Source organism: Leptopilina boulardi, unplaced genomic scaffold, assembly GCF_019393585.1.
Source record: "Leptopilina boulardi isolate dan_hultmark-lab unplaced genomic scaffold, ZJU_Lbou_2.1 LbouV2_155, whole genome shotgun sequence".
Classification (NCBI taxonomy): domain Eukaryota; kingdom Metazoa; phylum Arthropoda; class Insecta; order Hymenoptera; family Figitidae; genus Leptopilina; species Leptopilina boulardi.
The window spans coordinates 315295-387383 of record NW_026137702.1 but is presented as its reverse complement, the minus strand read 5'-3'; the positions used below and the strand labels follow the sequence as shown (position 1 = coordinate 387383).

Below are 72089 nucleotides of genomic sequence, written 5' to 3'. Positions count from 1 at the left end.
ATATTGGTTATACACCATATGCCACTAAAAATTATGATCACAATTTTTCAAAATGACGGTCAAACCGGAAGAACAGAATTTATGCAATTGGTTTTATATTTGGAAACAGAACGATACTTTAAAATTCGAAATTATCATTCATTAATTAAGTGTAAAATGATTTTAAAAATTCTTTATTAGCTAAAATATTTTCTATTCAGTAAAATAATGTAAAAAAAATATCAAAAAGTATTAACTACGCTGTTCTAAAACGAAAAAATTAAATGTGAAAACAATTAAAATTCGAATTTTATCACTAATTTAGTAATTTAATGTTAAAGATTCGAAATCCACATTTTACCAACTATTAATTTCATGATAATGTGAAGAATTTTTTCAAACGCCATCTACGACGGGTAAATACTATATTTAGCTAAATATATACCAACAGAAGATAAAACAGTTTAAAATCATCTGTCGGTAAAAATGAAAAATACTCTATTAAAATCCATTTCGTTAATTACAAATGAAAGAAGTACTTAAAAAAAAAATAAATATTTTAAATTATTTAAATCTAAGTGGCTGCATAATTATTATCAGAAATCAGGTTACGCAATTAAGGGAAACGTCAATTCTGATTCTTGCTTTGTCTACTAAACCTGTTATCCACCGAATTTCTAGATTCTCAATTGTGAAAATAAGTCTAACCTTCTGCTGATAATGTAGAAATTTTTTTTTTTTTCATAATTTACCAAAAGATTGTAGTCACTATCTTATATCGATAAAGTAGGAATCATTACCAGTTGATGATAAAACTTTTAAATTCCACTGTTGGTAAAATAAATTATTCACAAGAGGGCATTTAAACAGAACAGAATAAAAAAATCAGAATATCAGAAGTTATTTACAAAGAAGTTAAACGTATTTACAACAGAGGGCATTCAATTTTATCAGAATAAATAAGAATCAAGTTTATGTTCGGTTCGACTGAAAGGGGATATTGCTGTGTCAGATGCTCCACCCTAAAACTCAAGTGTGTTTTTCGTGGGTGGGTTATAATGATGAAAGAGAGAGGGGAAAGCAGTAGACGCCATGTTAACACACATAAACGAACATTTCTAAATCTTGAAATATTTGTTTCAAAAAAAAAAAAAAAAATAATTGATAAATAGTTCTACAAATTTTTACTAAATTCGTAGTTATTAATAAATAATTTTTTATTTCCTTTGTATTCTAATTGTGTTATTTGTTACCTAAACGAAAATCTCGTAACGTTTATGTTCATTTTAGGAAGAGTTTCACTTCGAGCACCCTAAGACTAATCAGGATGAACATTAATCTTCCGTCTTGTTCCTCGACCCAATTTTCCCTTGTATATTTATACACTAGACGAATAGAGTCGTTGATTGAATTTTGTATCAATTTGACATTTTTGAATATAGCCGCTATGTATTAAAAAGGAAACAAATTAAAAATATATATATTTTTAAAGCAATTAAAATTTGTAATTAAATAAGAAGGGATAGTTTTTTGAAATTGATAAACAGTTTTAATGCGCGGATAGGGGAATTTTTTTTTTTTTTTTAAAGGAAATGAACAGTAGTGCCATCTGTTAATTTTATCAAACACAGTTTAATGGTGACAATTATAACCTTATTGTTTAATGTTAAAACTTGGTTTCTGTTTCAAAGGATGGTATTAGAAAATCAAATCGTAATATTTCTAATTTGCATACTGCAAAAGAATCATTAAGTATAATTCTATATAAGAATTTTAATTTCGTTTAATGATTCAAGAATCAAAAAGATAAAATTAGAAAACCAAATCGTATGACCATTTTATAAATTTCTATTTTTCGAATTAAAAGTAAAGTAAATAAAACAAATTCTTCTTTTTTTAATTATTTTATTTTGTTAACTAATTAAAATAATAATTATTAACTTTAGAAAACTAATCCATAACATATTTCATATGTTATTCTATATATAAATTAACGGATATAATTTTTTAGCTTCGATATATAATATTGTGTCGGCATTCATAAATATATTATTTCATTTCCTTTAATTTCGAATTTTAAAATAGATCATATATATACAAAATCATATAAAAAATGAACGTAGCCATATAATTTTCTCAGAGTATGATAAATTGACGGAACAGATTTTTGAATTTCTTATTCTTTTGATGCAGTGTGTGTAACAGTGTATCCAATTTATGTTGAGCACGTATTAATTATCTGTATTGTTTTACGGATATATAATGATTAATGTTTGAGGGGCTTTTGAGTGCGTTCGATTATAGCCGAGAGGGAAAAAAGACGGGAATTCATTGACCGTCTGCTTCGCTATATATATATGTAGTATATAACATGTTTACCTTTTTAATACCATTAGTATTCTTATTTTTATATTATGTTTTAATAGAAGTAAATTGGATTTTGTTCCTTCTAAAAAAAATTTTATTTGTCAGTTTTTTTAAAATAAAGTTTTGAGTCAGAAATATTTTTCCGCAAAAATTACTGATAAAATGAAATTGAATCATCGTTATACATGAACCGTTTATCATCTGAGCTGTTCCTTTAACTTTTAAGGGTTCACATTAAAACCTCAGCATGACTCGGTAACAAATGTGTCACTTTTGTGCATCAATATATATGCTTCATTTTTTACATTTCTCTGCATCATTATTCATTTTATCAAAGCTTTCCTGAATTATGTAATCTACTTGTCTGATAATATTCTTTAATATAGAGGAAATATATATTTTTTCTGCTTTTTAATAAATAATTTTATTGACGCACCCAAATCAATAATTTTATTTTAATAATTGTTTCGTGACGTAAAGTAACTAATCATATATTTGTAACGATTTCAAAAACTGATCAAATATAACAATTGGAAAATGTTGTATTTATTTTTTTTTTTTTTTGAGATACTATCATATTCTGGGTGCGCGCCCTTCAAGAGATTTATGGTGCGTGCCCAATCGGAGGAATAACCCCTTTGACTTTAACCTGCAAAATATGCCTATAGTCAAAGCGATCTGACTACCGTTATTATCGACTTTTTAAAAACTTTATCAAAGAGGAATATACCTATTATAAAATGAGTTTCATATCCACGATGACGTTAACTAATCACTTTGTCATATTATGCAGCTTTTTATTTTTATGTGGATATAAAATATTACAATCTATATAGTATTACAAAAAATCTACTAATTTTCAATATAATTCAATATTAAATTACAAATAATAAAAAAATAAAAAATTTTGAAAACATTTTAAATTTATATGGATAAAAATTCATAAATATGACAATGTATGAAAATGATAAGAGGAAAAGTATTAGATTCTATTTGCCGACAAGGTGGTTGGGTGTAAAAGTTAACACTATTCAGTTTTGGTATATATGTGAGCTGCTCTCCGGCTTCCTCCATCTATCATGCGAACCATGACAAACCGGAGCTCAAAAGCAGCCGCCAGGCAAAGCGGTCTTCCTTCACTTAGTCACCGGGCTTGCAGCCTTTACCTGTCCGATTCTTTGGACCCCTACCCTCAACCTACATTTGTTAACATTTAAGCGTTAACAACATTTCTCTGCGCGCCATATATATCGAAACATAAGAAATATACGGACCAACTTCCTCATCGTCGCTTCTCTTTAATTATATATATATATATATATATATATATATATATATATATATATATATATATATATATATATATATATATATATGTAGAACCACCGCACGGTGCCGTTTTCGATTTTTGTTACCTGTGGATCATGCAAATGAGGAATAAGTATATAAGCAAAAAATAAGAAAAAAGATTTTTTTTTTTAAAGACAATCACGTTTTTAGATTTGATGAGCGATTTTTGAGTTTGTAATTTCGAAATAACAAATTTGATGCTGACTTAATTTCCGTTGATGGATACGATATAACTTATTTGGATAGAATTTTCAATAAACAGAAATATAAGATTTAACGGAATTAGAAGAAGTATTTAATGAAGACTTTCCGTCAAAATTTTTAACAAACAGTAATATTAAATAGAATTAGTATAGAATAAGTATTCGAATGCGTAACTTTTTTGTTGGAGATAACTTTGGAGAGAATTTTTAACAAAAACAGTATAGAAATATTATTTAACGGAAGTAGCAGAAGTATATATATTCTATGCAGAGAATTTCCGTTGAACAGGATTTTCAATAACAACACAAAAAATTAAAAGGCATTAAAAAAGCAACGCTTATTATTTTAATTCAATTTTGATTATTTTAATAGCAAAATGAATTAAAATAAGCAAAATTGAATTAAAATAATAAGCGTTGCTTTTATTGCCTTTTAATTTTCTGTTTTACGTATAGTTTTTAAGAAAATTAGCAGAAGTATTTGATACAGATTTTCCGTCATAATTTTCAACAAACAGAAATAACATTAACACAGAAAATTAAAAGGCATTAAAATTAGCTGCAACGCTTATTATTTTAATCCAATTTTGCTTATTTTAATACCAAAATGGATTAAAATAAGCAAAATTGGATTAAAATGATAAGCGTTGCAGCTTATTTTAATGCTTTTTAATTTTCTGTGATTAAACAGAATTATCAGAAGTATTCGATACAGCCTTTTCCATTGGACTAAAACTTTAATTGGCAGAATTTTCAACAAAAAGAAATAACATTTAACAGAATTAGCAGAAGTATAATATATTTACAGAAAATTAAAAGGCATTTTAAAATAAGCTGCAACGCTTATTATTTTAATCCAATTTTGCTTATTTTAATACCATAAAATGGATTAAAATAAGCAAAATTGGATTAAATTAATAAGCGTTGCAGCTTATTTTAATGCCTTTTAATTTTCTGTGTACATATTTAATGCAGACTTTCTGTTGGACCAAATTTTCAATAAACAGAAATACCTTTTTACAGAATTAGCAAAATTATATATATTCAATGCAGATTTTACCTTGGACGGAATTTGGAAAAAATTTACAACAAAAAGAAGTACAATATTTAACAGAAATTTTATTTGACAAAAAATACGTATGACAGAACATTTATTGGACAAAACTAATAAGCCCATTGTTAAAATTACTGATATTTAACAATGGGTTATTAATTCTGTCCAATAATAATTGTTCTGCTTTAATATATTTAAGGAGAGAAAGACATATATAGTATTACTGTCATAAGAAAATCTGCTAAACAGAATTGTTAGTTTTGAATCGTTTAATCAAATTGGTGTAAATTCTGCATAATAAAGTTCTGTCCAACGGAAATTCTGCTATCGAATACTTCCATCGAATGGCAATTCTGCGCCTATAAGGTTCTGTACTATATACATGAATTTCCGTCAAATGAAACTTTTGCCAGGTAAAATTTTTATTAAATTGTCATTTCTTCTATATAGGTAAAAAGTCTATACATTAAATTTCTGTGTAATGAAAATTTTGTTTATACGAATATTTCCGTATGATATAGAATTGTACACAATGAAAGTTCTACTACACTGTAAAAAAAATTAAGGAGTTAACGTTACTGGGAGTTGAGAGTTAAATATTTCGAAAAGCATTTAACTCCCTTCACTTTAACTCCAAAAGGGTGCGGGACTTTTATAGCATCCCCTATAGGGAGTTGAAATTCAACTCCATTTTTTTATAAAAAAATTTCTATCAAATGAAACTTCTGCCATGTATAATTTCCGTTAATTGTAATTTCTGCTATACAGATAAAAATTCTGCATCAAAATTCTGTCCCCCGCAATGGAATAATTCTGCTATCGAATATTTTTCCGTCTAATGGCAAAATTCTATATACCAAATGAAAGTTCTACCGTACATTTTCTGCCAAATGAAACTTCTGTCATGTAAATTTTTCCATTAATTGTAATTTCTGCTATAAAGATAAAAATTTTGCATCAAAATTCTGTCCCTCAAATGTAATAATTCTGGCTATCGAATATTTCCGTCTCATGGCAAATCTACCAAATGAAAATTCTATACCGTATACATTTTCTGCCAAATGAAACTTCTGCCATGTAAATTTTTCCATTAATTGTAATTTCTGCTATAAAGATAAAAAATTCTCCATCAAAATTCAGTCCAATGGAAATTCTGCTATACACGGAGAAAAAGAAAAAGTAATTTTTACTACTTTCAGAGTAAAACTGGACCAACTCGAAGTTTCTGCGCATCTCTGGCAATTTTTACTCCAAAAATAGTAAAATTTATTATTTCTGTAGTAAATTTTACTGTTTCCGTAGTAAGTTTTACTATTTCTAGAGTAAATTTTACTATTTTTGGAGTAAAAATTGCCAGCGATGCGCAGAAACTTCGAGTTGGTCCAGTTTTACTCTGAAAGTATAGTAAAAGTTACTTTATAAAAGAAATCTTTTTTCTCCGTGTATCGAATACTATACCGACGAATGAAAATTCTGTTAATAAACAAAATTCTTATTTTAATTTCCGTCAAATAAAATGTCTATGAAAATAAAATTTCTGTCAAATAAAATTACTCTAAAATGAAATTTCTGTCAAATGAAATTTCTTCTATATGATGATTGTCAATAAAATATATATAGAGTTGTTTTCATCATATCATATCGCGTCAAATGAAGTTTGTTAGAAGGTCAAAAATGATTATCGCAGAAAAGGAGACAAATCCAGAGGCAGCTAGGTTACTCTCTTGTGTCAAGAGTCTTGTCAGCTATGGGATGAAAGGAAGGGTGGGGTGGGGGGCTTATAATATGGGCGCCTGTGTCAGTGAAGAGTTCGTGACAATGATGGATGACTACGTGCGGTGTATGTGAGTCAGGCCCATACGACGCCACAATCGTGTGAGCTCATATATATAGCCTATACATATATATATATATATATATATATATATATATATATGAGCCGCCGGCCATCCGTCCGAACTGTTGCTATCGTTGCATCTGTGCTCTACACCCCAGTACATATAACACGACCCCTTGATCACGATCCACCCCGTGTCGACTAATATCGACGCTTTTAGCTTTTTCTCCTTCGAATACTTCCTGTATTCGAAACTTGTGGCAAAAAAAAAAAAAAAAAAAAGAACCAAGTCGTCTCTCAAAAAAATTGCTATCAATTCCGTCAGCGTAACTTCATTTCCCGCAATAAAAAAAAAAAGAGAGGGAAAAAAATTCTTATAAATCAGAACATAGGTCAGGACCTAATTTATAATTTTTTTCTTCTTATTTTGGAAATTATTTTTCGAAAAGTATAGGAAAATTAGATTTTTGAATATCTATTTTAAAGACTTCTTTGGGAATCATATTCGCTTTTCAAATGAAATCTTTCCTTTTTTCTATGAATGGGATATTTTTATCGGATAATGTAGTGTGTCAGGAAAGGTATGACAGGTCGAGAAGGGTGGCCTCCGGAGTCCGTATAAGAGTCAAGGGTTAGCAATATCCACCTCTTCTTCTTCTTCTTCCCCCCCCCCCGTCCCCCCTAACCTTAGCGTTTGAACAGCATCCCCAAGCAACCGACGCGACCATAAATCTTACGATCGTCGAGGGACGACTCATTCACGCCACTTCGCCTTCCGACCGATATCACCAGACTTTTCGCGTCCCGGAAACTACGTTCTCAATGTCCCAGTGGCGATCATCTTAAGATTTTTACACCATCGTAGACAAAAGTGTGTACATAATCGAGAAACTTGTTCAAAAAGCCACAGAAGAAAGAAAGAGAGAGAGAGAGACAGAGACAATATTTTCTCCTTGCTTGCTTTCGATGATCGCAAACTACGTGCTTTTTACATCTCTCGTTATTTTTGATAAAATTACATTTCAGAATTTTGACGAATCAAGTTTTACGATTCTTTTTTATTCCCAATTACCCATATAAAAAAGAAAAAATTCTGCAAAATTTCAAAATTACGATCCATTTTTTAAGGATCTGATGATTCATATCAAAATTATTATAGTTATTTTTCGAATTAGCGCAGTTGATAAAATTCATTTTTATAACGAATTTTTTTTACTGTTTGGTGAATTTTTACTTAATTTTTATTTGGTAGAATATTATTTTACCAAAAATTTCTCTTCATACAAGTGAATGAATTCCTAATTTAATCAAATTTTAATATAGCAGAATTTTTTTTTTTAAAACCCCGAATTTTTATTTATTCGAAATTAAAATTATGACAAATTCTCATTTTGATAATAGAATTTCTAAAACGACGAATTTTTGTCATTTGACCCAAATTGCAAATGTCCGAACAAACATAACCTACATTTCTTGTTAATTTCTTATTGATTATAGTTTCAAAATTCGCGCCAAATTCTTTTTCTAGGTTATGTTTGTTCGGACATTTACAATTTCGGTCAATTGAAAAATCGTTTTTTTTTTAAAGAATTCTATATGAAAATGAGAATTCGTGAAAATAAAAATTCGAACAAATAAATATTCTTTGAATTAGAAATATATATATTTAAAAATATCACTTAAAATTTCCATTAAATGAAAATTAGGTTAAAATTCATTTAAAAAGAAACTATAATTCGTAAAATGAAAATTCGGCTAAAAAAATAATAAAAAATTCTTTAAATCGAAAATTTTAAATAATTATTTTTTTTGCGCCCCATATTTTTTAATGAGTAGAGATTAATTGAGAGATTGTAAAAAAAAAAATTCCTGAAATGAATAAAAAAAAAAAGAAAAATAATATTAAATAAAAGGGAAATAGTAATTTTTTAATTAATTAACAAGAAACAGTTTTTTTTTTTAGCTATAACCTGTATTTGACAATGGGGTGTTAGTGAACGAATGTATAGGTGCGATAACATTATTGATGTTGCGAGGATATTCACCTAACAACGCTTACGTACAATTTGAATAATAAACAATATTTGATTATTGTGCCTATTTACAAGTATATAATTTTTTCGTATAAACAACAACAATTTTCTTAGAATTTATATACAAAATGAGAATTTTTTTTTGCACTAGTAATGAAAAAGCAAACTAAAAAGGAATTTGATTTTATTTATATAAAAAAAAGAATCATCTGTAACGGCAATAAGTATCCCATTATACAAAAATAGTGAAAGTTTTAATTGAAACAATTAAAAATTTTGCTATTAGAGTGAAATCTTTCAGCTGTTTCAGATAAATCTTTTTTTTCCGTAAGTATATAAAAAAACAGCTTTTTTTTATTTTAAATTGAATTTAAAAAAAAAATTAAAAATATCTATTAAAAAATTTAATGTATATAGAGGAAGGTATTTTTAATTAATTTTTGTTAAATTCAACTTTTTTTTTTGTCTAAATACAATTTGAGCAAAAATCGAGGAACAAAATTTTATACAATGGAATTCAATTCTTTTTTACCTATAATTTTTCATGAATGTCGCTTTTCCAAAAAAAAAAAAAAAAAAAAATGAGTGCATTTTCCTAATTGCGTCATAAATTACACGTATACTTATTATTAGCGCTCTAAAAGTCTGATTGCGCAATTTATTTATATTCACAGCTGAAAATCTCCCGTTGACCTTTTACAACTATATATTTTCGTATTTTACAAATTTGTATTTTTCTACATTCGATAACTATTTATATAATATATATATAATTATTTATATTTGTTACATTCCTTACAAAAATTTCTCTCAATTTCTAAATTTACATTTTTATTTCACTGTTTGTGAAAATTTTATACTTAAATCAACGAAATATATATAATATAAGAACCAAAAAAAAAAATCAAGTAAAAACGGGCAAAAAATCTGCAGACTTTTAGCGTACAAAGAATATATCGATAGAATTTTACAACAGAAAGAAAAAATTTGAAAATTTTCTCTTATTTTAAATATTATACATATACTTTTTCTGGACATATACAACGTGGAAAAAAATATTTACCTCAAATAGCGAAAGATTTCACTAGAATAACCAAAGATTTAACTGAAACAAGTAAAATTTTTTGCTACTATACAGTGAAACGTTTCGCTGATCCTGGTAAATCTTTTTTTTCCCTGAATTTTAATTTTATTGAGAGAGTATAAGTATGAAGGAAACTAAAAATAAAATTACTGAGAAATTAGGACAGATATATCTCATGTATGTATATATATATATATATATATATATATATATATATTTATGAATAAAATTGCTTGCATCCTGAGACGGTTTATTGCGTCTGGATATGTTGTATATATATATATATATATATATGACTTCGAACTATGGAGGATTTTTAAAGTTATTTTCTCCGTCATGGTTTTAACACGAATGTCATATATATTTTTACCGGAGTCGCGAATCATTTGTAGTTTCCTGCAATCTCACATATAAGACTTACTCATTATATCCTTTGCAAACATATCATAGTAGAAACTAATTTTTAAACTACCTGTACTAAGATTGCACTTACACTTTCTGTCATCCGGTTTTTATTATATATACATGGGAGATGGCACTTTTTTACTCCCATATATATATATATATATATATATATGTCTATATATACATTATATATATATACCTACGATGCAAATTATATGTAACATTCTAGAGATGTAACATAACAGGGGGTCGATTCCGTAGCTTTTCAACTTTCCATGTTCTACTTTTAACTTTTCAATTCCGATTTTCCAATTTTTATATCCCATATTCAATTTCCCACTTCTTATATCCCACTTTACACATCCTACTTTCTATTTTCTACATTTCACTTTCCATTTTCTACTTCTCAATTTCCATTTTCTACTTTCTACTTTCCATTTATCATCACATATTACCCAATTTTCACATCTTACCATATTCTACTTCCCATTTTCTACTTTCAACTTCCCATTAATAAACTTTCTACTTCCCATTTACCACATTATCCTTCCAACTTCTTACATCCTAATTTCCATTTTCTACTTTCTAATCCCCATTCCACTTTTTAACTTTTATTTCCGATTTTCTATTTTTTATATCCCATATTCCACTTTCCACTTTATACATACTACTTTCCATTTCCATTTTCTACTTTAAACTTTTCATTTATCATCATATACTTCCCATTTTCCATATTTCCTATCCTATTTTCCACATTCTACATTCCATTTTCCACTTCCCATTTCCTACTTCCCACCATTTACTATCCATTTTTCACATCATACTTTCCATTTTCTGCTTTCTACTTCCTATTTTCCACTTTTTGCATTCTACTATCCACTTCCCATTTACCCCCCCCCCCCTACACACTTTTACAACCCATTTCCAAATTTTTACTTCTCACCTTTCAAATTCTACTTTCCACTTTCTATTTTCTACTTCCCACCCTTTACTTTCCACTTTTCACATCCTACTTTCCACTTTCCATTTTCTGCTTTCTATTTCCAATTTTACACTTTCTACTCATATTCTACCTCTCAGTTTCTTTTTTCTACATTCCACTTCATTTTTAATCAACATTTTCTTCTTCTCAAAACTTTTTAAAAAATGTATTTTATTTAATAAAATAGTTTTAAAAAGAAGTAAATATTGATTTTTTTATTGAATAATGAAGTGAAATGTGGAAAAAGGAAACTGTGAGGGGCAATATGAAAATTGAAGAGGAAAGTAGGAGGTAGAATGTGGAAAATTGGGAAGTAAATAATGAGATGTGGAAAGTGAGAGGGTTACATATGGAAAATGTAGAAGGGAGGTAGAAAGTGAATTGTGGAATATGTAAAGTGGAAAGTTGGAGGTAGAAGGTGGTAAAATAGAAATTGCAAATTGGATAGTGGGATTTTAAATGTGGAAAGTGGGAGGTGAAATATGGAAAGTGAATTAGGAATTAGAATTATGTAGAAAATTTGGAAGTGGATTGTGGGAAGTAGATAATAGAAGGTGGTAAAATGGAAATTGCAAAGTGGATAGTGGTATTTTAAATGTGGAAAGTGGGAGGTGAAATATGGAAAGTGAATTAGGAATTAGAATTATGTAGAAAATTTGGAAGTGGATTGTGGGAAGTAGACAATAGAAGTTGGTAAAATGGAAAGTGGGAGCTAGAATGTGGGAAAGCAGAAAGTAGAATGTAGAAAATTGGAAAGTGTAAAGTGGAAAATTGCGGAAGTGGATAGTGGGAGGCAGAAAATAGAAAGTGGAAACTGGATATATGGAAAGTAGGAGGTGAAATATAGAAAGTGAAGTTAAAAAAGGGAGGTAGAAAGTGAAAAGTTGGAAATCGGATAGTAGGATGTGAAAAGTCGAAAGTAGGAGGTAGAAAATAAGAAGTGGAAATGTGAAAAGTGGAAAGTAGGAGATAGAAATTGGGAAAATGAAAATTAGGAAGTGGATAGCAGAAAGTGGAAAGTAGGAATATGAGAAGTAGAAAGTGGAATTTGAACAGTGGGAAATGAGATGTACTAAGTCGGAACTTAGGATTTAAAAATTCAGAAGTAGAAATATAGAAAATGGGAATTGAAGTGGAATGGAAGTGGATAAGTTACGGAATTGATTCTCAACTGTTTTTATTATTATTTGTGCCTTTCAAATAAGGAAATAAATTTTTTTTTTCACTCAATACAATTCATTCAGAAGATATTGTTCATCACACCAGTCTAACTGGGAGGGATTTTCAACTCAGCTGAGTTGATAGTACTCGGGTGCAAAATCATTAGCAAGATTACTGAGAAAATTAAAATCAGATGAACTATTACTATTGTCAGCTGATGGTGGTGGTGCATTATTGTGTACTTGTTCATTATAGAAATTACCAAAATTTCCATAATTCTCGGCAGTTGTTTCCGTTTGATTGGTATTGCATGGTGGTGTAATAACAGCAGCAGTAGCAGCGGCAATTGCAGTAGCAGTTGTTGTTATACCAGGCGCTGATGGGAATTGATCAGGTGAGGAAACATAACTATTTGGTATATTTGATGCCTCACCACCTTGATGAATCTGCATCTGATTTGTTTGCTCGTAATAATTGGCATGCAATTTGTTTCCTCTTCTATAATCACCGCTTGTGGAATGTAATGAAGAGGTCTGATGAGAAATATAATCAGAATTATGCTGTTGCTGTTGCACATCTCCATAGTAGTGTTGTCCATTGTGTGAATTAATGCTGTGGGAATTCATTGTCTCGGAGGTGTGATATGACCCGGTTGTAGGATAAGCGTAACCAGTGTAACCTTCGGGTTCAGTTTGACCAGTGGTATAACCCTGTTGGTTGTAGGTACTGTTCTGCATATTTCTGTGATAGGAATCGTGGTACGAGTTTGTTTGATTATATCCGTTGTATTCACCTGTACCATATTGTTGTTGATGATATTGCATTGAATTATAAATAGATCTATTTGTCCCTGTTCGTTGATGATGATTTGTTCGTTGTATTTGATTTTGTCTAACGTACATTGGATGAATTTCACCGGAGTAGGGTACCCTTTGTTGTTGATAATCCCTTGAGCAGTAGGTGTTTGTTTGTTGAACCGTTTGTCTATTGGGTAATCCGTTACGATAGTCTGTTGATGGATAAACATTTTGTTGAAAGTGAGCTTGATTGCTTCTACTGTGAGGGGACATGGTTCCTGTATTTGAAGAACCATGTAAAATGGAAGTTGGCACCGAAGTTGTTGAAGATGGAGAACTTCGTGGTCTTTGCATATAGGTATGTGGAGTTTGAATGCTTAATGGACTCTCCTGTTGTATTTGTACAGAGGCTGGTGTTCCTGGTGTTGATGAAGGTGTTAGACTTCTTGTCGATGAAGCTTGACTTGGAAGTCCCTGTCCAGGTGTACTTACTGTTGAATCAGGTAATGCTAACAATACACCATTGCTTTTTACTGAACACATATCTTTAGTTGATGGTGATTTTTTACCAACAATTTGTTTCACTGGATTTGGACTCTTATGACCGGCTTCAACTTTAACTCGAACTTCGCCTGTTAATTTTTTCACTAAACTCGGTGATGTTACTTCGCTACCATCTTGTGATCGTGAATCATCGTCGACGATCATTTTCTCAAATGAACTTGAAACGCTATTTGTACTGCCTACACTACTTGCACCATTGCTATTTGTATTGAAGCCTGTATTATTATTTGTTGCACTTAGAGTATTATTATTGTTGCTATTACTTCCTCGACCTGATGATAGTTCACCAATTTCACCGGAAAGAGTACTACCCACATCACCAACACCGGAAATATCACAATTGTGGCAACTCTTTTTCTCATCATCGTCCATTATTAACATTTTTTCACCCTTCGGTTTTTCTAATCCATCCGATGATGTCCCGTCTTTTTCATCACCGTCTTCTTTTGTTAGTGTCTGACGTTTATGTTTCATTCGACGATTTTGAAACCAGACTTTAACCTATTCAAAAAAAATTGTTTCACTGTAATTTATAATTTTTCATTCGGTATATATATATATATATATATGGATAACATCTTTTTTTGTAATCTTACCTGCCTTTCCGTTAAATCTAACGAAGCGGCTATTTCTATTCGTCTTGGCCTACAGAGATATTTATTAAAATGAAATTCCTTTTCAAGTTCCAAAAGTTGAGTATTCGTGTAAGCAGTTCGTAATCTTCTTGGAAGGCCATTTTCTGCAACAAAAATTTAATAAATATAAAAAATTTTGATTACATTAAAATTTTTCAGACAATGATTATAATAAAAACGTCCTACTAACGTCATCTTATAAAATTCAAAATTTGATTAATAATCACAAAAGTTAATATAAAGAAATTGTTTCGTTAACGATCTAAGCGGAATTCTGCGAGGACTCGCCTTGAAAACTTTTGGGTTAAGTTTGAAACTATATATATATAACGCTACTGTGGGGGTATTTCTCGTGTCGAATAGCAAACACTGCTTAATTATTATCACCAAGTAAGAAACTTGTCCTGCGATAACAAGAGAATCTACTAAAATGGGGGAATATACGCGGTAAATTATCAAAATTAAAATCGATTTTTTTAAGGTTTATTTTTTTCAAAAAAAAAAGTGAGCGACTTTGAATTAAATGAGGGAAAAAAAACAATGGGATATAAACGATTTTGTATTCCCCATTCTTGTTGAGCGTTTTACTGAGATGCTAAACTACCCCATGGCGTGCGAACGGATGTTAGGGTGGCCTACGGTATCGTTAGATAAAAAAAAAAAAAAAAGAGGGTGGGACCGTAGAAGGAAAACCGATAGCCTCCCCCAATGAGGGTTTGCTATTTCAGTGAAATGGAACTTGATTGACATGGGGCCTCATCAGTATTACTGTCTTGTGATTGGCTGGACAGACCTGTCAATCAAAATGCATCCACGCCTATATATATATATATATATTCCTCGGGTGTTTTTTTTTCAACCCCTCAGGAAAAATGTCACTCGTAATTATACTAAAATTGCGGCTAATATTTTTATTTTCCATTTGCAATTATATTTTAAAATGATGATAATAATTTTTGGAAAATAGCAACAAATTTTTGGTAATTTTTTTGTCAAATTATAATTATTTTAAAAATAATTTATAAATAATAATAATAATAGTAGTGTGGTTTTGATATTTTAGAAACGGGAGCTTATAGTGGTTTATAACAACACAATATGCGATAATAATGTTTGTGGATATATGATTGTAATGAGGTCGGGCCTTCGTATATGAGAGAATTTTGTTTGTAAAGTCTTGTCTCTTGACAAGACGAAAATATATCAAGCATTCTAGCTTTTCACTCTTCCAAGACCGGACGAGAGATGACGGATTGTCAGACATATTCACAGGAGAATGAAGAGTGACAGGAACGTGTGCGAAGTGAAATACATAGCTTATAATAGCTGGCGCGCAATTCTTTGCGATTTAGTTCCTTTTTTTTTACATTATTTTGTTAAAATTATAATTTCCTACCTAATAATAATAATAATAATAATTTACATTATTTACTACAGGGAAAATAAATACGATTTTTTATATCAGCAATATAAATAGTATACTAATTTTTATGAAATGATTTTAAAAACTTATATGCTTATATGAAAATTGACCGAATTTGGTAAAAATTTTTCCGAATATGTTATTTTCAAAAAGGCGTGTAATTAAAAAAATTTAGAAATTATAAAAAAGGGAGAAATGGAAAAAAAAAATAATAATCGGGAATATTATTTTTGGAAGTATTTCAATCATCGACAGAACATAGTTTCGGAAGCTTTGGAACCCGACGGCCGTCGCTTCGCACTATGCGGTTTTTGATTCTTGGCGTCGCGACGACTTTTCGGTTAATATATATATATATATATATATATATATATATATATATATATATATATATATATATATATATATATCTTCAGAATGTCGCTTTTATACAAGTGGCGCGACTCAATGAGTGATCTATTGTTTGTTTGGCTAGGTCTTATTTAAGTTTTCAAAACACTTGTTATATATGCAAAAATCATTCTCAGAGAATAAAATTTTTGCACGATTTTTTCAAAAAAAAAAGGGCGCATTTTTTATTTAAAATCGAATTTTCAATTAGAAAATAAAAATAGTTTTAAAAAGTGGAAATTAACTTAAAAATGTTGCATCTTTTCAAAAATTTATATTTTGTAATTAATGCTCTTTTTTGAAAATCAAAACTAAAAAAAAATTATTCATCTTTCCATTGAAATATGATTTGGAAATATATAGCAAAAAATACAAGACTAAATTGTGTATTATTTGCAAATCATTTGGCTGACATTCGTATATATATACCATATATGAAACATTTCCGTTACCTTAGAATATGCGTAACTTAATTGCAAATGATTTACCTTCTGGCTATCGAGTCTCTATATATTTTTATCCTTCTGCATCATATAATATCACATATCGTCGTAATGACGAAGGAGTTTATACCATTTTTTTTCTTTTTTTTTTGCATCGAAACAAAATGTGAATCATTTCAGTCAAGGATATGTCAATCAGAGGTGTATTATTTTTATATTTTTTATGAATTTCATTATACGAGGAAGCATAAAAACAATTTAAGAGCGCAGTTATATTTATTTTTTATGAAACCACTCCCAGGAATTATAATTTATTTTTAATTCTACATATATATATATATATTTATATTTATTAGAAATTTTATTTCTAAATGTTTAAAATGAGATTAATTGATAATAATTAATAAAAATAATAAAATAACAGAAGAAAATAAAAATAATACACTTATAATTAGTGGGAAAAAAAAATTTAAGAATGCAAATTAAGAATTTTTCTCCATATAATGAAATTTATATGTGTCTGTGATTAATATCACTCCTTGTAAACATTGTAGCAATTTGTTCTCAGATCATTAATCAAATGTTAACACATTTTCCAACAAAGAATGCAACTAAATACTTCAAAGTTGTTTATATCGCTATTAACTCATATGTATATATACATATATACATTTTACCTTCAATTTCTTTTTGTTCTCACATTCATTATTCCATTTTGTGAAATATCAACGCGATTAACGAAAGGTAACTTAACACTCTCCTGTTAATACAAAAATTATGTATATTTTTGTTAATTAACGTTAAAAAGTTAAGTTAACATTAATGATTAATTTTTTAATTAAGTAATCAATTTTTTTTTCTTATTTCAAATTGTATCTTTTGTTCATATATATATATATATATGTAATTAGATTTTTTTTTTCTATTTTGTCTGTCCGTCCGTCTGTCTCGGAACATTTTTCTTTCTGTTCACATATATCCATCTGTTCTTCGTCTCGTCTGCTTTGTAATTAGAAAAAATTAATCTCAAATGTCACTGAAAACAAAAAAAAAAAAAAATTATCAAAATTTCCGTTTGGAAAAAATTTTTATACACCAGAAAAAAAAATGTAATTGAATTTATATTTTCAATTATACGTACCTACAACGGAAAAAATACAATGAGATACGTATTTTTTACATATATACATATATATGAAAATAGTTTTTGTTTGAATCAAATATACAATTTTATTGTAATAACTCATTTTTTTGATTCTTTCAAACAAATATTTATTTGATTCAAATAATCGATTAATTGAATCACAGAAAATTAAAAGGCATTAAAATAAGCTGCAACGCTTATTATTTTAATCTAATTTTGCTTATTTTAATCCATTTTGGTATTAAAATAAGCAAAATTGGATTAAAATAATAAGCGTTTTGCAGCTTATTTTAATGCCTTTTAATTTTCTGTGATATTATCAAATAAATATTTCCTTAAATCAAATAATTTTTATTTGATTTAATTAAATGGTATATTTGTTTCAAAAGTACAGAAGTTATTAGTTTAAATAAAATTTATTTAATTCAAATAAATATTATTAGGTTCAAGTAAATATTTAATTGGTTCAAAGAAATATTTATTGCGTTCACATAAATATTTATTTGGTTCAAGTGAATCTTTATTTGGTTCAAGTGAATCTTTATTTGATTTAAGTAAATCTTTATTTGGTTCTTGTAAATATTTATTTGATTCAAGTAAATATTTATTTGGTTCAAGTAAATATTTATTTGAATCAAATAAATTTTTTTTTTTCAGTGTATCAATGATGAAGAACTAAGAGTAAAGGTAAATGACGAGAAAATAGGAAAGAACACGCGACTCTATTCGCTAATATATATATATATATAGTCGTAGTCCTTTTCGGTCTCTTTGGACCGTTTAGGTTTCAGCCTTGGTCGTGGTTTCCTCTCTCTCTCTCTCTCTCTCTCTTATATATATATATAGACTATAGACAGGTGGAAAGGGTCACATGATGGCCGTCCCTGTAATTTGTCTTTTGTTTCCTCTGTCTGGCTCGTTCACCAGTGAAGAAAACTCTCCTTCGATGAAGAAGAACAAAAGGCGAAAATCGTCCCAATGAGAGTTCCAAGAAGAGGCATCGGTATATCAGAAGGAGAGGAGAGGGGGCAGCGGAAGAGACAAAGAGTGAGAGAAAGAAAAAAAGAGAGAGAGAGGGAAAATAAACGTATATATGAAAAATGAGTGACGAGAGTTTGAAATAAATGACGGTACAGCCGGTTCCGCGTCCGATGCTCCAAAAAGAGGGACAATATGTGAAAGAGAGAGAGAGAGAGAGAAAGAGAGGAAAACTGCCGGTTTCAACCAACCGTTGCAAATGATAGTCGATCACAAGGGAAATCGAAAATAAACCATCTTTTGTTTGGAATAAATGCACCTTCTAATGGATTGTAATTTACACTCATTTTTCCAGCAATTTGTTCCTCAGTAGGGGGAAAAAAAACGAATTTTTGACTCAAAAGTTTCTTAATTATTTGTCATTTAAAATAAGTTATTCTTCAGTATTTGAAAACTTAAAGAAATTAATGTAATTTTATTATTGCAATTTAATAAATTGTTCATTTAAATAATTAATTAAAAAATTAATAGATATAGCATAAAAGCCATGTTAATAATTCAAATATATTATTTCTACTTTTTTTTTTGTGTGGAAATTATTAGTTAAATTCACTTTTAGGTTATGTCAAAATAACTAAAATCTGGTAACTAATTTAATTAGTGATTTTTGACTCTTTTTTCAATAACTATTTACTAATAATTAGTTATTTTTTACAATTAGTAAAAATAAGTAATAATTAGTTATTTTTTACATTTAGTTAAAATAACTTATTATTAGTTAAATTCACTTTTAGGTTATGTCAAAATAACTAAAATTTATTTGGTAACTAAGCTTTAAAAAGCTGAATTGTGTATTAAAATAAACCACAGTGAAAATAAAAATCTTCAAATTTGTCTGACTATGACGTTATTCTACTACTTTGGAGATTATATAAAAATAACTTTCAGTATAAGGATCAAACTGTTAAATTGTATATATTTATTACAAAATTAACAAAATCTCAAAATGAAATAAATATTTTTTTTTAATTTAAAGAAATTTGTGCATTAAAATAAAAATTTATTTCTTTGAATTAAATAAAAAAAATTCGTAAAATCAAAGAAATATTTCATTGAGTCATCAAAAACAAAGTAAAGAAATAATTTCTTTAAATTAAAGAAATTTTTCTTTCACCCTAATAACAGTGTAAAATTTTTTTTTTTTTTTTAATATACAGAAAACTAAACAAAAATCTTTTTTTCTGAGTCAATTTTTCTCCGTGTTCATATATATAGCTTAGATAAAACATTTCAAATTCCTTATTATTCAATTTTTCATACAACCAATTCTCTCCTCTTATAAAATCAAGTAAAATATAATAACAATATTTCACATTAAACGAACTGGAGAATAAAAAAAATTAAGTCTTTAAAAATAATGATTTCAACATTCTCTTCTCTGGATTTGATCCCATAGCTTGTGTGTGTGAGTAAGAATTATTCATTGTGTAATGGCGAATAACGTGCTTCGTGGACTATTAGGTAATTTGCGGGTTGACTGTGCGGTGTTGGGTGAGTTTGTATATATAGTGTAAATGGCGAGTAGAAGTACCGTCGTAAACCGTCCTTATTACAGATTTATGCGGGGCATGCCGTAAAAGGAGAGGGATGAGGTTTAGGTATGGAAGGGGGATTGAAAATTGTATATATATATATATATATATTTTGTCGAAAACAAAACCGCGCGTATAGGCTTTTGGTTTGAAACAGAGTTTCAAGCTTGGATAACGTCGAACCCATGGGTTATTCGACCTATAATCAATTAACACTCAGCAAAACAAGAACTGTGTGTGTTTGACCATCGCGTTCCCTGCAGCAAAATGTTCCCACACACACGATCTTGATTTCAAATTTCAACATTGTAATTATTATAGTTCTGTATATATATCTGATTTTACTATTTACGTCAGTTTGGGCTCGATGGGTAAAAAAACAATAGCGGAAATGACAACAGTTAGTGTTATGTACAAAAAAAAGATGAAAAAAAAAAATACCTTCTAACCTCAAAGAAAAAACGTTTTTTTTTACCATTCCACTTTTACAATTTGACTTTCACTTTCATCCTTATATTTTTTTACCCTTCTACTTCCACTTTTACTGTTCTACTTTTAGTTTTACTTTTACTATTCCACTTCCACTTTAACCCAAATGCAAAAGTGAAAATAGAATAGTGAAAGTGAATGTGGAAGTCGAATGATAAAAATGAGGAACTGAATTTAAAAAAGGGTAGAAGTAAGTAGTGAAAGTGGAATTGGCAAGGTGTAAGTGAAATTTTAAAAGTAAAATGATAATAGTGGAAGAGGAGGCGGAATAGTAAAAGAGGAATTGGAAGGGTGAAAGTGGAATTGGAGGGGTGGAAGTGGAATATTGAAAGTAAAATGATGATAGTAGAACTGGAAGCGGTATGGTAAAAGTGGAATTGGAAAGGTGAAAGGGGAATTGAAGGGGTGGAAGTGGAATGATGAAAGTAAAATTATGATAGAAGAAGTGAAAGTGAAATTATGAAAGTGAGAATAGAATTGGAAAGGTATAAGTGGTATATGTTGAATGTGGAATTGCAAGGGTGGAAGTGAAATGGTGAAAGGTAAATGATGATAGTGGAAGGGGGAAGCGGAATGGTAAAAGTGGAATTAGAAGGGTGTAAGTGGAATGTTGAAAGTGAATGTGGAATTAGAAGTGGAATGGTAAAAGTGAATGTGGAATTAGAAGTGGAATGGTAAAAGTGAAAGTGGAATTAGAAGTGGAATGGTAAAAGTGAAAGTGGAATTGAAAATGTACAAGTGAAATGGTTAAAATAAAAGTGGACTTGAAAGGAAATGGAAATGATGAAAGTGAAAGTGGAATTAGAAGTGGAATGGTAAAAGTGAAAGTGGAATTGAAAACGTACAAGTGAAATGGTTAAAATAAAAGTGGACTTGAAAGGAAATGGAAATGATGAAAGTGAATGAGTAATTAGAATTGTGAAAGTGTAATTTAAAAGGGTGGAAGTGGAATATTATAAGTAAAAGATTGATAGTTGAAATAAAATGGTATAAGTGAAAGTGGAATTGGAAAACTGGAAGTGGAGTGTTGAAAGTGAAAGTGGAATTGGAAGGGTGGAAGTGGAATGTTGAAAGTAAAATTATGATCGAGGAAGTGGAATTGGAAGGATAGAATTGAAATGTGAAAGTAGAATGATAGCGGAAGTGAAAGCGAAATGGCAAAAGTGAAAGTGAAATTGAAAGCGCAGAAGTGGAAATAAATGAACAACAAAACAATATTTCTCGAATATAAACTAAAACTAAAAAAAATAATCACCTCTTCTACCTTCCAAGATCCGGCCAAACAATTTCCTCAATCCAATCAACATAAGACGAAACACGTGTATAAATTCCCGGTATCGCGTCAATACCACAAAATTTGCCACTACTCGTAATACCAATAATTCGATAAAGACAATTATTTTCATGATGAATTTGCAATGGACTTCCTGAATCACCGGTACATGTATCTTTTTTCCAATTTCCCGTTACATCACCAGCGCACATTAAACTTTCAACAATGCCCCATGGTAAATTTGGTGAATTTTTATACATTCTCGAACAATTGAAATTTGTTATAACATCGAGTTGTGTTTTCAATAAATTTAAATTAAGATCACCACCATAATAAGATGTACCCCAACCAGTAGCGAAAACTTTTTTATAATGATCATCATCATCATCATCATCATCATCATCATTATTATCAACATAAAGACACGCTGGTTTTAAATTCAAATTGAATTTCACTGATTTTTCTAATTCAATTAATGCAATATCCGCATATGATAAACGTGGTCTATATAATGGATGTATCATTAATTTTTTCACATTTATAATTTCACCATTATTTATGTCCATTAAACGATTTGAGCCAAGATAAACAATTGCTGTATTTATGAAAATTTTATATGAACAATGAGCTGATGTTAAAAGCCATTTTTCGGATATTAAACTTGCAGCACATGCATAATTATTATTATTATTATTATTATTATTATTGCTATTTGATTGTCGATAAGCTAATATTGCCATATGGGGAAATTCACCAAATAATGCAATTTCACCACCGCCAATTAGTGGATTAATTAATCGATTCCAATGATGATCACAATTTAAATGTGTTATTGAAATTGGTTTAAAATTTGTTGGATATTGTACCCATATTGCGTCTTTTGACATTTTTGCATATTTTTCACACATTTTTTCACATTTTCTTTTTTTAAAAAAATTTCTCTTTTTTTTATCTTCATTTTTCCATAAAATATTTCTTTGTTTTCTACAAAATAATAATTCATTATTTTTAATGATGTTTCTAAAATTTTTGTCACTTTTTCTTTCATTTATTAAAGAAATAACATTATTTTCTCCTTGATTTTCTCTATTGAATGTTTGAAGAAAATCCCATGGTCCAAAATTTGATCGAATTGTTCTAATTAATTTTTTGTGTATTATTTTTTCTTCATTTGAATTAATTATTTTAATGGTAATAATAGACATGGTAAAATATAGATAAAAATTCACTTTCATGTCAAAAATGTAGATAGAAAATTTTATTTAAAGATATGGAAATTTTTTTTTTTTTTTTTAAAGACAAGAAAAAATTAAAAGTACCGCGGATTAAAGAAAAAATTGTGTGATCGACACAACAGTGTGAAGTTAACTGAGGGAAATATATAAATGTATATATGAAATGTAGAAAGCAATGAACTGTTGCAAAATACAGCATTGACTGTTCTGTTTTGCAACAGTTCATTGACTTCTTTTTTTGTATAGTACTTATATATAAATAGTTTCCTAATTTCCTAAAAAACAGAATTTAATTTTTAAAACACATTAATTCTAAAATTAATTTGTTAAAATTTCCATTTGATAGAAATTCATTATCTAAATAATTTATAAATTCGGCGTCGCAAAAATTCTATCAATTATAAAAATTGGTATAAATTAAAATTCGGGATATCAGAATTTATGTCAATTCGAAAATTTAAAAATCTAAAAATTAATTATTTCTAATAAAATATTTTAAAATAAAAATTCTAATTAAAAATATTTTTACAGGATAAGCCCTCCGTATTTTTGACAAATTCAAAGAAATAAAAAGTCTGGAAAATGAAAATTTATTTAAGTAAAAATTAATTTTTAGATGAATTTTAAATTTTCGAATTCTAATTTCTCGAATGTTAATTTATACAAATTTTTGAATTGATAGAATTTACGTTGAATTTTCATTTGTCCGAAATTACAAATGACCGAACAAAAACAATCGAAAGGAAACTAATTTAGTCGCAATTTTCAAAAATTGATAGAAATTATCATAAAGAAAATCGTGATTGATCAATTTTTGAAACATATGCGTCTAAATCTCTTTCTGTCGATTATATATTTGTTCGGTCATTTGTTATTTCGGATAAATGAAAATTCGTCTTCGTAAAAATTTTATCAATTAAAAATTTGTCCAAAAATTCTAATAATTGTTTTTTTTTTTATTATTTTTAATTTCTTTTTTCTTTTCCTTTTTTTATTCTTTTATTTTCGCGCAGATATAAAAAATATGAAAGAAAAAAAAAAAATCAATTATATAAAATCAGATTACACACAAAACTCGTGTTTTCCAAATCACTTGATTCTAATTCAGATTTAGAGAGGAGATGATATAGAAGAGGCGAAAAACTATCTCATTTTGTGTGCCGGATAAACTTTGAGGAAGATTTTTTTTTTTTGCTCAAGGAGCAACTGCGTTGAAATTGGAGAAAGCAAGAAAAAGAAAAGAATGAGAAATGTGAAATAAGATAGGGTCTATGGGGTCGAGGAGTGGGGAGATGCGAAGGAGAGCTGGTTTTTCTCTTCTTGAAAAAAAAAATATATATATATATATCAGCACCAATACAAGAACAGCTGTATATTATATATTATGGGCCTTTGGCAGCCATGATGGAAACACGCGATGGTGTCCTGACACGGCTTGGCTGCAGCGATGTGTGCTAACCTGTGATTATGGTGGCTCTAGAAAATTAGATATGGGAATTCTTATATGTATATGTAATTATATGTAAGCATGTATAAGTAAATTTATTCATATACCTATGTGTATGTAAGTTTACGTAAGTATCCGTAAGTTTATGTATTTATACGTATGTATATGTAAGCAAATGTATATCTACGTATACATATATATATGTAAGTAAATGTATTTATACGTATGTGTATGTAAATAAATGTATGCATATGTATGTATATGTAAGTAAGTGTATATCTACGTATGTTTATGTAAATAAATGTATATCTACGTATGTGTATGTAAGTAAATGTATATCTACGTATGTGTATGTAAGTAAATGTATATCTACGTATGTGTATGTAACTAAATGTATGCATATGTATGTATATGTAAGTAAGTGTATTTATTCGTATTTATATGTAAGTAAGTGTATGTATTCGTATGTGTATGTAAATAAATGTATATGTATATATGCGAAAGTATAAATAAAAAAAAAAAAATAAGTATAGAGTCCAACAGTTGTTCACATAGGCGTGCCGCAATGCAACCTGCAATCATCGGGGTGGAGCGACTCAAGTTGTTCGACCCATCGCCATCCTGTGGGTTCAGGGTAAACCTGACATACGGGGAATTAGGTTCAACCTGTCGGGTACAATGGCAAAAAAAAAAAACAAGGACGTTGAACCTGAAGGTGTGACCTCCTGCTTTTATTGATCAAAACTTTATACGCTTCTATATATTACTGCGCGATATATTTCTTCAATTCAAAGTTTCGTTAAAAATATGTAAGACAATTTTTTTTCACTTTAAATATTAAAAATATTATTTCATGAATAATTAATTGTTAAGAAATTAATGAGAAATTAATAATTAATTAATAGTTAATTAATAATAATTTAGTAATAAATTAATAACAAGTTAATGATAAAGCATTAAATGAATTAAAAACGAAACAAATAGAAAAGAAAAAATTTAAAAAGCGAATTCAAATATAAAAACTAAAACCCGCCGCCTCTATGTATGAAATGAAATTAAAATATGGAACTTTGTAAATTTTGGATTATTTTAATCAAATTAGTGTGCAAGTGCTAGATGATGGCTTTTTATAATGAAAGAAAGCTTTTTCACGAGATCAATCTGGCACCTCTCAGGGGGATGTGCAATTTTTTTTTTTTTTTTTCTTTTATTTCTCGTCCCTTTACTTTTCAAAGTCCTGGAAAAATTCTCTTTGATTCTCCACTACTGACAATGAGATATATATATATCCTCGAAATTCACAGCTGCAAAATGAAACTTGAGATGAGGCGAAAAGTAATTTCTCGATAATTCTGACATTCAAGAAAAGTCCTGCGTTTCTAATTTTTTTTTTTTTTACTCGCGAGAGTTTCGCTATCTTTACTCCAGAGAGGGGTCTTCTCTCTGTCTTTCCATCAGTTTCCAATTCCAAGCAACATCCCTTGGAGCAGTTTTGCATCTTCTTTTGTCCTTTATTTTTCCTCATCTCTTTTCCTTTTTTACGCGGTCGACGCGCCGCAACTCTTGTCCGCCCAAAGAGGATAAGAAGTTTATTTTAATCTTTACAAAAATTTTAAATCCACCGTCGCAAAACTCATGTTTCTTCTTGTTTTTTTTTTAATTCTTCTTCTTCTTCTTCTGCGTTGGAATCTCAAATTTTTAATTTTATTTTATTTATTATTATTTAAAGTACATTTATTGTTTATTATATTATTATTATTAATTAAATTATTCAATAAATTAAATTTAGAAATTTTACAACAGTTAAAAAAAAATTGTTAACAATATTTTTAAGTTTAGTAGACAAAAAAAAGGAAAAGTAAATTGAAAAGAAAAGTAAGACGGGAGAATTTAAAGGCCTTTTATTTTAATGTGTGTGTGTGCGTATATATATACAATTCCCCTCCTTATTGAAGATCATTAAGAAAACCCTATTCATTACTGGAACCAGTCGCTTGAGGGTCAAGGTCATGGACGAAGCGAAGACATCTACAAATAAGGCCTAATCGAAAAAGAGTGACCTATATATTTATTATGTTTTTATTTCCATTTTAATGAATTTAGAACTTTTTTTTCATTTATTATTATTTTTTAAATATGTAAAATAATTTTTCTTCTGTTTATTTTTTATATTTTTCTTTACTTAATTTTTTATATTTTCCTTCATTTTTTTTATTAAATTTTTCTCTTTGTCATCATTTTTTTTTTTTTACTTTAATCATGTAATCAAATTTTTGCCATAAAATAATCAAAGGTTTACAAAATTTGGTTCAAAAAAAAAAAAAAAAAAATTGTAAATAGTAAAATTGAATTTAAATATGTACAAAAGTTTGTATTCACTTTGAGGTGAAATGGAATAAAGATATATAGGATATAAAAAGGAAATAAAAACTGGAAGATAAAAATCTTTTTCCTAAAAAAAAAAGAGAGAGAGAAGGGAAAGAATACTTGGTAGATTCGTGGGGTGTAAGCGCCATGTGTATAATAATGTTAAAGAATGTTAAATGTTCAAAAAGGGACCGAGAACTTGGTCCGCATACATTAGTTGTTAACAATGCTATAAAGGACACTCACTCGCCAACCCTCGACACATTTTACATTGCAAGATTTACGACGCGCGCTCTCCTCGCTGCTTTTCATATATGCGATTCTTATGTAACACCCTTCAACCGGGATAAACACTGATATACGCTACCCAAAATGTTGTTTAGCATTTGTATATCAAAATATCTTTATATTTACCTATAATAAAGTCCTCCAACAGTTCTGATCTATAAAATCAATCAATCAACCAAAAATCCTCCAGAAATATAATTATATTTATTACCCTCATAACAAAAGGATATCCATAGGATATCCATATCAATGGTCGATATCCTAAAATGGTCCCAGGATATCTTGGGATATCCATAGGATATCCAAACCGCCGGTCTGTGGGACATCAACAGGACATCCATAGGATATCCCTAAGACATCCACAAAATATCTATTGGATATTATATCACAGGATATCCATGGGATATCCTCAGGATGTGCGTGGGATATTCTTAGGATATTCACGGGATATTTAATATCTCAACATATATTTTTAAAGGTTAAAATTGTTAAGCTAATATAATGAATAATAATAAATAATAAAAACAAAAATCTTATGAGCTTCTAATTTATTTTAAATGAAGATTTGAAACGCATTTTTCAAAGTTTTTAAATAAACTCATGCACTTAATGTATAATTAATATTAATAATAGTTAGTCGTTATTTGCGGGGAAGAATTTATATTGTTTAAAGCCAATTTATTTTCTGACAATATTAAGCATATGAATGAAAAAATGAATCACGAATGAGAAAAAAATTAGTTAATAATTTTTCAAATTAAACAACTTTCTCGAAAAACAAGTTGCATTTTATTTTATTTTTATAAAATTTAATTCACAGAATATTCTCACTCGTATTAGTCTCATAATGACTTTAAAAACAGATACCTGAGAATATCTTCTTGACATCCAGAAGATATACTGAGAATATCCTGACGATATCTATGAGATATCCTGACGATATCTATGGGATATCTGGAGGACATTTATGAAAGTCTATAGAGATATCCAGAAGATATCCTGTGGATATCCTGTGGATATCCAAAGGATATCCAAACCGCCGATTTTTTGGATATCCTTAAGAGATTCTTTTGATATCTATAAGACATTCCTAGGATAACTGCGGGATATTATCAATATATCCCAAGATATCTTGTGTTATTAGGGTATATTTGAACGGTAATAAAGAAAAATGATAACAATATTAAAAATTTTTTTAAATAATTTTAAAACTAAAAAAAAAATTAAAAAAACAAAAATTATTTGCAAAATTAAATAAATAAATATGGAAATTCCCACTTGGAAAGATTCCCCGGAAAGTGCCCCCTGGAGGTTCTATCAAAATTCCGCCGGAACTTACAACGTAATTCCGTCGGAATTCCATCGGAGTTCCAAAGAATTTCCGATGGGATTCCGACGGAATTACGTTGGAAGTTCCGGCGGAATTAGGACTCTAAAAATTTTGAAAAAAATTAATTGGAATTCCGTCGGAATCCCATCGGAAATTCTTTGGAACTCCGATGGAATTCCAACGGAAGTTCCGGCGGAATTCTGATAGAATCTCCAGGGGGCACTTTCCGGGGAATCTTTCCAAGTGGGTTAGAAAATATGGAAGTAAAAGTGCGAATTACATAGTCGATCCCCTTTGAGAGAAATTAGTATTTTTATTTGTTTAATGAAAAATATAATGAAATTAAAAAAAAAAAAAATATTTCCATAAGTATAAAAAGAGATAAAAAAATAGTTGCAAAATTGCAAAATAAATTATATGGCAGGTATAAGATTATTTCTAAATGGATGAAGAACATTCTAAATTACCCTTTTGCTAACTTATCGGCGCCCCTTGTCCACTTGTAGCAGGTCGACCCTTGTGATAATTGTTTAAACCGACTTCTGACCAGCCCCTCGTTTCTGGCCACTCGAGTCCCATTTCCAAGACCATTTATTTCACTAAATAATACAACTTTGACAATTTGGGTTTTCACTATTAGTGCAAAAAAAAAGGAAGCAAATAGTTTTTTTGTTTTGTCGAACTAATATACATATATATAAACGACGCATATATAAATAAATCTATATAATTCGAATAACAAAAACAGAACCGAACAGAGATGGATGAAATAAAAAAATGAAATTCAGTTTTTTTAACCATTCCACTTTTATAATTCCATTTTTGTGGAAGTAAAATAGTGAAAGTGGAAGTGAAAGAGAAATTATAAAAATGGAAGTGAAAGTTAAAGTGTAATTATCAAGACCGATACCTGCGATCAACATTAATTTCAGCTTTACATAAGTATTTTACTGAAAAAAAAAACCCTCTCCGGAGGATATAAATTCAACATTAAAAGAGGTTATATATACCTTTGAGGAAAAATAATACTTGCAAATTTATAGAATGAGAAAGTACGATGTGACTGTCCTCGAAAGTTCTCTCGTGTTTAAAAGAGCCACAATGGATAAGGTTTGGATAGCCTCCAGAAAGTAGACTTCACCAAGGTTTGAATATACATATATATATATATGTATACTTTTGGCAAAACGACGAAATGAGAGAGAGAAGCAAAGTGCGCACGATAGCGAGCAAATAATAGGGAAATGATTTGCTCCTTGTTAGATAAAGACCTCTAGGGGACTCGGTGAAAAGAAATATTGCTCCCAATGAAAGGAAGTGGGATACCGTTTTCATGTAAACTCTCTTTCGACCTTTTTTTTACTTCCAGCGCTCGATTTGGAATTAAATAACCCGTGCAAATTATTCATTTGTTACATTCTGTTTGTTTTCTATTGTCTTTTACTGTATTCTGTTGTATTTTACTGTACTTGGTTGTATTCTGTTGTATTTTACTGTATTTGGTTGTATTTTGTTGTATTTTACTGTATTTGGTTGTCTTTAACTGTATTTGGTTATGAATTTAGCTAAATTTTATTGTACTTTGTTGTATTCTATTGTATTTTACAGTATTTGTTTGTATTTTACAGTATTTGTTTGTATTTTGCTGTATTCTGTTGTCATTTACTGATGTATTTGGTTGTATTCTGTTGTCATTACTAAATTTGGTTGTATTTTGTTGTATTTGGTAGTATATTGCTGTATTCTGTTGTCAATTACTGAAGTATTTGGTTGCATTATGTTGTATTCTATTGTCATTACTGTATTTTGCTGTATTCTGTTGTCATGACTGTATTTTGTTGTATTCTGTTGTATTTTACTGTATTTGATTGTATTCTGTTGTATTTTACTATATTTGGTTGTATTTTGTTGTATTTTACTGTATTTGGTTGTCTTTAACTGTATTTGGTTATGTATTTTATTGTACTTTGTTATATTCTATTGTATTATACAGTATTTGTTTGTCCTTTGTTGTATTTTACTGTATTTGGTTGTATTTTGTTGTCTTGTTGTCTTGTTGTTTTTAACTGTATTTGGTTGTATTTTGTTGTATTGTTGTCTTTAACTGTATTTGGTTATATTTTGTTGTATTGTTGTCTTTAACTGTATTTGGTTATGTATTTTATTGTACTTTGTTATATTCTATTGTATTATACAGTATTTGTTTGTCCTTTGTTGTATTTTACTGTATTTGGTTGTATTTTTTTGTCTTGTTATTTTTAACTGTATTTGGGTGTATTTTGTTGTATTGTTGTCTTTAACTGTATTTGGTTATATTTTGTTGTATTGTTGTCTTTATCTGTATTTGGTTGTATTTTGTTGTATTGTTGTCTTTATCTGTATTTGGTTGTATTTTGTTGTATTGTTGTCTTTAACTGTATTTGGTTGTATTCTGTTGTATTGTACTGTATTTGATTGTATTCTGTTGTATTTTACTGTATTTGGTTGTATTGTTGTCTTTAACTGTAGTTGGTTATATATTTTGCTGTATTCTGTTGTATTTTATTGTACTCTGTTGTATTCTGTTGTATTTTACTGTGTTTGGTTAGCCTTTGTTGGATTCTGTTGTATTTTACTGTATTTGGTTGTATTTTGTTGTATTGTTGCCTTTAACTGTATTTGGTTGTATTCTGTTGTCATTACTGTATTTCATTGTATTTAGTCTTTTTTTTCTTGTATTTTGTTGTATTCTGTTGTATTTGGTTGTATTTTGCTGTATTCTGCTGCACATTATTTATTTGTTACATATCAACCAATTAAAAATATTTCTTTCTTAATATTATACTTCTACATACACAGAATAATTCTCATTTTCCTATACTATATCTTAGATCAAAAAATTAAAAACGAAATTAGATTAATAAAATTTTGTTATGCCTAAAAGTTCTGATAAGACTTGACAAATCGGAAGTGACGAATCATTGCGTTAAAAAAAGTGACTGTATACTATATATATACGTATAGACCAGTAGCTATATAGAGCTTCTTTTTGCAGAGTCACTTTTCATCACTTGGGATATCGCCCCTATCTCCTGTGGCTTATTCCAATCCTGTTTTCCGACTATCAAGCCGATCCCATCACAGCGCTTTTCTACTACCAATCAATATTATGATATACCTATATACACCTCTTCACTCGCGTCATTCTCTGAGCTTCAAATTTTTTTTCTCTTTAAATTCTTGTAAGCTCTCTAAATCTAAAGTTTATATATTTATTAAAGTTTCAGATAATTCAGAATTAGAGAATTTTAACTATATTCTAATAAACAGATTTTCAACAGACACACTCTCTAAATCTGCAAATTAGTTAACAATAACAGAAAATAAAATTTTCGCTTCGGCGCAATAAAATTTTTGAGTATATGATTTTAATATCACTTATCCAGAAAGATTTTGATCAACAATTGCATCTTCATACCGCATGAATAATATGTATAGTAATAATTGATTTAAGATTCTCTATTATGAGAAAACAAACTGCGTTATTTATAATTCAAAAGCGAAGAGATTAGAACGGAGGCGCGAAGTTGAAAATGAGATTGGTCCTGAGCGTATATATATATATATACAAAGGGGAAGCTTTGCGGAATGGAAAAGGGAGTGCGAAAACAGGACAGAGAATGTGTTAGTGTATATGTGTATATATATGGCGGCAGAGAGTCCAGTAGCGATCATCAATCAGAAAGGCAGTCAGCCGTCCGACTCTCTCGGCCGACCGGTCAGTTCAGGGTGTGCGCACACAGAACTCGTGCGAATTTGCTCAACCTTCAAAACAGATTCGCGAGTCATCCTGTTCTGCGTACATCGATTTGAAAATATTCTCATACTTTCCATATCCTCTCTCTCTCTCTCTCTCTTATAATTATTAATTTCTGCATCCTTATTCCTTCAAGTTGATTTTCCAAAGAAGAAAATTTTTAATCCAATAATTAAAATTGGACTAACCTTTCGAAATTAAAGGTCATGGATTCGTATAGACTTTAAAGAAATTCTAATAACCTAATTGCTACCCACGATAATGAATATTCCTTATATATACTCTCCCTTTGGAAAAAATTTTCATATAATGTTTGATGTTGCATGACTTTTTTATTGGCTTGCTGGAATTTTATATCTATATATATATATTAAACAAAACTGTGCGACGAGGATTTGGAATGGGAAATCTTTCGTTCTCATGGGCTGTCGGCTAATTACCTCCAAGACAACCCTGCTGAACCCATGAGTTGCTACCAACCCTCTGCATCGTCGGTGGCGAGGCTTTGGGCTTTAACCGAGAAAGAAAAGGCCGCAGAGAGAATGGGAACCAACATTCTCCTCCCCTTTTACCTCTCAGCACTACTAATATACGCGGGGCTAATGTCCTTTAAAAGTAATAGTGCTTAGTCTACGCCGGATGTAACAGCAAGCATTTGGTTACCGCTAAGTTGATTTTAAATTGGAACACTCTTGAATCAACCTAAATAAATATATATATATATATATATATATATATATAACGGCAAGCAGTAATTTGTACACACCTTTTTCTTAGTTTACGAGAGAGAAAACTAGCGATTTTTACGTATTTGTTAGTTTAAATTCGTTTTATGTTAATATGCATAACAATTTTGTTTTGTTTTTACTGTATACTTTGAAGTATACAGTTTTATTCTATTGTATTGTACTGTATTTGCTTTATTTTGCTGCATTCTGTTGTGTATTTCGCTGTATTTGGTTGTATTTTGCTGTACTCTACTGAATTTTACTGTATTTGATTGTATTCTGTTGTATTTTAGTGTATTTTGTTGTATTTTGTTGTATTCTGTTGTATTTTACTGTATTTGGTTGTATTTTGCTGTATTCTGTTGTATATTGTTGTATTTAGTTGTATTCTGATGTATTTTACTGTATTTGGTTGTATTTTGCTGTATTCTGCTGCATTTTATTGTATTTTGTTTTATTTTATTATATTTTAATATATTTTGCTGTATTTAGGTGTATTTTGTTGTACTTTACTGTACTTGGTTGTATTCTGCTGTATTTTACTGTATTTTGTTGTATTTTGCTGTCTTCTGCTGTATTTTGTTGTATTCTGTTGCCTTTTATTGAATTTATTTTATTTTATTGTATTATGTTGTATTTTACTGTATTTCGTTTTTGTTTGCTGTATTCTTTTGTATTTTACTGTATTTGGCTGTATTCTGTTGTATATTGTTGTATTTAGTTGTATTCTGATGTATTTTACTGTATTTGGTTGTATTTTGCTGTATTCTGCTGCATTTTATTGTATTTTGTTTTATTCTATTATATTTTAATATATTTTGCTGTATTTAGGTGTATTTTGTTGTACTTTACTGTACTTGGTTGTATTCTGCTGTATTTTACTGTATTTTGTTGTATTTTGCTGTCTTCTGCTGTATTTTGTTGTATTCTGTTGCCTTTTATTGAATTTATTTTATTTTATTGTATTATGTTGTATTTTACTGTATTTCGTTTTTGTTTGCTGTATTCTTTTGTATTTTACTGTATTTGGTTGTATTCTGCTGCATTTTACTGTATTTTGTTGTTGTATTTTATTGTATTATATTGTATTCTGTTATCTTTTACAGTATTTGTTTTATTTTATTGTATTATGTTGTATTTTACTGTATTTTGCTTTTTTGCTGTATTCTTTTGTATTTTGTTGTATTCTGTTCTATTTTACTGTATTTTGTTGTTGTATTTTGCTGTATTCTGTTGTATTCTAATGTATTTGGTTGTATTTTGCTGCATTTTATTGTATTTTGTTTTATTCTGTTATCTTTTATTGTAATTGCTGTATTTAGTTGTATTTTACTGTATTATGTTCTTTTGATGTATTCTTTTGTATTTTACTGTATTTGGTTGTATTCTGATGTATTCTGTTCTATTTTACCGCATTTTGTTGTTGTATTTTTCTGTATTCTGTTGTATTTTAATGTATTTGGTTTTATTCTGGTGTATTTTACTGTACTTCGTTGTATTCTGTTATATTTTGATCTATTCTGTTGTATTTTACTCTATTTTGCTGTTGTATTTTACTGTATTTTGTTGTCTTTTACTGTATTTGTTTTATTTTATTGTATTTTGTTGTATTCTGTTGTATTATACTGTATGTTGTTTTTTGCTGTATTCTTTTGTATTTTACTGTATTTAATTGTATTCTGTTGTACTTTACTGTATTTTGTTGTACCTTGTTGTATTCTGTTGTAGTTTTCTTTTTTCGTATTTTGTTGTATTCTGCTTTCTATTAGAAGAAAATTTTTCTAATTTGGTTAAAATCTAATGACTTTTTTTTTTTGCTAGACAAGTATGACGTCATCATCGCTCGTGCCACTTGGAGATAAGGCGTGCGATAACACCATCTTCAGTAGTATAGTGGTCAGTATCCCCGCCTGTCACGCGGGAGACCGGGGTTCGATTCCCCGCTGGAGAGAATTTTTTTTTATTTTTAACAACCTTTTTTATTTTTACTCTAACCATCTTTAATTTTGCAAAAAAAAATTAATTTTTTGAACCATTTGGCGAGTTTATACAAACAAAACAGTTTCCACCGCAATCAAAATAAAGTATATATACGAATGTTCTACAAAATATAAACGTTCTCTTTAATTTTTCTTCTAAAAGTTACGTACCCTGTTACCTACAGAATACTCTGTCGGTAATGTAGTCAATATTTTTGTAGGTTACGTTTTGCAAGTCGAACAAAATTATTTACTATTATATATATATATAATCAAGTGAGATGCACCAAAGATGAATCGTTATATATAAAAAAAGGGTATATTTTAGAAAACCAAATCGTATGTAAAATTATTAACATTACGAAATTAAAATTTTTTATCAATAATAATATAAATCACAAACAAAATGAATATTTTTTCTCATTATTTTTTTTTTATACAAGAATCAGTTGCAGAAAAAAGAAAAAAATAATCATACTGCACAATAAAAAATTGCTTTCATCAAAATAAATGTCCCTAAGAATTAGTCTTTGGCAAAAAATAAAAAAAAAAAAAAATTGGTAGATAAAAATACTTTTGCTCATTAGAAGGAAAGGCATAACATTGTCACGCGAGTATATATATACATATACCAGCCTTCAAAGTTGGAAGAAGAAAAGTAGCAAAGACGCGAGAGCGAGAGCTACTGAAAAGACGCGCGGCAGCGATTTAAAAGCGGCACTTTTGATCGTTAGATGACTTTGCGTCTTTGTATTTTTAAGCTATAAACACTCAGTCTGCGGTTGAAGAGTTGGATTAAATAACACACTGAGCTAGCGTTGCTACTGTTGTCAATATCAAAATCGTCTTTTGCCAAAGGCCAACAATTATTATCTTTCTTTTTGAATCGAAATTTATTGTCCTTCAAAATGCGATCAAATCAAGATTCATAAATTTCAATTTATAAATACTTTATATACACATACAAATGAAAAGATATAACATTCATTTTGTTCGCCGGACATTTTGGAGACGCCATATTGTATTTCGCAATTTTCTCCATAGATGTATCCATAACTCAAAAATGTTGTCAACAAAAATCTAACAAAAAAATGAGTTGCATTAATCCAAATTTTGTATATATAAAAATTCTGCAAAAATGAGTTAAAAAACAACTTCACGTTACTCAAAATCTGTATAGAAAAACTGTGAAAATATTCGTTGAATGTGCGTCGTATTGGATTTAGTGGCTATATAAAAGCAAGTGTTTCATACTAGATAATGAATAATTGATATTGAAGGAACAGGGAAATATTTCAAAGTGGTTGTATTTATATAAATTATTTTTAAATAATCTCGAATTTTTTAATGGCGTCAATGACGTAAACATGATTACTAACCTAAAAATTCTATTATTTAATTTTTTGTTAATTTGTATCAATTGAGAATTTAAGTTTATACGTTTGTTTATTAAGAACAATTATTATTTCATTTAATATTTTTCTAAGTAATTATTTGATATTAATCTCAAATTCAAAATGAACCTCTTATTTGGTTCAATTTGAAAAAATTAACTAAAAATGAGATCATATATTTTTGCTGTACTTCAAAATGAGTAGTGTATATACGCTACTCATTTTGAGTTTAGTTTTTTTTTTTTATATAAAAGGCTACTGGAAATCAAAAGGAAAATATCTTTTTTCTCGCCTCATCCCTTAGATATTTACGAGTGCGAATCCAGCACCCTTCTTTTTGGCATTCGGCGTTGCCAGCGCTCACGGAATGATGCGGGAAAAATAATGCATTAGAAATTCAGATGACCAAAAGGCGGAGGAGGTCGCTTCGTGATTTATCAAATAAAATAGCGGTAGTACAGTCAAATACCCGTCCATGTCGTCATAGTGGAAGCGACAGTTCATTTTTAATATAAAAGAACAGGGTTGGCTCGACGTTTTTTCACGACAAAAAAAAAAAAAAAAAAAAAAAAAATGGAATATACACAGCGAGTTCGGAATGCGCCCGGGAAAAACTTATTTTCTTCATTTTTTTTTCCCTCCCAAGTTCTTTCATTCATTTTTTTTTCACGTTTCGTAGATTACAGTCGTTATTTATATCAGTATATAAAATATGTTTGACTTATGAATTTAGCGCAGAAACGCCTTTCTGCCTCTTGAGAAATGTTTTTAGGTCGAAATTATATTCTTAATGATCAAAGAGAAAAAGAGATTGGTGTTTTATTTTCTTTAGCGCACACCTTTCAATTCAGAAATTGCGGTCAGGAAACTCGGATAGATTTATATATATATATAAAAATTTGTTATACATTTAATATAATTTCTCTTCTTTTGCGAAGGAATTACGCAATTAATTTTGCAATCTTTTATTTTTTTATAAAATAATTTTTTTTTTAATTTTCGTATGAAAATAATAATTGTAGTTTTCATATATATATGAGGAGGTTCAAGGTTCAGCCACCTGTCCACTGTTCATTCATCACTCTTTCTCTATTTCTCTCTCTCTCTCTCCTCACTTTCGTCCTTTTTCCCAAAAGCCTCGATTTCTCGTTTCCCTTCCACGCTCCACAGTTCGCGAACCTGCCAACGCTTAAACGGTTTATAAACAGTCCCAGCACGCCGATTCATTAGTCCACTCGCTAAGAGTTGATTCCGCACAGCGCGGAGATTCAATTTTCAACGAGGCATTCACTGCAGACATAACTTTCATCAATTACAGAAAGAAAAAAAAAAAATTATTTTTAATTGAATATGTAAATTTCTTTTTGCAAAATATAATTATTTTTCATTTTTACACGTGAATTTTAATTTAAAAATTCTTTCTTATTTGTTTCAGAAATTTTACAATTACAATTACATGTGAATATATATATAAATAATATAAATATAAAAAAATTTTAAATTTATATATATATATAATATGTATATGTAAATAAGTATGTCTAAAAATAGCAGAAATATTCTCGACTGAATATATTTACATTTGAAATATGGCATCTCAATTTTCGAAGTGCTGAGCCCCTTAATTTTCCATTTGGAGTCAGTAGAAAATTAATGATCTATTTCCGTTGATTGCTCCCTTATGAAAAAGACTTGAAGCCGCATTGAGTTTTCGTGACAATTTATGAAAAGTGAAATATGATACGCGTGACAGATGAATTTTGCAAATTTCAATATTAGTCGAAGTAATATTTACTTTCATATGGGGCATTTTATATATGGGAAATTTTCATTGAAAATTTTTTTTTTTGTCCGAAACATTTTTTTTCGAAATCTATATGAAAAATAAGGAAATACGTATTTTTTTATTTTTTTATTTGATGAAAATGAAGGAAGTTATAATTTTTTTTTTTAATTTAACGTTTTTACAAAGCCGAATTTTGAAAACATTTTTTCTCTCTTATTCTAACTGATTAAAAATAATAAATAAATTCAATTTTTCTTCAATTATTTAAATATCTAGTAAAACATAATGTAACTATATATATATATATATAGTATATTTTTTGTATATATGTTAGAATGAGAGAGAAAAAAAGTTTCAAAAATATTCGGCTTCGTAATAACGTTAAATTTAAAAAAATCGTAACATTCATAATTTTTATCCAAATAAAGAAATAAAAAAATACGTATTTTCTTATTTTTCATAACGATTTTGATAAAAAATATTCTAGTAAAAAAAAATTTTTTTTTTTTTTTTTGAAAGACAATGTTGTACGTGAAATGCCCCATATTTTTTGACAAGGCGGGAATTGTATAAAAATATTGATTAGAATGAAAAAAAAAATTGTTTAACAATATATTTATATAAGAAACCATATAGTGAAATTAAGAGAAAGCAGAGAGAGAGAGAGAGAGAGATATTCTGAGAGACACAAGACGTAAAACGGGTTATTATTTTTATAACAGTTATTAAAAAAAATGTAACTAATGCCTATCTTGAATTTCACAGACTTTCGACTTTGATATGACTGTGAAATTTCATATATATTATAACTGAAAATTTTCTCTTTTGTAAATTATATAGGAAGACAAAAAATTTATATATTTTCTTTCTTTCCGGAGAATTTTTATGCAATAAAAACAATTTTTTTCCTTCTTTTTATTAGTAAAAAAAAAAAATTATTAATTTTCTTATAAATAAAAACTCCAAAGAATTTTTATGAAAAAATAATATTTTCCTTCTTTTAAAAATATATTTTCTTAAACAATTTTGTTTTGTATTTTGCTATATTTTTTTGTATCTTACTGTATTTGGTTTTATTTTGCTGTATTCTATTGTATTTTACTGTATTTGGATGCATTCTGTTGTATTTTACTGTATTTGGTTGTATTTTGCTGTATTCTGTTGTATTTTACTGTATTTGGATGTATTCTGTTGTATTTTACTGTATTTGCTTTATTTTGCTGCATTCTGTTGCGTGTTTTTCGCTGTATTTGGTTGTATTTTGCTGTACTCTATTGAATTTTACTGTATTTTACTGTATTTGGATGTATTCTTATGTATTTTACTGTATTTGGATGCATTCTGTTGTATTTTCCTGTATTTGGTTGTATTTTGCTGTATTCTGTTGTATTTTACTGTATTTGGATACATTCTGTTGTATTTTACTGTATTTAGTTGTATTTTGCTGTATTCTGTTGTATTTTACTGTATTTGGATGTATTCTGTTGTATTCTGTTGTATTTTACTGTATTTAGTTGTATTTTGCTGTATTCTGTTGTATTTTACTGTATTTGGATGTATTCTGTTGTATTTTACTGTATTTGGTTCTATTTTGTAGTCTCATATTTATACAGAAACTGTGCAGAATATTTATGCAAAAATATAATTTTTCCTTCTTTTAAAAATATATTTTCTTAAAATATATTGGTTAAAAAATTTATCCGCAGAATTTTTATGCAAAAATAATTTTTTCTTTCTCTATATAAAAAAATATTATTTTTTTATTAATTGGTAGAAAAATTTATCCGAAGAATTTTTATCAAATAAAAATAATTTCTATATTCTTTGACTATGTTAAAATTTTTCCTTTTTAGCAATTTATAATTTGTTTTTTTTTTTTAAAAGAATTTTTATAAAATTAATTTTTGAATTAAAAAAACTAGCGACATATATATATATATATTCGAGGATAATTCTTTTCATCTCCACACGCGGGGCAATATAATAATATAAAATGAAGAAATTTGAAATATGAGGTATCGATTTTGATGGACAAATTAACGTCAGAGCGAGAAATGGGAAAAGAATAAGAAGAATGGATTGAGTATTAGTTAAAATTAGTTTTCTTCTGTCAGCCTTTTAAATGGTGTGGGATCGAAACGTTGAAGACATAATATAAAAAAGAGAAGATAAAATATTGATTTGGCATTCAGATATTAAAACAAGGACCTTTGAGGTCGAGAGGCGCCTATACTATTACTGTATTTTCAATTTATTTTTATATTTTTTTATTACAAAAATATATATATATATATATATATAATTTTGTATTAAAAAATAATATAAAAAAATAAAAAGAAAAAATATATATATAAGTACCTTGCGGATGCTGCGCTCCACAAGATCATTAATCACAATCCATCGACGAAGAGGGAACTTAGATATATAGTTCGATTTCAGAAACATAGTGTTTACTCGTAAATAGGCACTTCTTCTTTAAAAAAAAAAGAAAGAAAAAGAAGAAAAGGAAATTTAAATCTGGAAGCGTAACCGCGGCTCGTCGGAGAGCGTTAATAATAATTTTATGTAAATGTCCGACGGCGAAGGAAACGAGGACCGCGACGCTCTCGTATCTTCTGCCGGAAGAAAAGGGGGATGAGATTTCTCCTCTCATTCTCTCTCTGGTTATGTTACTTCAGTCACTCGTAAAAGGGAAGTAGGTGTAAAAATTTGCAGGGAGAGTCAGTATATATACCATAGTGTAGCATATGGAAGGCCGGATTTCCTCTCAATGACGTTTGGGCCGGTGCGAGGGGGATGAAAAGAAAAAGTCGTAAAACTCGACGCATGGTTTCATTACAAATGATAATCTGGCTAAAATCGGGACAAAACAGTTGAAATGAAAATTTTATTCTCTTCTCGTATAAAAGTTGATTCTCATATATATACATACAGAAAAGAGGGAATAAAACACAATTGAATATATACTATTGACAATCAAAATAGAATTTGAAATTGTTTTCACAGAAAAATTTTTATGAAAAGGAAAAAAAGTTTTGATAAAAGAAAAAAAAAGGAATAACTAAATCCTTTGCAAATTAAAGATAACGATTCTATTTCCTTTTTTCCATGCGAGAAAGTATGGCTGAAAAGTGTGCACTCATACTAAAAAGAATCTTATCTAGTCCAAACATCGAAGGGATCCAATGATTTAAAGAAGCTGCAGGAGGACAGTATGAGGATATTCTGCTCCAGCCAACCAAAAACTCGATAACTTGACTCTCGCGCGCTATATAACCTCCGACCTTTTCCTAAAACCTCTTTTCATCGACCAATCTTGAGAATCTTGTCATTATATCAGATTCGTAAAGCTTCTCGACATTAAAGGGACACTGTCAGTCTTAATTTTCTTTTTCTATTTATCTCAAAAATTATATTAAACCAATTTGCGTTTATAAAATGAAAAATTTTTAAAAAACGCTTCTTTAAAAACGAAGAATATACGAGATCACAGGGAGAAAAATGATTTAGCTGTAGCAGCAAATATCCATTTAAATCAAATAAACAAAGTCAAAATTCTTCCGAGACAATAGCTTAAATCAGCTAACATCAGAATTAGCAGAAATAGATAATAAAATTACTATCCATATAGCAAATTAAAATTAGCTGAAATAGCGAAGAGTTGGCTAACTTTTTCCTCCGTGCATAAATCAGGGAAGCTCTCTCTCTCTCTCTCTCTCTCTCTCTCTCTCTCTCTCTCTCTCTCTCTCTCTCTATGAACATACGGCAGTGGCATATGGAGAAATTGTCACACCAAAATTACACTTGATGTAAACGTCCGGTATTGGAACATATAAAAATCCGTGAAAATCACCATTTGAATCTATTTCCTCCCTTCAAAACACACATAGAAAATAATAAACACGGGATAACAAATTGATAATCCCCATAACGAATATATATATATATATTTATAAATCTGTGTCCCCGATACTAAAAGAAGTTTCTACGCTCGTTGTCGCGCCAAATGGGCCGCTATAAAAGCCCTTGGGGTGTTGGTATCGTTTTCTTCTTTCCCCTCTTTTTTACTCCCTTTCTTCGCATGCGAGGTTCCAAATTATACTCAGCGATTATTGATTTTATTTCAATTCTTTATATATAGTTTAATTTCTTAATAACATATATAAAATATTATCAATCTGCTTTTAATGTCAAAATTAGTGGAATACCACAGAGAGATTAATTTAGGCTTTTCAACACTGAAGTGTAAGACGAAAGGGTGTCGAGACTAGAAATCGTGAGAAGGGTATAATGTTCCCCAAGAAAGAGAAGGAATTGGTAGACGGTTTTAGAAGCAAGGAAGAAGAGTGGCAAGATAACCAGGATCAGTATCCCTTGGGATGGAGGGATTAATTGACACATTGGCATCGAGAATAGTGGAGAGTATATGTCTCCTATGTCTTGGGTTAGTGACTGATGAGGATGCCTCTAGAACAAGGCAAAAAAAAAAAAAAAACACTCGCGGAATCATGTTTTTGTCTATGCCAAGAATTACCGTCAAACTCTAGACATTGCGCCTCTGACAAATAACTCTCTCTAATCAGCGCAACGTTCCCCTAAAATTTGCTATAGAGAGACGCGACAGCATACCTCGATGAAGGGCACGTCGAGGTAACAGATTGGAATTTAATACGTGTGGGGTGACATCCGCAAGTAAGCGAAAAGCCTTTGCTTATACCATTTGTGACTAAAACCTTTCGTCAGTAATTGTTCAAGGACGCGCGATGAGCATCGTATAGCTTTGACAAATTGTTGAAAGTTGCAAAGTTAACTGCGTGAAAGTTTCGGATATTATACGAATAACTTAGCGGCTTTTTTTTGATAATTTAGTGAAAATTCCCACCGCTGTCACCATGTAACTTCATTTGAAAAATTAGTATAGATTTTGTAGTATATATAAATTAATTCTTTCTGCTGTTGCGATGAGAAATGAAAACTTGAAAAATCCCATCGCTGCCACCAGGAAACTTTGTATTCGAAACGAGCGGATTTTTTGATAACTTTATTTTTGCTACTACTGAGGAGAAAAGTGAAAAATCCCACCGCTGCCACCAGGGAACTTCATAAACGAAACCAGTGGACTTTTTGATAATTTCCTTTCTGCTATTCAGAAAAAAATCCCACCGCTGTCACCATGTAATTTCAATCTAAAAATTGTTATCAGATTTTGTATTATTTTCCTACTATATTGCAATGAGAAGAAATTTGAAAAATCCCACCGCTGACACCAGGGAACTTCATAACCGAAACCAGTGGACTTTTTTTGATAATTTCCTTCAAAGGTAAGAATCCCACCGCTGTCACCATGTAATTTCATTCTAAAAACTGTTATCAGATTTTGTCTTATTTTCCTATACTATTGCTATGAGAAGAAATTTGAAAAATCCCACCGCTGTCACCAGGTAACAAGATCGTCAAAAAAATAATAATTTTAAATGAAACTTCTTCAATCGCATCATCAAAACTGATTAAAAATCCAGAGGCGCATTTTATATTAGACAATTTTCAGTTAATTACAAAATGAAGGGAACTTTAATGATTACTGGGTCATATCCCCTTAACTTTGAAAACACTTTATGCAAAAGCATTTATCCTTTGAGGTCGCAAATCACGAGGATGGCCAAGCAGTGGTCAGTGGTTGACGATAAGGGACACGAGCTATGTATATACCACCACCTCTTGCATTTGGCGCGGCTGCCTGTATGAATTATGGGCATCCCGACGCTCTCTCATAGTCCGGCGCTCAATTTACAGATGATTCCGCGTGTTACCACTGGTCCGCGTCTGGTTAACCTTCGTGCCAAACACTTAATCTTCTCTCATCCTCCTGTCTCGCTCGTTTCTATATAGAATAGGTCCATTTTGGTACAAATATAATATGATGAAATTGTCGTTTCATATATTACTATATATATATATATATATATATATGTCGGATCCTTTTGGGAATATGTTGTTCATCTCTCACCCCGCGTTGAATGGCGACCCTCGTGGCCCATAAACCTTCTCCTACCCTTCGCCTCTCTGATCGCTATGTATATATACATTGGTTTTCTCCGCACACAGAGAGTATACTATACCTCGAACGCGTGCCCTGACCTCTCCGCAGATTTATGGGTCCTCGATCGTCCGACAATAGCCAACAAGTTGGCGGAAAACGATCCCATGCCAATACGTCTTCTCTACACACTGTACCATCAATATATATATAGTTATATATACGAAAGAACCACTTATTCCACTTTTGGATTTTTCATCCAAATTAATATGATTATATCGATATAAATTGGTGATTGATGAAAAAATAGAAGAATAGAAATATCAATTATATAATTTTAGAAAATTGGTACTAATTTATTTATTGTAGTGGCCTTTGGATGAAAGAATCATTTTCTGACGCACGTTATTTATATCAGAAATGAAAATTTTAATTTCCTTTAGCAACATCTGGATATTTCAGAATTTTACGTACCTTAGTACGTACGTTAGGGATAATAGGATTTCTATGACATATAATTTCTTCAGACCAAATGATATTCCTACTACTTCCGTATACTCTCAAATATATCCGGATGCTGTGATAGTCTAAAGAGCCAAAAATTCTTTTGCTATACTAATTCTTGTTTTCTGTATTCACAAAATCTACATTAATACAATATCATTTAACGTACCATATGGTAAACATTATATTTTAAACCCAAAAGTGCGTTTTCCCTTCTATATAGGGTTGTTTATACTTTAATGATCTTTTTCCATGTTATAGGAAGTAGTGACCATTAAAAATTAGTTTCCCATATAACATTTGTTCAACAGCCCACATGAGAAATTTTCCAGGACAAATGGACCAAATTTGTATTGGATATATTTATAATTTGAAATGCTTTACTTAATTCATGAAGTGCTTTTCCATTGTATTATTGGGTTAAAGGGGGAACCATCGCTCAAGATGCATTTTGTTACGGTGGTTATTTGTCGAGAATCTTTTGCTATATATACATAAAGGATTTTGGTAATTTAGTAGTTGAATGTTTGCAGTATATAGGAAAATGTGTGTATTTCACAACTTCTGTGTTCCAGATGCAGAAATTCATATATGAAAAGGAAAGGAGTGGCTCAAAGAGTGTCATTAGCCGTCGGAAGTCCAGGCACCCTGTGGAGGGTGAAAATGTGGTAGCGGGTAGTTAAACCTCTTGTATGGAGTATATTAAAATTTAAGAATCTGTAGTTAATGTTTTCTATATATAATGATCTTCGAATAATCGTTCAGATCATCAGAGAGAGTTTAATAATTTAATTATGTAAATCGCACAATTAATAAATATTTATTAATTATGCGATTTGAATTAGCGAAATTTAGTATACTCATAGACAAGTATGTTAGTAAAATTTAAGGTTTACTAATTTCAATATTTTTGAAATTTGTGGTCACTACTTAAATCACTACTTAAAATTTACACTACCGAAAAAAAGGAATTGTCAATTCTATAATAACCGGATTTTTAGTATAGAATCAATTTGGTATCCTCCAGTTCGTTATTAAAGAGAAATTAAATTTTGGTCTATTAAAAAGCTGACCCAAATAAAATTGGTGCTAGCTAAAAATCTTGTACAAACGAATCTGAAAAATTCTTTTTGGAACTAGATTTTCAGCGGACAAAAGTTGTACTTTTCTTTCTGCTGAAAGTAGTCCGGATGTATACATAAAAACAAATAGTTTTGGTAGAATATTAGCTTCTGCTCTTTTTTTGAGGTAGAATTTTAATTCTTATACTTTAAAAATTAAAATTCCAAGGAAGAAATTAGAAAATATTAATTAACAAATTATCAATTAGGCTATTCCAGTTAATTAATGATATCGCTAATTAGGAATCAACAAATACTTCAGTGTACTAAAAAATAATTTGCGGTACAAACAAAATGACACTGTTTTCTTGAAGGTATCAAGTGGATCAAAAGTGATACGAAAATTTGGATAAAATTATATGTTTTGATCCAAATATTATTGGTATTATTGCAATTTGGTATCTGCAAATTAACAGTGACAAACAGAATTTTAGAAAGTATAATCCGTATTAAAATCATCAGAATTTGCCCGTTGCAATGGGTACAAACAGAATTTTACAAAGTGTAATCCGTATATTAAAATCATCAGAATTTGCGGTTGCAATTGATACAAACAGAATTTTTGAAAGTATGCCGTATATTAAAATCATCAGAATTTTTACAATGGGTACCAACAGAATTTTTGAAACTGCGTAATCCATATTAAAATCATTAGAATTTTTACAATTGGTACAAATAGAATCTTCGGAAGTATATACTGCATTAAAATCATCAGAATTTTTGCAGCAAACAGAATTTTTGGAAGTGTAATCCGCATTAAAATCATCAAAATGTTTGCAATGGGTACAAACAGAATCTTTTGAAGTATACCGCATTAAAATAATCAGAATTATATTTAAAAGTAGGTATACAAACGGAATCGTTAGATGTATATACAGTATATTAAAATCATCAGAATTTTTACAATGGGTACCAACAGAATTTTTAAAACTGTAATCCACATTAAAATCATTAGAATTTTTACAATTAGTACAAATAGAATCATCAGAAGTAAACTGCATTAAAATGATCAGAATTATTTTAAAATGGGTACAAACAGAATCTTTGGAAGTCTATATATACTGCATTAAAATCATCAGAATTTTTGCAGCAAACAGAATTTTTGGAAGTATAATCCGCATTAAAATCATCAAAATTTTTGCAATGGGTACAAACGGAATCTTTTGAAGTATACAGCATTAAAATAATCAGAATTAATTAAAAATAGGTATACAAACGGAATCTTTAGATGTATATACAGTATATTAAAATCATCAGAATTTTTACAATGGGTATATATACCAACAGAATTTTTGAAACTGTAATCCACATTAAAATCATTAGAATTTTTACAATTGGTACAAATAGAATCTTCGGAAGTAAACTGCATTAAAATGATCAGAATTATTTTAAAATGGGTACAAATAGAATCTTCGGTAGTATATACTGCATTAAAATCATCAGAATTTTTTGCAGCAAACAGAATTTTTGGAAGTGTACTCCGCATTACAATCATCAAAATTTTTGCAATGGGTACAAACAGAATCTTTGGATGTATACCGCATTAAAATCATCAGAATTTTTTGTATATATATATACAAACAGAATCTTTCAATCAGAATTTTCGCAACTTCTTCTTACCTTGCTGATTACTCTTCCTTGTGGTTTTTTTCTCCTTCATCCAAGGATATTCAGGAACATTGACACCTGATGGGTCCGCGACCCCATGTGGATCAATCATTGTATGATAACCAGAATGATGACCACCGGGGCTCATTGGTCCTCCAGCACCAGGCGAATGCTGAAGAGAACCATCGCCCGACAATTGGGGTAATGCGGTCATAAATTCGGCCATTGACGGTTGACTATTAATGAAGCCAGTCTCGGCTGATCCGCAATTTGGGTCCATTACTGGATGAGCCCCGTGCGGGGGCAAAACGGCTCCAGCCCCGGCCCCCGCGGCCACCGAGGCCAGCCAGAAGCCACCACCCCCTCCGTCGTTCGCCAGGACGGGTGTCGGGGACCTCGTCTTCACGGATACAAGCTCCTTATCTCCAATCAGACCCTCAAGTTGGTCCAATTGTGAACCACTTAAATGCGTCTGATGATAATTACTCTCTTCTTGATGAAGCGTCTGTTGTTGTCCTCGCATGAAAACAAATCACGCACTAATTTAATGCTATACCATATCACAAAAAACACTTTCACAAAATGTTTTTTTGACTTTGAAAAATCTGTCTCGAAAATTGAACAAAAATCACTTTTTCAATTGCACTTTTTACAATCACAATTCACTAAAACACTTTTGAAAGGAAAATCCCGAGGATTCAAGAATGCAAACTGTTCCGATCGTACAGCGTACGCGAAATGAAGGAGAAAGAAGAGGTAAGATGAAGAAGAAGAAGAAGAAGAAGGTGGAGACGATGAGATGGTTTGGGAGATTATAAGGCAGAACTTAGCGCGAGAGGTGGAGGACGTTACTCTCTCTTGAAATATATATATCCACACGGGGATCTTTTTCACTTCTCTCCCAAACGTTCACTCTCGTAGTGTGTGCATGGCGTGTCTCTGTTGTTACTACTGTCTCTTTTCTTTAGAGCACACAAGTAAAAGGAGAGGAAGCCGGAGGGCACCTCTTGTAGAGGATCACGTGACATAGAATATGAACCAATGGCGTTACGGTAACGGGCCCGTTGAGTACAACCCTCTTGACGTAGGTGGGCTGGCACCAAAGTTAGGAGGGCACGGGCTTTTAGAACGTAGGTCCGGACTGCGGCAGTGCATATAACCGACTCTTGTGCAGCGGAGCACGAGGCATCCAAGGGCGGCCGCGAACATTGACGCACCGTGGGCGGTACGCGCCAGCGCTCATTCTTGTTACCATCAATGTGGAGGGGGACAATGTCACGTGCTCGACCACGAGGTTTTCCAGGTACTCCACTTCCTCTCATGGAAGAATATATATATATATATATACTATATACAATTTGTTATGCCTCAGGTATATATATATATATTGTAAGAGAGGCAAGGGGGAATCAATTTAGGGAAAAGAATTGAAAGAGAATGTTTTCAAGAGTACTATGGGAATTACAAACTGTCGTTTTGTTACCGATTCAAAACAGTAGAGTTTAACTTTTAATTATAAATGCGGTCTAATTATTTTGTTACCTGATAAGGAACAATCCCTAATAACACAAGATATCTTATGGGATATATTGATAATATCCCGCAGATATCCTAGGGATGTCCTATATGGATATCAAAAGGATCTCTTAAGGATATCCAAAAAAATCGGTGGTTTGGATATCCAATGGATATCTGAGGATATCTTCTGAATATCTCTATAGACTTTCATAAATGTCCTCCAGATATCCCATAGATATCGTCAGGATATCCCACAGATATTATCAGGATATCCCATTAGATATCGTCAGGATATCCCACAGATATTTTCAGGATATTCTCAGTATATCTTCTGGATGTCAAGAAGATATTCTCAGGATACTGTTTTTAAAGTCATTTATGATACTATAATACGAGTGAGAATATTCTGTGAATTAAATTTTATATAAATAAAATAAAGTGCAACTTGTTTTTTCGAGAAAGTTGTTTAATTTGAAAAATTATTAACTAATTTTTTTCTCATTCGTGATTCATTCCTTTATTCATATGCTTTTAATATTGTCAGAAAATAAATTGACTTTAAACAATAATATAAATTCTTCCCCGCAAATAACGAATAACTATTAATATTAATTATACATCTATAAGATTATGCATCCTAAGAATATCCCACGAACATCCTGAAGATATCCCATGGATATCCTGCGATATAATATGCAATAGATATTTTTTGGATGTCTTAGGGATATCCTGTGGATATCCTATGGATGTCCTGTTGATGTCCCACAGACCGGCGGTTTGGATATCCTAGGAATATCCTATGGATATCCCAAGATATCCTGGGGACCATTCTAGGATATCGATCATTGATATGGATATCCTAAGGATATCCTTTTGTTATGAGGGATTTATCAATATCAACTCTCTAAATCTGAATTAGTAAAAATGTTTACTAATTTGAGTTAGTGACTCACTTTTTGCTTCTAAAATTAGTAAAATTTTACTAATTATTAGTAACTTTTACTAACAATTAGTAAAATTTAACTAATTCAAAAGCAAAAAGTGAGTCACTAATTTCAATTAGTAAACATTTTTACTAATTCAGATTTAGAGAGAATATTGATAATTTTCGACTGGAACTTATGAAATCACTCCGGAACGCGGAGGAAGAGGAAAAAGTTTAAATGAGTGATGTATTTAATATAATTACTATGGTTTTGGATTTGGTTTTAGATGACAATTTTCTTTCTTTTTTTTAGATGTTACGAATTTTGATAGAATCAGAAAATGTTCCAAATTATAATTCGACAATAATTTTTTTCAATGTAACACAAAACCAATTTTACTAACTTATTTATGATACTCCAATGGGTGCGTTCACCACACTGTTTTCTTGCGAAGGTATGAAATTTGATACCGAATTGGATCAAAATTAATGGATTTAAATTAACAATGCAATTTCACATTTCTTCACTGATATTGATTGGCCGCCATATTGGATCCGCCATTTTGAATTTTAAAAAACTACCATCAGATTCGTAATCAGTGATTTCAAAAACCCCCCGCAATTAGGCATTTTCAAGAGGATTGAATAACATTTAACTTTTTTGTCCGCCATTTTGAATTTTGAAAAACTAACATTAAATTCGTAATCAGCGACACCAAGAAAATCTCGAGTAACAAATTGCAAGTCAACTTTATGAGAATATATATATTGAACCATGAATTAAAAGTTTTCATAATTTTTGGAGTTTTTAGGCGTAATTTTGAAAAAAAAAAAAGTTTAAATTCCAAAAAGTCGCCATTTCTTTTGATAGTCTAGAAATCAATTGCATAAATTATGGGAAATATTTTTAAAGAAATATCAGAGTTTGAAGTCAGATATCTAAAATTCAGGCGTTAATGGGTTAAAATTAGAATTTGTTTTAAATAAAAATGTTTTGTAAAGAGAAATTGTGTAAAATAAAAATTCTGTAATATAGCGTAAAAATTCTTTATATTGAATCCCGTGTAGAAATTGTCCTATCAGGGCCATAGTATAAGGAATGAAACGTCACACCTGATCAGGGACAAATCAGGGCGACCAGAAAATGTGAATTTCCTAATCAGGGCCACATCAGACGCGGCGTTTCATTTCCTATATAATAGTGCGCAGCCTGATTTGGCTCCGATCTGCGGGCTCTGGCAAAATTTCTGTACGGGATGTTTAGGCAAATTTGATTTAAAATAAATTTTGTCGAATTCTAATTAGAAAAAATAAAAATTTGCCAATATAATAATTGTATATCTAATAGAATTTTTTAAATTTGAAATTAGAAATTTTAATTTCCAGAAATCAAAATATGTGATCATTATATGAAAAAAGTTGCTTCAGCCTTTGATCCAAGATTTTGACTGTAAAAGAAACTATATACACCAAAAGTATATAGAAGAACCAAATTGAGTCAATAAAAATATTTAATCAGTTGACGATTTTTTTAATGTAAAGATTTACAAAAATGAATTTCTTGATAAAAATCAGTGTCTTTATAGAACAGCGAAGACCTCTATTTTTGAAACAGTTTGTAAGCGTCTAGAAAGCGCAAAATGTGTAGTATTAACGGTCGGAACTGATGTGTGTGGGCACCGGCTGTTGTTATATATACGAAGACACGACGGGACAAACCGTGCGGCAGTTTTGATGACAGATTACTCTGATTCGCTTTGTGGCGGGGCTCTCATTTGAACGGCGCACCGATTTGATTGAAAAGTTTACCGCGCGCGAGGTGAAAAAAAGTCCTTCGTCCCTCTTATTTGCAGTATATATATAGCAAATTTCCTTTCATTAAAAAAATAAGGGAGATTGTCTTTATTTTCTATATATACAAGATTCATATTTAAATAAGAAATAATTTTAATATGAAATAATTTTAATTTAAAATAATTTAAATAACAAATAATAATTTAAAGATAAAATAGTGAATAAATAACTTAAATATAACATAATTTAAATATAAAATTAATAAAAACACTTTTTGTAGGATTAAAAATATTACTAAGAATTATTTATATATAGGAGAATAGTAATTATTAAATTTGCCTAAAGTTATTTAATTTAGATTGTCTTTGTAACTGTATACAACTAAAACAAAATCCTTATACTTTTATATATTTCGGTGACAAAGTTGAGAACTCAGCGCCCAATACACGAGGAGTGGGGGTAAAACCAATCATCAAGCGCTCACCCGTACGAAAAGTGGGAGTAGCGTCTAGTGATTTGTTCTCGTATCCCCACCTAACAGTGTTCTCAACTTATTTAATTTTTACATTTTCTTTACTCTCTGAAAAAGACGATTTTTGTTCACCTGTAAAATATATTTTTATATTTTTACATTCATTACTTTTTTTTTAGGTATATTATATACGTTTAATGTAGAGAATTATTAATATAATTATTGTTATTATTTCTATTGTTACCAAAAGGTAAATACTTATTGCATTATACAGAAATTATTTATAATTTTCTGTTTTAAATATATATATATTTATTAGAACAGAATAAAACGTTATATGAAAAATGAACGATAAGTGAGATATTTTCCATATGCACTTGAAATTCGTTGAGTTATATATAAAAACGAGAAACGACAAGTCAACTTTTTTCCAATGAAACGTACGTATACCTCTCTTCTCTTTGCCTCTCTCTCTCTCTCTCTCTCTCTCTCGATTGTAGTTCGTTTTTTTCGCGGTGAATTATTTGATTTCGCGCAGTATGCGGATAGTAGAGAGAGAGAGAGAGAGAGAGAGAGAGAGAGAGAGAGAGAGAGAGGGGGCATGGTTTGGGAGTAAAAGTCACAGGGATGCTGCGAGGGTGGAAAAACCTCCCCTACCCCCCTTGCCCTTTTCATCCCTCTCGACCCCACGAAGAGTTGAGAGGGAGAGCGCACCCGACACATCTGTTGCCAGATTTAACTATACATTACAGACACACGATATGTCAAAGTCCTATACTTCATATCGACTCTGCCATTTATTAAAAGTTTCATCGCGCGCGCATATACCTTGTATATATATATATATATATATATATATATATATATAAGATACAGTATATATCTATTTCTCTCTTACGCGATTCTTTTCTTTTGAGTGCTTTCGCCTCTTTTGAAGAAAAAACCCCTTTTTCCAAATATAACAACTCTCCCGAAACTTCCGGACAAAACGCTGCCGGAGATAGATTCAGATACGTTTATTTACTTTGCAGCAATAAAACTGCGAGACGAACTTTCTTTTCGTCAAAACTTCCATTTTCATAGTTCTCGATTCAAGGTTTTTATTATTTCATGGGGGGCCAGAGATAATTCGTTTGGAATACTTCACATAAACAATTCTTCATTTATTATTATTATTATTATTATTATTTTTTAATATCTTTATAGTTATTACTATTAATTTTTCAATATTATTAATATTATTATTATTATTATTATTATTATTATTATTATTACCACGTAGATCAATATTGATCTATAGATTATATAGATCAATATAAACCATATAGATCAAAGAGAACACATAAAGTAATATAGATCAATGTAGATCATTGAATATTGATATATATTGATCTGTATGATCTATTCGCATCAATTATCTATATTGATCTATATATGATCCATATTGATCTATATGTAATATCTATATTTGATCTATATATGATCTATATTAATCTACGTAATCTGTATTGATCTATATTATCTATAGATCGATGATCTATAAGGATCTATATATGATCTATATTAATCTACGTAATCTGTATTGATCTATATGATCTATAAATCAATGATCTATAAGGATCTATATTGATCTATATATCAATAATTTATATTGATCTATATTTATTTATACATAGCAATAATTTATATTAATCTATGTGATCTATCTATATCAATATGATCTATATTGATCTATGTGATCTATAGATTACTAAACTATTAATCCATAAATCAATATAGATCATATAGATCAATAAAGATCAATATAGATCGATATAGATCAATATATATCAATAAAGATCAATATAGATCAATAGAGATCAATATAGATCATTGATCTAAAAATCAGTGACGTAGTTTAGTGATGTATTTTAAATCAATGCTATTTTCACATCATTATTTGAAAAATTATACAAATGAATAAAAATCAATATAAATAATTGGTTAAATTTTTTTCTATTATAAAAAAACTAAGAAACGAATTATTGTGTTTTGAATTGAAAAATGTGAAAATAGGTATATATATGGAAGAAAATGAATGAAGTTGACTGAGTCTTTTTGTGTGATCGTGTATATATATATATGTATATAGTGAGTCTGACAGTCTTCTATATATATATATATACTTTCTTCTGTCTTTCACCGATTGCGAAATGAAGTTTTATATTAAGCCCGTAGTTTTCTCTCTCGCTTATCCCGCCTCCTCTTAGACATACCTAACCTAACTCCCTTACTTGAGCTTTTCCTTCCACCCTTCAGTTTCACCCTATATATATTTACGTACCGATAGATCGTTATGTCGGCGTTTGCATATATATTGACATCACAGCCTCTTTTCCTAAGAAGCGTCTTCTCCAGTGAGGACATATTGCAAATCCAAGTGACAGGTGAAAAAAAAAAACTCTCGACTGAAACTTCAATCTCCCTTATATATTATATATATATTTTACAAAAGAAGATAATTCATTCATTCAATTAATAATTTATTATTAATAAAATAATAAGAATAATAAATATAATAATAATAATAATAATAATAATAATAATAATAATAATATTATTATTATAATTATTATAAAAATAACAAATTATAATAATTTTCTAGTTACTATATTTATTATAATAATTATTATAAAATAATTTTCTATAAATATTAATTTAACATATTTTTTTTTTTCATTTGTAATTACGTTTAGAAAGAAATTTTACCGATGATAAATTGAAAGAAAGAAGAAAAAAAAAAACAGAAGTGGAATTTTTGAGCGCAATTAAAAATACACCATATCTTTCGTCGCCATTTTCAGTATGGCAGTGTCGAGTGTCGAGTGGGGCTCAGCTGTCAATCAGCGGATCACTGAAACGAACTTCGTTTTAGCTGTGTGAAACAGAAAGGGAGGGTTTTCAACCCCTACTTTTCTCTCTTTCATTCTCCTTTTCCGAGCCCAACTTTTTCCTTCGGTTTGCTATACTGCAAGCATCCTCTGGCGACGTCTGGCTCAAAACGAACTCGTTAGAGGCTAAAGTAAAAATTTCTCGTTTTTACTAACATTTCGACCCCCTCCCCCTCCACCCTCTTCTTCCTTCTCACCCTGGTTTAAAAACATTTCCTCCTCGCGTAAGCAGTAACTGCGCGTCTTAGAGAAAAATATTTCAAATATATATATACAAACTGTGTGTGTTTTGACATATATGCGTTTTTCTTATAGTTTTCTTTATATTATTTTTTTGATTGTAAGAATGTTTATATATAATATGTATACAATTTTATTTATTTTATATAATGATAACAATTTTTTATTGTCCAAGTTTGTAGAATTATGAAAAAAAAAAAAAATTTTTTTTTTTATCATTTTGTCGATGTTAATTTTTTTGTGCGTCATATGGTGAAGCCTTTTAATGAAACTGAGATTTATTTCATAAAAATCAAAACAAAAAGTTACACTTTAGCAGAATAAGCAATAAATTAACACAGATTCATTACGACAGTAACTAATTTTATAATTTATTTTTTTTACACCTTTATAAAGAGCAAATTTTACATATATAGGGTATATCACAGAATCGTCATGGTGAAGCCATCACATATTTTACAATAAATTCAATAATTATTATTTTCAGAAATTCATTTTATAATTGACTGTTTTATACTTTTAAAGCGACAATTTTATATATATACACTGAAAAAAAATTCTGGTTAGGCTATATTTAACATTACTTTCTAGTTATGTTAACCAGAATTCTAGTTGAATTAACTAGAATTCTCGTTAAAATAACCAGAATTCTGGTTAACCTAACCAGAATCAAAATGTTAAATATACCCTAACCAGAATTCTGGTTATTCTAACTAGAATTCTGGTTATTCTAACTAGAATTTTTTTTCAGTGTAGGAAATCATAAAATCGTCATGGTGAAGCCTTTTCATATATTTTACAATAAATTCAATAATTATTAATATTATATGTTATGTAATGTGTAGTTGTATTAACTTAGCAAGTATAAATATACGCTCTCTAAATCTGAATTAGTTAAAAATAACTAATTAATAGTAGAATCTTATTAATTCAAAAAGCAAAAAGTGAGTCACTAATAATTAGTAAAAACTTACTAATTCAAATAGTTATTTTGGTTTAACTAATTCAATTAGTAACTTTTTAATGCGGCTCCCGGGGGCGCAAATTACTAATTGATTAGTTAAAACTACTAATTGTTTACTAATTCATTAGTCATTATACAATTTTACCGCCAAATCGTAAATAATCAATAAAAATTTATCAACTTATTCATACTAATATTTTAAATTTGAAAAGTCGAGTTTCAAAGATAAAATTTTTCGCATGTAGTTTCTTCATGATTGTATAAAAATTATTTTATTTTTAAAAGTCAGTTTTCATGGGTTAAATTGCATATATAATATTGGCAAAATTCATCTAAAATTTTTTACGTTCTGGTGGTTCATTTGATATATTATTTCCGATTTTTTTTTTGAGTAAAGATTTTATTAAAATTTTCACTTTATAGTAATTTATTAATTTACTTAAAGACAGTTTAGATACACATACATAGTTACTTTTGGTGAAATAAAATTAATAAAAAAATTTTAACGGTTATAGTTTATATCAAAAAATTTTTTGAAAAATAAATAATTTCAAAAGTAATATTTAAAGCACCAAACAAAATATTTTTAACTTCAAAAAAACAGAACAATAATTTAAAAATAATAAATGCTTTCAAAAGTAGTATTTTAAGCATCAAACAAAGTATTTTGAATAGAGTACAAGCTATAGTTTCACATAATACTAAAAAAACAAAAAAATATTTTTAAAAAAACCCATGAAAGATGACATACGTCATAAAAATAATAGAGGTTACGTTCAACTGACTAATTCAATTAGTAACTCGGGTGTAATAACTAATAGAATTAGTTAATTTGATTACTATTTTAAATTAGTAATGTTCAAATACTAATTTTTTACTATTTTATTAGTAAAACTTTCAAAAATAACTAATTCATTAGTTGAAATTTAATTTACTAAATGAATTAGTTAATTTTTTACTAATTCAGATTTAGAGAGCGGAAGAGATTGAAAATCGTTGATATATATATTTAAAAAATCAGCATTAGTTGTACGTCATGGTGAAGCATTTTTTCATTAAAACGCGTGTGTGTTATTCAGTGAAAAAAAAAAAAAATTATAAATATTTTGTCCGTCCCTCATTTTTGAAGATTATAATTTAATTTTTATTAAATTTGTAAAAAAAAAAAAAATTTTTATAATATCAATAACTAAATTTTCTACGCTACACACGGAGAATCGCAACCATATATATATATAGAAAAAGATGAATATATGGATTCTATATACTCTATATATCTCTCCTATACGCGGTTTGAATGTTGGTTGAACAAGAGCATTTCTTGTGGATGAAAGCATTTGAGTAGAGATAGGGATAGGAATTGAGAGTCTGAGGTTTTAATTAAGCTTTCTCTGAAGAGCGATATCGCAGACCTCTTTATACTTCATAGCGGCCAGATGTTGCTACACGGTTATATCTTACGACGATTTCAATGCAACGCCAAAAACCGGAGGCGCGCAACCACACCATAGTATATATATATATATATAGAGGCTAACCTCGAAGAGGAGAGTGCGCGTCACTCTCTGGAAAATGCGAGCAGGAGACTCACTTCTACCCTTTAATTATGCATATATAATTTGCTTACATCTTGCCGCATGATACTAGAGTCGAGACATAGTAGAGAGTCGCCCTCCGATTACCCACCCTTTGTGGAAAGAGATGAGAACGAAGAACCAGATCCTTGCGAATATATATATATAATAATAGAATATATAGCCATGATTATACACAGGTGAAGTGCCTTGTTGGTAATTTTCAAAAAGAAAACTTTTTTTTTTAATTTACTTTTTTTTAATAGTTAACCTTTTTTTTTTGGAAATGGGACTTAATTTTTTAAAATTATATATTTTCTAAAATTCAATTTTAAATTTATACTGCGCGCCTTTTATAATGGAAAAATATACGTAAGTGCAGGTAATATTTGTCACTTACGTTGGTTCTTCCATTGTAAAACATATATACGTCAGTAACACTAATTATTTATTTTTCCATTGTAGAACCAAAAAAAATAACCATTGAGTTGAGAAACACTTTTACAAGCACCAATGACTCCCCCCTCTCTTTAAATAGTAACTCGTTTATTGGCGTTCGTGAATTACCCCCTCTTTTCCCTTACTGCACGCGCAGTGTTCTCAACCTTCCTAAAAAAAAATATTTATATAATTACATCAAAATGTTTTTAACCCCGGGAATTAGTTATCTCAATCTCATTTTCTTTTTATCATCAAAATTGAATTATGATCTTAACAGGATTTTCACTTTTTTTTCCCCCCTTCCCTTATCGTCGAAGAAAATAATGTTATGAAGTAGCAATGTTATTTCGTCCGAACAGATAAATGGATGTGCAAAAGATACTGACAATTCAGTGTTGGGGTGTGATATATATATATATATATATATATATATATATATTCCTGAGTTTAGGGACTTTTGCTGCAAAGAGGATTTCGTTTGTGTTATTGCTTGATTGTCGAGTCATGTGCTTTATTTTGCAAGTCATCCATCCCTCAAGAGAATGATGAGACGACGAAAACACATATACACACTATGTGTATGTGTATATATGCGAATAAGTTTATATACACCTAACGCGATATCATGAATGACTGGCACTTCCGGTATAAAGATCAATATCAGATGTATCTAATCTCATTCTATTTTTTTTAATAAATAAATAAGATTTTTAAAAATTGAAAATTTTAGTTAAAGATTTTTATAGGGAATTCATTAATCTAATTTCAAATATTAAACGTGAAATAAAATTAAAAATACGAGAAATGCTGGCGCATGGCGCCTCCATTGCAGGGTTTCATGGTCTGCTAAAGTAAAATTTACTACTATGGTAACGGTTGCTATGGAAACAGTTGCTATGGAAACGGTTGTCATGGAAACGAATGCTATGGAAATGCTTGCTATAGAAAAGTTGCTATGGAAGCGGTTGCTATGGAAATGGTTGCTATGGAAACTAATGCTATGAAAATGGTTGTCATGGAAACGGTTGCTAAGGAAACGGTTATTGCTATGGAAACTGTTGCTATAGAAACGGTTGCTACGGAAACTGTTGCTATAGAAACGGTTACTACGGAAACTATTGCTATAGAAACGGTTGCTACGGAAACTATTACTACAGAAACGGTTGCTACTGAAACGGTTGCTACTGAAACGGTTGCTATGGAAACTCTGTTGCTATGGAAATGGTTGCTATGGAAACTCTGTTGCTATGAAAACTGTTGTCATGGAAACGGTTGCTATGGAAACTTTTGCTATGGAAATGGTTGCTATGGAAACTGTTGCTATGAAAACGGTTGTCATGGAAACGGTTATTGCTATGGAAACTGTTGCTATGAAAATGGTTGTCATGGAAACGGTTGCTAAGGAAACGGTTATTGCTATGGAAACTGTTGTTACGGAAACTGTTGCTATAGAAACGGTTGCTACGGAAACTATTACTATAGAAACGGTTGCTACGGGAACGGTTGCTATGGAAACTCTGTTGCTATGGAAATGGTTGCTGTGATAACGAAATAAAAATTCATAACTCTCATAAACAGATGTAAAAAAAAATTAATTTTTCAACTCATATATAATTCTTATATATATACATAAAACCGCATAAAAGTGTTTTAAATCTCTAACAAATGCTGAACGACACAAATTACCTCTTTAACAGAGGTTAGTTGCTATATACTCATCGCTAAGTCGAAGAGATCCACTTCAGAGGGTGAAGAGATGGAGTGGTCCCTCGAGAAAAAAAAAACGCTCGAGAACAAAGAAAAGGAATATATGTCCCGCATCTTCTAGGACACAGAAGGGGAAATATACGCGCGATACTATCATCAGTTTCGTTTATTGCAAAATTTTCCCAAACCAGATTAGAAATTTTAAAGAAAAAAATCTCCTTTACCATATATACACTAAATAAAAATTTATAATTAATAAAAAAATATATATAATAATAAATTAAAATTTTTTTTTAATAATTATTGTTAAAATTATTATTTTAAACTTACTTTTTTTTCTCGTTGAAAAAAGAGAGAAAATGTGACGATAAAAAATTCATTCTAAACAATTTAATATTCACGTGGGACTTGCACACTAATCTTGTTAAAGCTTATATATATATATATATATATATATATATATATACGCGCGGATGGAAAATCTCTTCTCGAGAAAGTTTTTAAGCCTTTTAGGGATATTGTGCGCGGTATGCATATGCTTGTAAGTCGTAAGCACACAATGTTCCTCGTGAACAAAAACTAACCCCTGACCGCGAAACACCTGCCAACGTTATAAAGGACAAATGATATTTTTATAATTGAAATTAATTACAGATTAAGTGGTGCACGTGTGCTTAAGAGTATATACGACGACAAGGAGTTTTGCATCTGTAGACGCGCAGAGAAATTTAACTTGACCGCACAAGAAATTTTCTTCAATGCGAATTATATACTCAATGAAAATTTTAAGCGCAAGAAAAAAAACAAATTTTTCTAGTTTATTTATTATTTAAAAATCTTCTTTTTTATTTTATTTCCTATAGGAACATTTTAGGGATATCTTAATTTCCGGATTATAACTCATATATATATATATATATATATACACTGTAAAAAATTTTTATGGTAAATTTCCCATACATGTATTGGACGTAATTAACCCATACAGTAATGGATTTTTTCCATACAATTGTATGGGAAAAAACCCATACATTGTATGGAAAAATTAATATACACAATGGTAATTTTACCCTACAATCGTATGGAAAAAAACCCATAAAGCGTATGGGAAAATTAATATACACGATGGTAATTTTACCCTACAATCGTATGGAAAAAACCCATAAAGTGTATGGGAAAATTAATATACACAATAGTAATTTTGCTATACATTTGTATGGGAAAAACCCATACAGTGTATAGGAAACTTAATATACACAATGGTAATTTTTCCCTAAATTTGTATGGAAAAAAACCATACTTTGTATGGCAGTACTAGTAAACTAAATGGTAATTTTTCCATAAAATTGTATGGAAATAACTAAATGGTGTACAGTAATATTAATATATACTGCACTTTAATTTTTCCATACAAATTTTATGGAATACATATATTTTTCGGTATTTGGAATTTTTGGTACAATAAACTGTAGAGTATATTTGTTTTTTAAATATTGAAAGTTATTTTTTATTTCATTAAGATACAATTACCATTTAACAAATGAATCTTATACTTTGAAATTGTGATATAAATTAGATACTTGTTGCTAACTTTCCAGTCACTAATTCAACTTCTTCGTTTTGCGTTTTTTCCTCTATTGTGTCCATTATTCGTGTTTATTTTTTTGGAAAACTCTAGAAAAATCAAGAAAAAATAATTAAGTTTGACATAATTTCTTGTTATGTATTATAAATAAATATACATATTAATATAACATATAAAATAAGATATTTACCTTAACGTCTTTATTCTTCTTCGTTAAACAAAGATTTTCCTGTAATGAAAATAATAATTACTTAAATTTTCTGAAGTTTCATCACACTGAATATAAAATTGATAATTTAATTATTTAGTTTTAATTGTTTTAAGTATGAAATTTGTTATAAAAATATTTATTAACTAATGTAGTTAATGTTTCTCTAGGTATTATTTCTAAAAAAAATATTTACTTCAGATATTTTAAAATTCTTTATACGCTTTATGTTTTTCTCTTGTCCAAAATTATTAATACAATTAAAAATATATTTTGAAACATACCACAAATAGGTAATATAAATGTAATCCTTGAATATTCCTCATATTACAAATCCGATAACACAGAAACAAACAATTTTGTAATATATTATAAACAAAAATTTAAAAAAAAACGGTTTTATTTTCTCGTAGTATGTTTCCCAGACTAATGCTTGAGAGCAACTGACGCTTGAAAAGGCTTTTTTCGAGAATTTCATGGGGAAGATTTAAAACATTCTAAAATTTCCTATATTTTCATTTAAAAAAATTCACAAACTTTCTGTCTACAAAAAACTATGAAAAAAAATGGTCACAGAAAACTCATAAAATTATCTCTCTTGAAATAAGAAACCCTTAGCCGGCCATCCTAAACCATACCAGATGTGACAAACATTTCAAAATAAGAAAATATGTATTACAAAAGATAAAAAAATTTCTATCGTTACTTTAGAATAAAAATATTTCAGAGTATATAACAAATCTTTTATAAAACTATTATTGTATTTAACAATAATTGTATTTAACTTTTTGTTAAATAACGTAAGTTGTTTTCACAATTTTATAATATTCATTTAACTTTTAAAAACTTATATTTCATAATTTACACAATAAATAAAAATATTTTTTATTTATACAACAACAATGTTTACAACTAATTAATTAACATTTTTAAACTATTATAAATGAAATAAACTTACCTTACTTTTTTACAAAACTTTTGTTAAAAAATAAGACACATAAACTAAAATATTGTTGTTATTATTATGAATTAATAAAAAGAATTTAATAAAATATATTATATAACAAAATGTTCATTATACAATAATGTTTGTAAATTGTCCATACATGATTGAAAATATTCCATAATGTTATGTAATATTTCTATACATGTGTATGGAAAAGCATTTTTCCATACATAAATTTTATACGTATAGGAATTTTTCCATACAGGGATTTGGAATTTTACCATAAAATGGAAAATATTCCATAACGTTATGAAATTTTTCCATACTTGTGTATGGTAAAGAATATTTCCATACAAAGTATTGAAAAAAATCCTTACATTTGTATGGGAAATTTTCCATTATTTTTTACAGTGTATATATATATATATATATGGTGTTCAAAAAATATTATTTTCTAATTTTATAACTTATAGAGTTAAAAAAACATATATTCTTTCAAAATTTCGTAACTCATAGTGTTAAAATAAACATAATTTTGTAACATTATAACTCATAGTGTTAAAGTAAACATAATTTTATAACTCTTAGTGTTAAAATAAACATAATTTTGTAACATTATAACTCATAGTGTTAAAGTAAACATAATTCTATAACTCATAGTGTTAAAGTAAACATAATTTCATAACTTATATAGAGTTGCGAAAACATAATTTTATAACTCATAGTGTTAAAAAAACCTAATTTTATAACTGATAGAGTTAAAAAAAACATTTACTTTCAAAATTTCGTAACTCATAGTGTTAAAGTAAAAATAATTTTATAACTCATAGTGTTAAAAAAACCTAATTTTATAACTGATAGAGTTAGAAAAAACATTTACTTTCAAAAGTTCGTAACTCATAGTGTTAAAGTAAACATAATTTTATAACCCATAGTGTTAAAGTAAACATAATTTTATAACCCATAGTGTTAAAGTAAACATAATTTTATAACTCATAGTGTTAAAAAAACCTAATTTTATAACTGATAGAGTTAAAAAAAACATTTACTTTCAAAATTTCGTAACTCATAGTGTTAAAGTAAACATAATTTTATAACTCATAGTGTTAAAGTAAACATAATTTCATAACTCATATAGAGTTGCGAAAATATATTTATTATAACACTATGAGTTATCAAATTAGGTTTTTTAACACTATGAGTTATAAAATTAGGTTTACTTTAACACTATGAGTTATAAAATTATGTTTACTTTAACACTATGAGTTATAAAATTATGTTTACTTTAACACTATGAGTTACGAAATTATGTTTACTTTAACACTATGAGTTACGAAATTTTGAAAGTTTTTTTTTTTAACACTATCAGTTATAAAATTAGGTTTTTTTAACACTATGAGTTATAAAATTATGTTTTCCTACTTTCATATAACTCATAGTTTTAAAATAAACATAATTTCAAAACTCATATAGAGTTAAAAAACATAATTTCATTATTCATATAGTGTTAAAAAATCTAATTTGATAACTCATCATAGTGTTAAAAAGAACATAATTTCATAACTCATAAATTTTTAACACAAACACAACGTAAAAAAAAAGTTATAGAAAATCTCATATATCGCCTTATATATCGCTCTAATATAACAAATATAAGGAAAAGTAAAAATTCGCTATAAAGTGTCCTCCGACGAATAATCGCAGCTAATTTATTTAATCAGACAAAGAAGGGAAAGTGCCCGAGATCTCGAATTCCTGAGGGTGACATGGTATTCGCATTACCTCTCTCTAGAAGGAAGGGTCAAGGGGTGTGTCTCCAATTTTGGTATATAAGGCACCATTCTAAAATGAAAAGGGCTCGTGGTCGCACGGGTTTCTACACTCGCGCAAAGTGATGTGTGCAAGTAAAGTAATGAAAGAGGGTTATATACAGAAGAGAAAATGAAAGAGAGAGAGAGAGAGAACTTGATATTTTGATGCTTTGGAATAGAGGAGAAGAAAACGAAGAGAGAGCCATATATATATATATACATACATATATACGAAAAGGCAAGGATGCGGCGTGTCGGCAACGAGAAATGCGGCCACAACACACGCGGTGCGGCCGTGGAGCAAACCAAACCAAAGATTAATGCACTACACTTACTGGGGCAATTTGCGCCAAGTGTCGGCCGGAAAACCGGCACCTCTCAAGTGGGGTAGATTTGTTCCATGAGCCCACTTTCACGCCCTCTTTTCCAAACCCCAAAGGACATACTATATATATATATATATAAGTTCTTCTAACCGAATGATATTAAGGATCATTGGATTTCCTGTTTTGGCAACATTCCACATTGCTTCTTTTTTTTTTTTTATTTCCAAGCATAAAGCAACGAAACTTATTTCTATACGCACCTGGAGAAAAGATTTCTTTGATGGAGAAATTGATTTCTTTGAATCAAAGAAATCTTTTCTCTGGGTGTATAATTATACTTCAAATTTTTATTTATATGATTTGAATACCAATTTCCTAAATTCACGCCTTCACTATAACAAGAAATTTCTGAATCAGTAAAGAGCCGTATATACTATGTGGTTTTGAAAATGTTGCGGCATCACAAACTGTGGTCGAATCTTGACATTAGTTGAATTCGCACACTTCTATATTCTCTTGCCAGATTGCCTTGTAATGACGTCGTAAGTCGAGGAAACAATTTCCTTCCGATTATTATTTTAACATTTCGTTATTATATACCTATGGATGGCAACTAGGTTACGACATCCGAGATTTGTACGAAAACCATAAATTAAGGTTTTAAACAAATTTAAAAAATAGTTGACAGTAAATATAGTAATAAAAAAATAGATTTTAGTATAAAAATAGTTTTTATTATAAAAATAGTGCCTACACGAAGAAAAAAGAATTTACTAAAAATTAAGAACACAATAATTCCGGATTGTTAATATATAGAATCATCAGTTCTATTTTTGTTTTTGGGACAAAAAAAATTGCTTAAATGGGATTATTATTAAAACTATTTGGATTGTTCTAGGTAAACAAAACAGAATTGTTTGATAAACCAAAAACAAAATTTTATGGAACATTGAAATAACATAACTAAATTGTTAAATCGGCAATACAATTTGTTGTATTAACAAAGCTTCGATTTGTCTATAATACAATTTGTTCAGTTTCTTCGCTTTCTAAAATAATCAATAGCAGGATTATTTCCGTAGGTCATATATCATTATTGTTTCATTTGCATTAAAATCTGTGGAACATTCCTCAAATTCTTTGAGAAAAAACAAAAAAATTATTTTGAGTTGAAATTTGTTGTTATATAATATTTTGATATACATTTTGTATTTTTTAAAGTGAGTTTATGTTCAATAGTAACCGAGTATATAACTTACCGATAAACGATGAAATTGTCTCTTCATCAATTCACTACACTTTTTTCATTTTAACCGGATTCATTATTTAACAGTACTTTGTCATTTTCAAAAAAAATAATAATAAAAGCAGAAGTGGCACATGTGCCAGAAGCAAACGACGCGATGATCTGCACGCCAGTTTGCGAGAATTTAAGATGACCACGTGACATGGAACAATAAATCTGTCAGCTGAACAAATCCTGATTGTTCCATCGTCCAGAGAATTTGCCTCGGCAACTCTACGGAATTGCAAACTGAACAAAACTGACAACAAAAAATTCGTATTATTGTCAAAACAATATACATTTGTATTGACAACAATCCGAATTGTAATATTAACATTTCGAATTATAATATCAACAAATCTACTGTCATTCAAAAATTGTTTGCACCACAATCCCATTTTTCTCCTTATATTTTTAAGTTTTTATCGCTTTTTGACTGATGCTTTTTATTAAATGTAATTTTGTGCTACTTTATTTAAAATAGTTTTTCTTTTTTTTTGATACCATTATTATATTATATTATCATTATTATTGAATTCATCAGTGCCGTAAAAAAAATTTTCATATTCAAGATTATATAAAAGAGGTGTATATATATATACAAAGTATTCATGTTTCCTCATCTCATCGAAACGTTTGCCGCCATTAGTGTCTCGTAGTATGCAATTACTCAATGTGCCATCGGAGTTCCGTCCCACGTTGGATGAAGAATACTTGTTGTTTTTTTTTTTTCTCTCTCTCTTCTTTTTAAGCCCCATCGTGTGCTTCTATTATCGGGGCAGCTTCATCGGTCTCTCAAGAGGACATGGCGGATGGCGCGTTACGATAATACAGCCTAATAACATAGTACGGAGGTAGAGTTTCGAGGTCGGTGGAACATTGAGGAAACCTGATTGGACGCCCCAGGCTTAGTAATTGCGGTCGGAGTGATGATTATTGGTGCCGGTTTGGTTGGCCGATCACGATCGAGAATCTGGACACGATCTTAACTCTGTCGATCATATATATATATATATATATACACAGGATGCTTCGTTATCTTGTGCTATTTGTCTCTCTCTCACTCTACGGCTAAACACACCCATTATACACTGGAAATGCGACTTTGATGATTGGGTGCGAGCTTGCCATGAAACCTTCAGGCCCTTCACTCAAGGTCATATTCTACACTATTATATATATATATACTGTGTTTAATACTATATCACCGATCAACGTCGAATCTACATTATAATCTCAATAACCACTTTTTATTATTTTTTTTTCTATATACTCTTTGGGAAAATGAAAACGAACAAAAGAGGTTGGTTAATTTCACAAATATAGGAAATTTTTTTTGGTTGAGAACACCTGCGAGTAATGGTAGAGTAGAGGGGTTTATGCCAATCACTGCACTTCTAAATGTGAGGAGTGATTGTGATTGGTCACCAAATGTTGCGCGCGCATTGTTCTCAAAAGACACGAAGGAATAACTTTTTTTCATAAATCTTTGATGTTAATAATAGTCAACTTCCCGTTACAAAGTCGGATTGAGTACTAAATTAATTATTCAATTATATTTCTTAATTACTGTTGTGAACTCAAAACTTTTTGAGGTTAACTTTACAATACACAAAATCACGACCAAATAATAATATATCGCACCAAATCTGCAAAAAAAGAAAATATTAAAATAGAAGCAATTTTTTATAATATATTGACTTTTACCTCGTTTTTAGAAGTTGATATATATTTTAATTTCTTAAATATATATGGTAAACTGACACGATCGACTATGGTGCACCCTAGCGAGAAGTTTACGAAGCTTAAATATCCGACTAAAACTCTGCCTTCGAATATACTTTAATTTGGTCTTCTTTAGTCTATTCTGCATGTTAATAATAATAATAATAATAATAATAATAATAATAATAATAATTTTTGCCAAATTATATATGAATTTTTTTAAAGAAGTCCGCAATTACTTTTAAGAAACAGAGACGACATATTTAATTTCCGTAGGATATAATGAGAGAGTGGATTTGGGAAGTAATTTAGAAAAGATACGACTAGAGAGGAGTGCCGGAAGGCGACGCCCGGTTTTCTAATATAGAATAAGGAAAAGCGCATTCTGATTATCAGAAACGTTATATTCCTCTCTTTAAAACGGCTTTTTAAACTATATAAATTGATTTAAAAAAAAAAATTTGAAAAAAAATACAAAAAATTATGTTTGGAAATAAAATATGGAAAATTTAAGTCGTCAGACAATTAATTGAACGCGCGCGCGTTTTAGAGAGTGAGTAAAAGCGGAAGTCCAAGTTTCATGATGCTAAAATGCCGCATTCTTCTCGGTATAACCATTTCTCCAGGCTTATGTCTCCCCCCCCTCACCCTTCTCTCTCACATCTCCCCCAACACAGATGCGAACGACCATATCGCGCACAAAAGATCGCTAATTATGATTCTTTTATGAATTGATTTAGCCAATCCCCGGTATAAACCGGTAGTCGCTTGGTAAACTCTCTCTCTCTCTCTCTCTCGCAAATGCTTCTAAATATTTAGTATATATATATATATATATATTGTATGCGCAAATTAACAGACTATTAGGCATCGCGGACAATGGATGGGAATATTCTTTTTCTTTATTTACCGCGCATCAGAGTAAAGCCGCACGCGATGAGAGGCAAAAGTCGTTGATCAATGTTCCATGAAAACGTTTTCTCGCTACCTGATGTGTCTCGCTATACCTGTCTTCTACTTTCTCTTAAAAATTCTTTTTGCAAATTTTTTCTTAAATTAAAATAAATTTTTTTTTTTCACCGAAAAAAAAAATGATGAATAAAAAAGTTTTTGATAAAAGTGAATTGAAGATACATTTGTATGCAAATCAATATATATAAAAATCGCAAGAGACTTTTCTTTTCTTGGATATATATATATATATACTTTGAAAAGCATATAGCGATCGAGTTAACCGCGGTTGAGCTCCATTTAAATCCACTAAATGGTTCTGGAGGTATATATGTATATATATATATAGAGAGAGAGAGAAGGTATAGGGCAGCGCGTTCTAAGAAGATTCTACTACAAAAGGCAGTGGTTTTACCTTTAAATTTAGTACACGACCGACTTTCCCCAAACTCGCGTTGAACATTTAAGTAAAATAGGGATTTAGTTCCCTTCTCCTGCACCCTCGATTTATTCTGAATTCGACCTCGAGCGGTAAAAAGGTAAATCAGCATTCGATCGTCACAATCCATAATATATATATATATAGTCTTTAATGTATTTTATCACAAGATAATCGGCGCTTACTTATCTTAAAATTTATGCAAAAGGTAATTTTTTACGTATATCGTATAATTATACTTACAATAGTTTCAAGCAAAATTCGATCAATTTTTAATTTTTTCCGCCATATTGGAACAGCCATTTTGAATTTTCAAAATCTAACGTCCTATTCGTAATCAGCGACACCGAAAACCCCCGAGTAGCAAGTTTCAAGCAAATCAAATGAATTTAAAATTTTTGTCCGCCATATTGGATCCGCAATTTTGAATTTTGAAAAACTGATGTTAGATTCGTAATCAGCGACACCGAAAACCCTCGAGTAGCAAGTTTCAAGCAAATCAAATGAATTTAAAATTTTTGTCCGCCATATTGGATCCGCCATTTTGAATTTTGAAAAACTGATGTTAGATTCGTAATCAGCGACCTTAAAAACCCCCGAGTAACAAGTTTCAAACAAATCCAATCAATTTTTTAATTCTCTGTCATTCATCAAATTGAATCCGCCATTTTGAATTTTCAAAATCTAATGCCAGATTCGTAATCAGTGACCCCAAATAAAACCCCCTAGTAGCAAGTTTCAAGCCAAATTCAATTTATTTTTAATTCTGTCATACAATATATTGGAACCGCCATTTTGAATTTTTAAATTCTGATGCCAGATTCGTAATCAGTGACCCTAAAAACCCCCTAGTAGCAAGTTTCAACTAAATGCGTTCAATTTTTAATTTTGTCATCCACCATATTGAATCCGCCATTTTGAATTTTCAAAATCTAATGCCAAATTCGTAATCAGCGATTTCAAAAAATTTATAGTATATCGTAATCTTGTTTATAGCTTATTTTTAAAAAAGTGCAAGAAACACCCAGAAAAAAATGATTTTTTTTTGAAACAAAGAAATCGTTTCTTTACCACTCGCACTTTTAAATCAATGATAAAATTTGTTTGAATTAAAAAAAAAAGTTTTCTTTGCTTTTACGAAAAAGAAATTTTCAATGAATGAAATTTTTTATTGTGGGAATGATTTTTTTAACATAAAAAAAAATTTTCTTTGAATTAAAGAAATATTTACTTCACTGCAAAAAGAAGTAATATCTTATATATTTTAAGATGTTTTATTGGTAGCGTTTTCAAGACATTTTAAACATCTTAATGTCTTCAAAACGCTACCAAAACATCTTAAAATAAAGATATTATACTTCTTTTTGCAGTTGTTATATGTACCGAATAATTTTTATTTGAATTAAATAAACTATATGTATTTGGACGGATATAATTTTTGTATATTTAAATACAATTTAATTGCAACTCAAATAAAAAATTATTTGGTTCAATTACACATAAATATATTTATTTGATAATAATCAAGTAATCGATTATTTGAATCAGATAAATTTATTTTTTTCAGTGACATAAGAAATCACAAAAAAAAGACGCTGGATAAATTTTGTTGCAGTTAATTTTTATACCGATTTTGGGGTAAAAATTCTATTTTTTTATAATAATTCTTTAATTAATGTAAAACTGAAAATTTCTTTGAAACAAGGAATAATTTTTTAGAAACAAATAAATTTTTCTAGAATCGTAGAAATTTTGTATATGTTTTAAAACAAAAAAAAAATCAAGAAAAACCTTTTTTCTCGATGATATAAGAACACAGAAAATTAAAAGGCATTAAAATAAGCTGCTATTATTTTAATCCAATTTTGCTTATTTTAATCCATTTTGATATTAAAATAAGCAAAATTGGATTAAAATAATAAGCGTTGCAGCTTATTTTAATACCTTATCATTTTCTGTGAATATAATTTTAATTTAAAATCTATTTTTACAAGCCATAAATTTTGAAATGTTATTTAAATATTATTTATATGTAATTTTTTGCTAAAATGTAAAAAAAAATTACAGTTTTTTCTTATAAGCTATCATCAAATGTCCATATAAAAAATTTCAATAGTTTTCTTCTGCTTTTTATTGTCGCGAAATGAATACTCATTGTGTGTGTGTGTGTTTACATACATATATTATATCTTTTCCAAAATTCATACGGTTTATCCGCAAAAGTGGAGCTTATCTCGCTCCTACTGGTGTGTATATATATATATTAATAGAATAGGTGGATGCTGAAGGCATACTATTCTTTTTCTTCTTCTTTTTCTTTTCTTCTTGCATAGTTAAAGTTGGGGAAACCGCGTGCACGCTTTTCTCGAAAAGGGACCCCCCCCACACCCATTTTGTGGCATTCGAATTGCAAATACCGGAATGTTTGCATGTTGTTGTCACCGC

The 72089-nt window shown here is 29.4% G+C and overlaps 1 protein-coding gene and 1 non-coding gene across 2 annotated transcripts; one reads left to right on the top strand and one right to left on the bottom strand.

The window, feature by feature from the left end:
* Positions 1-12572: 12572 nt before the first annotated feature.
* On the bottom strand, positions 12573-48923 carry LOC127276920 (homeotic protein proboscipedia). Its single transcript, XM_051297669.1, has 3 exons — positions 47816-48923; positions 14413-14555; positions 12573-14317 (listed from the first exon to the last, which is right to left on the bottom strand). The coding sequence occupies exons 1-3, from the start codon at positions 48324-48326 to the stop codon at positions 12584-12586; spliced, it is 2388 nt and encodes a 795-aa protein (XP_051153626.1). The 5' UTR covers positions 48327-48923; the 3' UTR covers positions 12573-12583.
* Positions 35254-35325, top strand: Trnad-guc (transfer RNA aspartic acid (anticodon GUC)). The gene has a single exon. It is a non-coding gene; the product is annotated as a tRNA-Asp (tRNA).
* Positions 48924-72089: the final 23166 nt, after the last annotated feature.

What these genes read in the sequence shown, in the direction of transcription:
- LOC127276920 (XM_051297669.1), bottom strand. Translation starts at nt 48,326, where the DNA reads ATGCGAGGACAACAACAGACGCTTCATCAAGAAGAGAGTAATTATCAT. An exon ending in AAGGAAGAGTAATCAGCAAG is followed by an intron (nt 14,556 to 47,815) that starts GTAAGAAGAAGT and finishes TTTTTGTTGCAG; the next exon opens with AAAATGGCCTTCCAAGAAGA. An exon ending in TAGATTTAACGGAAAGGCAG is followed by an intron (nt 14,318 to 14,412) that starts GTAAGATTACAA and finishes TTTTTTGAATAG; the next exon opens with GTTAAAGTCTGGTTTCAAAA.